Source organism: Echiichthys vipera (assembly GCF_963691815.1).
Source record: "Echiichthys vipera genome assembly, chromosome: 6".
Classification (NCBI taxonomy): Eukaryota; Metazoa; Chordata; class Actinopteri; order Perciformes; family Trachinidae; genus Echiichthys; species Echiichthys vipera.
Genome location: NC_139831.1, coordinates 21,000,535 through 21,061,482, shown reverse-complemented (window position 1 = coordinate 21,061,482; position 60,948 = coordinate 21,000,535). Strand labels below are relative to the sequence as shown.

The window sequence follows — 60,948 nt, the reverse complement described above, 5'->3', positions numbered from 1 at the left end:
GTTATTATTATTGTAATTATTATTATTATTATTATTATTAATATGATTTTTGTATGTTCTCCCCGTGTCTGCGTGGGTTTTCTCCGGGTACTCCGGTTTCCTCCCACAGTCCAAAGACATGCACGTGTTAAGCGGTTGAAGATGAATGAATGAATGAATGAATGATTTTTGTAGCTCAAAACACCACTGTGCCTAAGAACAACCTCACAGAACCACTATCATGGTAGTAGACTCTTGTAGTCCTGCTTGATAATTGCTGATTAATTGTCTATCAAACAAGTTGCAAAGAACTCATTTTCTGTTGAATGACTTACAGTACTGTATCAATTAATTGACTAACTCAGCTTGCTCTTAGATTGCTCTTTCGTTATTTTCAGACATGGAGGGGATCACTGGAAGTATGTTACTGTTGTGCCTAATAGGCTTAACTAATGGTGAGTATACAGTTCATTTTATTGTTATTTTGTCATTATGTCTTTACATCACTCTAACATTATAATTATACTGTGTGTGTTATCCAGCAAACACCAGCCCTACAATCAACACTCTTGTTTACAATGTGTGTGAAGACATCCCCAAAGGTATAAATATGTACTTTTTTTTAAATTATACAGTACCTCAACAAATACTGCCCACATTTACAAGCACATATATATAATGTTTCTCTGGTGTTGTTTTGATAGATGCCCTCGCGTTCACAATTCTTGCAACAGATGCAGAAAATGACCCATTGACTTATACGCTCACGGGGCCCAATGCCATGTACTTCACAGTGGACAGAAACAATGGGGATGTATATGTCAAAAGGCCGCTAGATAGAGAGGTACGGTGTGGTGAAAGTTTTTAACAGTTTCACTTTGATTCTGTGTGTTTATCACTTTTTTTTTTTTAATTCTAGACTGCTAATATAATCAAGCTTAACGTTGATGTCTCTGATGGTCCCAATAATGTAAGTGACATTACACACATTTCAGTTAGTGTTAATCGTCCATTTCATATCAGTTTGTTTAATCATATCACCATGCATGTCTTTCAGACACCAGGCCTCCTAACTATAATATTAGGAGAGGCCAACGACAACAAACCCATTTTCCAGGAGGCTTCATATGATTTTCAATTCCCAGAAGTAAGTCAATATATAAATTAATAATTATTTAAACTTACTGTTTATCAGTTTTGCTACACCAGCATCAATCTTCAAGTTTTTTCTCTTTGTTTTTAACAGAATACCACCGTAGGTTCAACGCTGTTTAGGGTGCAGGCAACTGATGCAGACACTTCAAATGCTGGGGTTATTCAGTACAGCATTGATGAAGTAAGCTTCCTGTGTTATTGATGTACAGTAATCGATTGGCATCATACACTATTGTACCATACATGTTACTGAAGTGTAATTTACACTGTATTTTTTAGGTTTCTCCAAGTGATGGATTCAGTCTTTTTAGCATTGCAGCCCTAACTGGGGTAGTCACCTTAAATGGAAATCTGAATTTTACTGGACTGAGCAGTTTCTATCGGCTGATGATTAATGCAACTGTGAGTATAATGCAATATTAAAGCAACAGTTTGACAGTTTGGAAAATGTGCTCATTTGCTTTCTTACGAAGAATATTGGTACCACTGTCATGTCTGTATGCTAAATATGAGACTACATTGGGAACGTTACTATGTTCCCCGGGTCCTATGTTCCCCGCTTTGTATGTGACCCGGGAACATCTGACCCCTTTTTAAGAAAAGGGTCCGATGTTCTGTTATTTTTTCCACAATCGGCGCCAAATTCCTCTGCTAATAGCCAAATGTAGACCCTAACACTACCCCCTAACTCTGACCCTAACCATAACCCCTAATCCTCACAAATTGCTGAATTAAATCAGACAAGGCATAGGTTTATGTGACCGGGGGACATAGGGATGACCTCGCTACATCCATCAACCTGTTAGCTTAGCCTAGCAAACTGCAAACAGCCTTTCTCTTAAGTGTAGTCATCGCCATGAGGTTGCTAGGCAACTAGACCAGACTCCAATAAGTCGCTGCTCCTGGTAGTAGTTTGGCACAAAACCCCCACAAAACAGTAGATGCTAGCTTGTGCCTAGCAAATGAGTCACTAAACATTACATCTCATTACTTATAAGATCATGGTGTAGCATTTTCTCTCATATTTATTTACTATAACATCAAGTTGTAGCAGGGCTCAAACAACTGCCTGTGCGTTGACGCCTGCGCAGTAGGCTATCTCCGTGTTGATCTAACATCTACCTGATAAAAACCCAATGTGTTTTTCTTACTTGATTTTTGAATTCATTAAACACATTTAATATACTGCATTTATCAGTGAACTTTAGAGGTTTCTGGTTGGTGGATGTTGTTACCTTTAGACAGTGCCAGGCTAGCTGCTCCCCTCTGCTTCCAGTCTCTATGCTAAGCTTAGCTAAGTGTCTCCTGGCTCTAGCTTCATACTAAATTGAATAAGCCTATTTACCAAAATGTGGTAACAGTCCTTTATATGGGACAGAATATTTAAATAAACGTATATGTAATAGAAGGGTCGACTGACGATCATACCACTAACCGCTGGGGTAGGGGTATTGTTCCTGAATGTGACAGATTTGGTGTTGGTTAATTTCATATTCATAATGGAATTGATACAAGTGATGATTAATGATTAAAACATGTGATTTAAAAACAGGGGGAAAAAACATATATATTCAGTGGTTATAACACAACATTTTTAGATTTCCCTGATGCTTTATAAATGTTGTTTGAATTATAAATGTCACTGTACTAGTCTATATTATTTAAAAAAAACTCTAAACAATCAACAGAACTTTCATGAATTTCAACATCCTTGTGTGTCCCATAACAGGATGGTGGAGGCCGGTGTTATTATAATGAAACCAACTACTTCTCAAGCATTGCTTTTTCCTTTATTACGGTTGTGGATGTTCCAGATCTTGACCCACTGTTTGTTGGCATTCCCTACGTAGGGAGAGTTGAAGAGAATTCTCCTCTGGTGAGTGATACATCGAAAAATGTGCTTATCTAACTATTTCTTCAATGTTTATTTCCAAAGAGAGAATGATAAAGAAGGTTTTACCATCAATGAATGTCATCCTTTGCATTCCCCAATTCAGTAATGAGACATTTTCACATTTTTTGTGTGACATCTGCTTTTAATTCTGATGTAGGTATGTGTCCCTGTGTAAACCCAGGTTTCAATGTATATTTATTGCCATTTTGTGTGATAAAGATGCTGCAAATCGTGGCGTAAATGACACAGATCTATCCTGCTTTGAATTGTGCGTAAATGAGGAAACTTTCAACTCATGTTTTTTTCTTTAACAGGGCAAATCTGTGTTAAAAGTGACCGCCATAGACCAGGACACAGGAGTCAATGATGAGATCATCTTTAGCATTGAAAGTGAGGTTCATGGATTAGGTAGAACAGTCTGATGTGTGCACTGAGTGAGTGAGTAAGAAATATTTTTTCAACACTGTTGACAGATTCCACAGCAAATGGCCTGTTTGCAATCTCACCCAATGGCGAAATAACCGTACTGTCCAATATTGACAGAGAAGTTATTGGTGATGACGTAACAATGACTGTAAAGGTAGGCTACAGTACATTTTTTTTTTTTGAGTAATACATCAATTTCCTGATTGTTACATGGGAGTGGAAGAGTCAAATGACTGAAGATACATTGCAACACTGGCATCAAGCAGTTTCAACAACACAACATGAGCCTTGAATCTTTGCATGTAAACTATTAATTAAAATAAAATACAGTGTTTTGAGAATTGATACTGTATCACAAAACATAATATTGCGTTATTCATGTCTATCAATATTTTCTAACACCCCTCAAAATGATTATATTTTAGGCTACTGAGTCTACACAAAACATCCATGGGGTATTCGCCAGCACCACAGCCAATGTACAAATCAACATCATTGACATTAATGACAACAGGCCAGAGTTTTACAAGTGTGAAGGAGACGCCTGTGTGAAGGAGAGTCACTTTACAGGAGAGGTCATTGAGCACTCATTGCGCTCTGTTTCCTTCAACATGACAGTCAAAGATCTGGATAAGGTAAAGCATCACATACATAGAGGACATTCTTCAACTAAAAGATACAGTTTTCCTGTTTAATAAGCGATCAAGCATGAATCATCTGTCTTGGCTTTTCACAGATTTCTAAAACTAAACTAACCCTGGAGGGAGCTGACAAGGACGTGTTTTCAGTGGAACCTCAATTTACCATGTCCGACAGCATCGTTCAGCTTATGGTCAAACAGCCTCAAAATCTGGATTTTGAAAAAAAAACGGAAATGGTTCTACAAGTAAGAAAAATATAAAACAGCCCATAAGTCTGTGGTAATAATATTAGTGACAGTTTCCATCTTCTGTTTATCACATATGTGATTCTGGTGGCACGTTATCAGGTGTCTCTCATACTTGTATTGTGGTGCAGATCATTGCTATAGATGAAGAAAACACCGCTTTCCACTCTACTGCTACAGTTACTATTAACATCAAGGATGACAACGACAACAGCCCCAAGTTCCTGGAGGACACATATAGGTTGAATGTGTCTGAACACTCTCCAGTTGGGACAATATTGGACACCATAACTGTAAGTACTTTACTATCTGCATTCTTACTCAGAAAGTTGGAGTTCTCATATAAGAAATACTTTTTCCCCCCCAGGCAGATGATCCTGACACGATGGATCAGGGCAAAGTCACCTACAGACTTCTTCCAGAAAGCATGTATGACAAACCACTGTGCAACCACTGTGTACCTTTAGCTGTAATGCTGACTGAGACAACACCACTAAACAGTCTGCATCTGTGTTTCAGACTACTGTTTTTTGATGTGGAGCCAAAGACGGGCACGGTTTACGTGAAAAACTCAACTCTGTTGGATCGCGAGGTCAGATCTCTGTATTCAGCCACTCTACAGGCCAGAGACACAGACGGCAAGCCCGGCACCACGGTACTGGAGATCACTGTGACTGACATCAACGACCACGCCCCAGTCATTAACAGAGACTCTTACAGGGAGTTTGTTAAAGAGGGTGGAGAGCTGAAACTTAAGATAGAGGTAACTATGGAAGAACAGAAAAACAATAAAATTTCCATCTTATAGGTGTTGATGCTATATTTAATAGGATCAATCAAATCAATAAAAAAAACCTGAATCCTAGAGATTTTGTGTTAATGGAAAGTGGAAATATTTTATTGTGTGACTTAACTTTGGGAGATGGAAATAGCAAAAGTTGCTCAGAGTAGTTTGAAAACACATTTTCGTAATTTTAGGGATGCAGCATGTGGACACATTCTGTGTTCTTTTAGTCTGTGGGTGTTTTTCACAGTTTGGGCTACAGGCACCTATGTTGCATCAGAACCAGAGCTTTTTAATTCCAAGCCTTCTTCCTTGTGAATACCTGGGGCCTCGATTACCCACAATGCAACTCGGCCATAAACAGTTGTGTTGTGTTAATATTGGCTAATGTGGCCTCAAGCTTTAGCCTCAAGCAGAGATGAGGCTACATAGGTCTGGAAACCCCGGCCATTTTCTTTACTTTCAAACTGAAGCTGGGTCACATGACATCACTTGAGGCAATTTACCTGATTTCACACTACAAAACTATAAAACCTTTTTTTTCACATATGCAGTAGTACTCCTCAACACTTGTAAACAGGCTTACTGAATGTGTAAAACCAGCCGAGTTCCTCTGTAAAGCTGTAGCATAAAACATTTATGACAACAAATAGCATTTTGTAAACATAGTGACAACAAATTGGGGAGGGCCCTCGCCTGCTTCATCAAGACAACATACAAATCCAGGTCTATGAAGAAATGGATCTCCCAGTTTGGTGTGGAAGAACTTGATCAGCCAGCACAGAGCCTTAACCCTGTCTAACACCACTGGGCCAGGCCTCATCACCCAACATCATCCAACCTCACTAATGCTAAAGTAGAGAGGATGCTGTTACAGCAACATAATAATGACTATAGTTTAGACTGTCTTTTCGGGTGTTCACATACTTTTAACCATACACTGTACTTGCAGTTTCTCAACCATTTCTGCCAATGTTTCTCATTTGCACAGGCAACAGATGCAGATGAGTCTGACACGGTAAACAGCCAAATAGTTTTTGGAATTGTACCAAGCAAATACAGTGAGAACTTCACCATCAACCCTGAGGACGGTATACTAAGAAGCAGTGGTGAGCTCGATCGTGAGGCCCTGGACCCAGACCTGAACGGGAGGATTGAGCTCAATGTAACCGCTACTGACAAGGGTACTCCTCCATTGTCCACCATGGTCCCAGTTATCATTAATATAGAGGTAAGTCTTCACAAGTTTGTAGCAAAGTCTTGGTGCTGCGTTGCTACTGAAGCTGCCACTCCTGGTGAGGATGATGACTGTCAGTTTTCTTTTGATGCATCCCAGGATGTCAATGACAACGCACCACAATTTGAAGCACCTTCTTACAAATTCTCTGTCAAAGAAGGAGAAAAAGGTCAGTATTTGCAAAGCACTTCCAAGTGTTCATAACTGTGTGGCTAGATTTGAATTATATCCTTCCATCCAATCAGGTGCCTTTGTGGGTTCTGTTCAGGCTGAGGATTTGGACCAAACGGCAGAATTTAACCGCATTTCTTTCAGCATCATTGAAGGAAGCTTCGGCAGCTTCATAATTCGCACCTTTGCAGAAGAGCTGGGTTACAGAGGAAACATCACTGTGGATCCCGACATTGAGCTGGACTACGAGAGTGCTCGCAATAAATTTGAACTGCGGGTAGAGGCGACAGATCTAGAAGATAAGATGGCTGTAGTGAAGGTGGAGGTGGAAGTGCTGGACGTGAACGATGAAAGGCCTGAGTTCAAGCCGGTAGCACCTGTGACAGTGAAGGAGAACAGCACCATCAGCGGGGCTGTGGGGAGCTTTACAGCGCAGGACAAAGATGGAAACCATTCACTGGTCTACGAGCTGGAATCTGTAAAATGCAGATGCAACGGTTCTCTGACACCCTGCAGCTGGTTTATCCTTGATCCTACGGGGGAAGTCAGAGTCAACCCGGAGCTCTCGGTGGATTACGAAAAATGTGACCAGGTGCTGATAGAGGCTCAGGTGGTGGATGAGTACACAGAGAAAGGAGAGAACAACAGTGTCACAACAGGTCAGCACTGGGTTGTTGTACAGATAACAAAAGCATCAAAGCATCGAGTGAAAGTGTGAAAACATAGGTCAAATACCGACATAAATCTCATGTTAGTTGACTTCATTTTTCTTTGATTTATTTCAGGACAAATGGTGATCAACATTGAAGACATCAACGACAACGCCCCAGAGTTCATCTTCTCAGATTCTGTGTTTGGTCTGTAATTGACATTGTAAATCTTAGCAAATTTGATCTAAAGGAGCCTTCCACTTTTTGACTCCTTAAACTGAAATACATACTGTCATACTCAAAGACATAAAAATACACACAAGTCATTTAAATCAAGTAACTATTTTTCTTTAAAACAAATGTGAGAAATGCAAAAAAAGGGCAACTTCTATGCTGATTTTTTTAATATATAATTTTTGTCTGTTTTATATTGTATTGATTGTACCTTCTTTGGATTTTAGTTGTGGTGTCAGAAAGTGCAAGTATGGGGACATCAGTTGCAAGAGTCACTGTGAGTATGAATGAAAAACAGATGACTGACATGATTTCAGCTTATAAATGAAATATGTGACATAATGTCTAAGCATTGTTGCTTGTATCTCTTACTGCTCTCAGGCTACGGACCTTGACTCAGGAATAAATAGGCAAATTTCGTTTAAAGTAACAAAAGTCCAATTCAATGATACCAACAATAACATACTGGACATGAAGATGCTGTTTGAGGCCATCACCACACAGCAACAGGACATTTATGTTGGAATTATTCAGTGAGTAGAAGAAGTCCTTCTTCAGCATTAAACATTCAGCCCTAAATATGGGGTTTCTCACAAGCTTTGGTGATTTTTTATTTTTTGAATGGGACCTGGACCAGAGCCTCTCTTTGAAGTAACTGTTAATATTTCTTACTGGAAAGTAAATGAAACAACTACAGAGAAACAAAATGACCACAAAGACAGGGAAAATGACCAAATAGAGACACAGAACAGCTACAAAGAGACATAAAACAACCGCAAAGAGACACAAAACAACTACAAAGAAACACACAAGGACCACAAAGAGAGGGGAAATTACCACATTGAGACACAGAACAACCACAAAGAAACACAGAATGACCACACAGAGAAGCACAACCTCAAGGACAATTGTAACGACAAACAAAAACAACTGCAAAGACATGCGACAAAAAGAAACACAAATTACTACAAAGAGACGGAAAATGACCAACAATGAGAAAAAATAACCACAAAGTGTCTCTTTCAGTCCAGGTGTTCTTGAGGGGTGGGGTGGGCATACACAAGTCTGTGCCAAGGGGCGTGTTGCCTCATACTGTATCCATCTCATGATTTCCACAGAACTACAGAGGGGCTTGACACATCACTGAAAGGGAAGTATTTGGTAACAGTAATTGCAACCGACACGGGCAACCTTGTCACCAGCACCGTTCTGGAGGTGAGGTGAATCATGCTGCAGCCGGATTTTCATTAATAAAAACACCAGGCAGACAGTGAGACATCAGTCTTTGTTCTTTTCATTTTGCAGATTTTCGCAGTTGATGAATCATATAAAGTGGAACTTGAATTTACAAAACCTCAAACCGTTGTTGAAGAAAACCTCAATGAAATCAAAAGGTACATTTTTGGATCTGATGACAGTGAATTGAAGACTTTTTCCCCATGTATTAATTATTTAACATTCATACCTATTGTGTTTTTAATCTGGGACTGCATATCTTCTCTGATCTCTACATTTCCAGAGCACTAGTTACTGCCACCAGGTCTGCTGTTTATGTTGCTTCAATCAGGTCTGACGGTGCTGAAGCATCCAGGCAAGTTCCCCTTTTTCGTATCACCTCTAAATTTAAATCGCTTTACCTAAAAACACAGATAAAGATCATAAATGATTGTTTGGTGTCGCCAGGAACTCCAAAATAATATTCAGATGTTCCCTTGCATGCTCAGACTGTTGTCCACTAGGTGGTGCCAGTGTCCCTGTAAACAACCATAACTTAGAGGAAAAATGATTAGCCTTTCACTGTACAATAGATGATGATAGCATAAAAAAAGCTTTTGATTTTAGACTGAAATGTAGTTCATCTAAGTCTATTTTTTTAAATGTACAAGTGAGTTGTGTTCTTCTCTTAGGGCTTCAGGTAACACGATCATAGTGACATATTTTGTCTACACCAATGGGACGGCTCTTACCTTTGATGAAGTGGAAGAGATGATTTCTGATCCTCAACACTCTCTTATACTTATAGAGCTTGGCCTCGCGGACATTGTGAGTATGAGCAGTTTAATTTTCTGCAAGGGTCTCTTTTCTGTCGTATCATACTTTCTTCAGCTTCATTCAAGCAGCGTACTGTACATGATCCTTGTGAATTTTCGGTGTAGGTTTTCATAATGTCTTCTCGCTCCGCTGCTGATGCACAACTTTCCACTGTACTGGAATACTGGAAGAGACTTTCTTTTATATAGGACAGTGAGATCCAGAATAAGAAATCATGGCACTTTAAATCACTGAGGAGACAAACTTCCACATGTGGAAATCTCTGTTCCAAGTGAATTGAAAATATGATTCTCATAAAAATAAAAACACATTTCTGTAGGACACTATTAAGCAAAACTATAACATATTTAGCCTAATTGGAAAGTAAATATTATGAAAATGTATTAACATTTTGTTGTCATACATTAACTCTGTCTGAGAGAACAAACAAATATTTTATTATCACAGTACATTATTATTATAGTCAAAATGAAACCTCATTGGTCCACAGACGCGTTCATATATTAAGATAAATATCTTACGTGTGTTTCAGGGGACGGCTCCTGTGATTGAAGCAGTCACTGACCCTTGGATATACGGCCTGCTGGGGATGGTGGCCGGCCTCGTCATTGTGTTGACCGTCCTCACCACATCACTGATGTGCACCCGCAGAAAGTAAGAAAAGGGATTTGGAATAGAGTTAGCAACAGGATTGGACAGGACAAAGATTATATCAGAAAGGGCTTCTCAAGTACCACTGATCTAAAAACATCCCTGAGAGGTATTGTGTCTGTTTACCAATCAACTCACCTCACACTACAGCTACAGGAGGAAGCTGAAGGCAGCTAAAGCCATGAACTCTGCATCCATGGTGACTTCCGACAACCACAAAAGTGGTCCTGTGGTACCTGGAACCAACAAGTACACCATGGAGGGGTGAGGAGACAACAGCGATAACAAGATAAATGAACGAATAAATGACATGTAATATAACACGTGTTTGTCTTCCTGTGTGTGTCATTATCCGTTAACAGGGCTAATCCTGTTCTCAACCTCAACATCGACACAACCATGGTCCTGGACATGGACGAGGGGAGCTCAGATGTGGACAAAGTGAGGTAAAGAAAATCTCTATGTGACTTTCTCCACCATCTGTTGATTTGACAGTTACTTGCTCAGTCACGAGGTGGTAGCTCACAGTGACACATGACCTTACTCTTCGCTCTATGGCAGTGCATGTTCATAAACTGGGAATGTATCCAAGTGAACATTTTGTCACAGTGTGTGTGTAAGCTCATGACAGCATGTTGTGATTCAACCAACGATGAAATGTGACCTTTGTTTAGATCAAAAACCTAAGCACTGATTTGAGAAAAACAAACAAACAACACTTTCTTTGTGAAAGGACAAATTGTGCATATGTACATTGCATTGATCCTTGTGTTTTTCTTTTCCCACTACAGCCTCAACTCCCTGGACGGCAGTTATGATACGGCAGATCATGAATCGGATAAACCTATGGTGAGTTTACATTTTAAACTCCGTCTTCATTTTTGCTTTTTAAAAATATGTTCTACTTTCAAAATGTGTCTGTTTCTCATTAGAAAATGATCCAGGAGGAGGAGGAGGAGGAGGAGGATGACAGCGGGCCACCGGAGTACATTGAGCCTCTCGGTGCAGCGCTGGCCCAGAGGGGCCAGAAGAAGGGCTCTCACAATCCTCGTGTGGGTTTAAATAACCCTGCATTTAGCACTACAGACCTGTGATGGAAATAATGGAAGGAGAGACAGTGACCAGAAGCTTAAGATGGACATTATGTTGCTTCTCTGTAATCAGGCTGACCAAATTTCCAGTCAAACTCTTTGTCAAAGTTGTAGCCTTCTTTTGCGACCAATAGCAATGTATTATTGGCATCATGCACAAGATTCATGGTACCTAAAGTGATGATTTTGCTTTTGTCAAACATTCAATTCAAGGAAAAACAAAAAGGAAAACCAAAATGGGAGCTGTTACTCCATGAAATCAACACAATGGTACCACCTAGAGCAGAGGTTTTCAAAGCAGAGGCGGGCCCCAACATATTCAGGGGAGGCTCAGTGAATGGAAGTAAAATGTACTTATTACATTAAAAATCACATAGAGTAGCTTAAATGTGTGTGTGTGATCTGGTTAAAGGGATAGTTCAGAGATAGGCAACCGGGGGGCGGGGGCTTGCAGTTGATCTTGTGGAATCAGGTTTGGTTCTTGAATCGACTGTTTTGTTTGTCCATAGTTTTACATTATAGGGAAGTATGCTTATTTGTCAGATGAGAAGATCGATGCCTCTCTCATATGAAGCTACAGCCGGGAGACATTACCTTTTCTTAATGTTTATATTAGAAACAGGCAAAAGTTCAAAGTTACCGACAGCGTAACAGCACCTCAGCTGTTTCCCCCCTTGTTTCCAGTCTTTATGCTGAGTTAAACTAATTGCCTGCTGACTGTGGCTTCATATTTCGTGCAAAGACATGAGAAGACAATAAACCTTCTCTCGCAAAATAAGTGTTTTTGTGGTTTCTCTTTATTTTAGAAACCGTCTTTACATAACCCTTATCTAGACAATGAAAAACTGGAAAAGAAGCAAAGGGAAACCTATTTTTGTTGCACATGTGAATCACTTTATTTTTGTTAAAATATTAAATGATGGTTTGCTTGGAAATAAACTGTATCATACGTTTTGTCAACACACAATGTAAATTTTTGTTGCAGCTGATGCTACAAGAAAGAAGATTCAAACAGAGGAAAATATTGCATAACGTCAATGTATGAATTAATTACTTATTTATGACTTCATGTCAGCCACAAGGTTTAACTTTATGCCTGTTTGATTTTTCAGTGTTTGCTTTGGGTTTGAGATACTTGTTGCTGATATAAATCCTCATGCAGTGTGACTTCCCACAAGCAGCAGATTGAAAAGAATATTTCACTGTTTACTGACATCTAAATGAATGTATCACAAGTGCAATCTGAATAAAAATCAATCTCTCCAAATGTGGATTTGATGCCACTTTCATGAATTTAACGTATGAACACCAACATCACTTGACACTGTGACAACCTCTGAATTAAAACACATTTAAAATTGATTTCATCACATAATTTACAACTGAATCACTAATAATGGCATTAAAATGCAGTAAGTAATAATGACTAAAAATACCCTCGTGTCAGGTGTCGATTGTGCTTGTCAGTTTCACATTTTTATACTTTTCACAACACAAGTCAAAACACTGTGCCAAATCTAAAAGCAGAATATAAGACATATGAAAGCCTGCACTAATCGGGGCTCTGCTCTTTCTCTCTCTCTCTCTCTCTCTCTCTCTCTCTCTCTCTCTCTCTCTCTCACACACACACACACACACACACACACACACACACACACACACACACACACACACACGCACACACACACACACACACACTTTTGATTGAATTTTAACTTCTGTACATTCGCAACAAGTTTACCTCGAGTTCATAAATCACAATCAGATCCTGTCGCTGTCACTTACTATCATCTCTCTCAGTCAAAGCTGTGTTCAGCTTGTAAGCAACAGGAAAAAGATTGCCATGGCTTCATATTGTCTGAGGTGCACTAAAAAAAAGCATCAACAGCTAAAATGACTCAGAGGACAGTTGAGTGGTCTGAGTGAAATACACTTATCACATATCACATTCATTTATCCAAACATAGAACTCTTGTATGGCTGATTCTCAATGCTCCGTTATACAAGTTGTATATTAAATGCTTTTGTGCTTTTTTGTCTCATATGAGGCGTTGATTCGCTTCTTCTACTTCCAAGACAATGTCACGTTGAAGTAAATCATGTGATTTTTCTTTTCAGCACAGGTTTCTCCAACCACCTGTTTTCTCAAGAGGATTCTCTTGTCACTCTGTGGCGTGAGCTTTGGAGCAACAATGTGGCTGCTGCATGTTCTCCATCAGCTGACGGAAGGGGTTTCTTCTGCGTCGGCCCACCCCCCCGTCACCTTCTCCCTTTTTTCCCGCCCGACCTTTCCCCGAACCTGATCCCCCGTGGATAGACTCTGAAGAGAGGGGTATGGCAGAGGGATTGAGCGGAGGAGGGGGAGGCATGGAGGGCTTCTGCTTCTTCACCTGTTTCTCCAGGTGTTTCTGGATGGCTGAGCCCAACACAGCCACCTCCACCACCGCCCCGTACACCTCCCACGTCATCCCCTTTTCATCCCAGCACACCTCCTGCACCGGCTCCTCACTTTTCTCCATACAGTTTATTGCCTTATTCATGTCCTCTGCAGCTGCTTCCATCTTTTTCTCTTCGGTTACCTTCTCCTCCCCTTTGTCCTCCACCACCTGCTCCTTTTTACCTTCTTCCTCCTCCACTATCTTCTCCTCTATGCTTGCACCCTTCCTGATCTCAGGAAAAGTTGTGACGGTTGGTGTTCTCGGGGTCATGGGTGCTGTGGCGACAGAGCGAAACTCCACCTGCTGACCCACCTGCAGCTCAGCGTCTTTAGTGTCCGCGCTTGCACCTCCATATCCCGCCAAAGAGCTGGGGAAGTAGAAGGCCTGGTCTCCCTCAGGAGGGGTCATTGGGCTGGTAGCCACAGACTGACACTGCACCACCTCTAGGCTCACCTGCGTGCGAATGTTGTGGCAGCCAAAGGGAGCTGGAGATTCAGGGACGGGAGGCTTTGTCACTTCTCTCAACTCTCCACATGCGCCTTTGTTTTCTTTTTCCTCTGAGTTTACAGCCTCCACATCGTCACAAGCAGAAGCAGATGATTTCTCTGTTGTGTTTGAGTTGTCCTGTGAATCGGAGGCGACAGTTCCTGTGGAGATATCTCCCTCACCACCCTCCTTCTTCATGTCACCGTTCTCTTCTAGATCCTCATATTCATCTATTTTGACCATCTCAGCCTTCTCTTCCTCTTCCCCCTCACTGTTGCCATAGTGGGTCACCAGGATTGTAATGTCTTGATCCATACTTCCCATCCTCTGCTGCTTACACTGCTGATTACTTCCATCCTGAGTTACTTGTGAAACTATTAACCCGGCAGCAGTGCAGCTGGCCGAGCACTCCGGAGATGCATTTGAGCTTAAGCCCTCACGTGGCTCCTTTGATGCTGTAGATTTCAAAGCTCCAGTTATCTGTGACTCAGCCTCTTCTAGACTCTTTGTCGCGGGGGAACCCTCTTGCACGTCACTCTTTTTCACTTTCTCCTCCTTCTTCACCGTCTCTGTCCCGATAAGCTCTGGGAAAGCTGTGGTCAGGGGGGTCTTCGGGGTCATGGGGGATGTGGCCACAGAGCAGAACTCTACCTGCTGACCCACCTGCAGCTCAGCATCTTTTGTGTCAGTACCCACGGCTCCGGGCTTCGCGAAAGAGATTGGGAAGAAGAAAGAATGGCCGCCCACAGGAGGTGTCATGGGGCTGGTGGCTGCAGAGCAACACTGGACCACCTCCAGGCTGACCTGTGTGCGCATGTGATGCTGGCCAGAAGGAGCAGGGGAACGTGGGTCGGAGGGCCCTGGTGTTGTTGGCATAGCCACCAATATATTTTCAATGTCTGCCTCTTTTTTTCTGTCGCTACCCACGCTTTTATCCTCAAATGGTTCGTCATGGGTTTCAACATCTCCATCTCCTTCTCCATCTCCATCTCCATCTCCATCTCCATCTCCATCATTCAGGGACTTATTAGAGATTGTTGTGTCATAATGTGTAGCTGTTGATGTGTTATCATCTTCAGGCTGAGGGAAGGTGTCAGTCTGCGTAGAGTCTTTTAAACAGCTCCCTGCTGAAAGCGCTTGATCTTTGGATTCTCCATTCTTGTCTCTCTCTTCAGTGTAGCTGGCATTCATGTGAAGTATTGGCTGGTGTGTTGTTGACTCTTGACTTGTGTTTATCTGAGGTCCCTCCGGCTCAGCGCAGCCATCTGAGCCGCCTGGACGCTCTCCATCATCTGTCTTCTCACCAGGCTTGTGGTCCTCTCTGAGACCTCTCATCTCGTCCTTCAGACTTCCCATTTTGTCTCTGCATTAAAGTGGTGGCAGCACCTGCAGGGCACAACACAGCGCTGACACACGGTTGGTTCAAACTGTTACTATAACAACAAGAGTGGAGGATAAAATAAAGGGGTTGTTTTTGTGATAAAAAATATTCTGACATGCAACGTCGATGTCAAGTGTGCAAACGCTGACGTCTGGCCAAGTTACATCATTGCTACTATTTGATGGAAATTATTCACATGCTAATTTTACATTATAGAACACTGTAATATGGGATATTTACTGTTATTAAACACATGATAAAACTGCATTTGAAAATGTGAAAACATATTTTGATAATTTCACTGTTGAATATTTATCAGATTGCACCTTTCTTCCCTGAGATTGTATCCACATAGTTCATATTTAACCTATGTTTTAATCCATCATCACATACATGCAAAGTCATGCAGGATTTCAGACCACTTGTCATATTTTAACTATGAAAACAAATAAGATGAAACAAATGTCAGGAAATCACCAGTAACAGACATACCTCAGACTGAAGTCTCTCCATAACTCTCTCTCTCACATTTGGGACAAACAAGCAAAATCTCGGCGTTGATCGAGACCCACATCTGTCCGTCTACTTCCCCCGTTGAATGATAACGATTGCAGTGGCTACAGGTTTGTCTCCAGAAGAATCTATCTTAGGCAATCCTCTCTCTTTATGCTGAGGCTGTGTCTATTGAAAAGCTTCACATTTTCCAGTTTCCCTGGAAACCACGGTCGGGTTCTGGCAGTGAGTGGTAATGTAATGTCAAAATCTCTGTTCAGCTCTCTAATCATTAGTAAAACATAGTAATTAACTCCAGGTTCTCATAGCAACAACATGGCAAACTATATTCAGATAGATAAACCTGTGAATTAGTGAACTGGCTTTGGGGAGCTTTTTTTTTCTTTTTTAAGAGGAAGCAAGAATTGCAGATAAAAGCTTTCATGTTACTTCAGATGAGCCGTGTGAGGGCTTCTGGAGGGAGGGTGAAGTATGCAGAAGAGTGATTTCTCTTGATCACTACTTTTAGACAGCAAGCTGGTGTCTGTGAAGACAATTGTTTTTTGACCACTAAGTGTAATAATGTAGTAAAAAAAAGAACAGAAAGTAACAACCTCCAAATCAAATTGTGTTTTGTGGAGGCAGATCATCACACGCTTATTAGAGGACCAGCAAAGACATGTAATCTCTGGTCTTGTGCAGGGAATCTGTGAAATATTAGTAAAAGTGAGTGCTCTACTGAACACTGAAAGCACATGAAAGACAGCGGGGGATATCGGCCCAAGGAGCCTGGAGGGAGAAGAGCTGTGCCTCCCACACATAACACAAACCCACACTTGTAAACCACCATGTCTTTCATACTCGTTCGTCCCTCCAACATCTTCGTTTTGCGACACATATTTCTCCGGAGCCTTGAGTGATTGTGTGGGGCCGAGGATGTTTTTTCGTGTTTTTTATTGTAATTTACTGTAACAGAGGGCTGCAGCTCGACCAGAACACTATGTACTGACAGACGTAGTCTCACCATTAATTCAAAGGCATCCACCAATCATTGGCCGCCAGAGTGCTGTTGCCTAGCAACCGCGTAGTGAGATGCAAAAGGAAGTGTGCTGCTGAGGGCCGTGGTAGACAGCCCCGATCATATTCTCATCATGAGCCATCAACCTGCCAAAGGCCATCTTCTCAGCAATGTGTTGATAATAATGACTGCGGCGACTCGTTGGAGAGCAGAAACAGGATGCAGCACGAACAGAGCGCCTCTGCAGCTACTAACAGTGTTATCTCTACTGTATGTGGCAGGATAGCACATTCTTAAAAACCTGACAAACAAGTTGGTATCTGTTTTTTATTTCCCAAAATAGCCACATAAATGAAACCTATAATAAAGCAAGAAAGACAAATGGAAAAAGGTGAGAGGAGAATAAGAAATAAAAAGGCAATTAAAGATTTCCTTTGGAATGTGAGCTGTGTGGAGATATATCATTTATACATCCATTTATGTACTTTATATATCTTTTTTCAGGTTTTCTGATGCCAACATACTTCCATCCCAACATAATTACTTGTCTCCAATGGATGATAAGACAAGTTGGAGCGTTTCAGTTAGAATTGTTCTTTAAGGATCATTTGGTCTCCAGTTTCTGTCCAAACTCCTTGATGGTGTCCGTGGCCTTGTCCACAGCTTTCCCTATGGCTGCCTGAGTCTGTCTGCCAGCTTCCTGAGCAGCTTCAGAGAGTCAGAGTGAAGCAGAGGAGAAATATTCAGATAGTTAAACAACAAATCATCACTCTTAGGCTGAAGAAAGTCGTGCAGAGTTTGATCAAGACGATCAAACGTTTGCTAACTTATATGTGTGAGCATACATTTAATAATTTAGTTTATCATTCTATTCCTGGAACATTCTGAGAATTCAGTTTCTAAAAACCCATTTCAACAGATTTTCTATTTTTTTTTAATATATATTACAGTGCCAAATAAGAGGTCATTTTAGGAGCTTATTTTACATCAACCATTAAACATTTAATCTGAGAGCAAAGCTTTTCACTGCACTGTAACAGCTGCAATATATTCAAATGAAGCTTTGAAGATAGAGTGTGCACTTTACCTGTGTTGGCTGTTTCTTTGGAGGAGTCTGCCACCTGCTGCACGGCTTCTTGAGCTGCCTGCACTGGAAGACATGACAGGGACTTACAGTGACTGACCTCACGAGGAAGAAACTACTGCAGTTACCGCTTTTGCTTTGACTTCAACTCATAGACAACAATTTAAAATAACAATTATTATATTTTACCTATCAAGTTGCTCTTTTTCAACCAAACTATGTTAAAGGAAAGTATTTTCTCTGTCTACCAGACCTTACATTTGCTCTGTGTCATCTTACAGCTGTAGCGTTGTACCTGCAGTGTCTGTGACTCCCTTCGCTGCCGAGTGGCTCGTGCCTTTCAGGCTCTCAAAAGACTTCTTGAACGAGGCCATGTCTCCTGTCTTTGTCCCTGCAGCGTCCCTACATCCGTCTGAGCTAACTGTGGCAGGGGAGGCTGTTTAATACCCTCTGTTTGAGCCAGACAGCACCGAGCCGGCACGTTCCAGCCGGATTAACCCAAACAAAACCCACCCAAAGAAGCCTGATCAGACTGGCATCCCAACTATGGCAGCGTTCTGCCAGGGGACAGAGCCCGCTCAGCAGATTTTACACATCCTGTAATCAAACCCCCAGACAAGAGTGAGCAAAAAAGGGAAACATGAGGACAATGCATAATATATCCTCGTTTAGACCACCAGGCAGAGGTTTAAAATGTAATGAGTGTTCAATGCCCAAAGTAAATTTAAACATTATCGAAAAACATGAACAAATGGTTTCTTTTTTACTTTTTATTTACAGAGGAATGTATGTCTGGCTTAACACATAAACCTTGATATTGACAAGTCCTGCAATTTAAAGCACATATTGATATGACAACCATTATGATTTCAAGACATAATATATTGACTTTGACTTGTTAAAATCTTCAGTACACACAAACACACGCACACACACAAACATGTATACTCTGTCAATTTCTAACAGATTTACTGGAATGATTTCACAAGCAACTATAAAGATACAATGTAAAAAACTCTTCACTTCAAAAAAGTTCAAAGAAATTCCCAAAGAAATGCAAAAAGAAAAAAGAAAGAACCCACAAACAGGCATTGTCGACACTTAGGAGGATATTATTGTTTTCATATCTGCTTGCAACCGGACATATTTATTTTTTCCACTCCCAATGTGTCATTGGAAGATGATGAACATCTATTGCACATTTCTAAATACACATACACACAAGTACAAAGTCACAAGCCCCGGCTCTGGTCTCATTTCATTGGGAGGGAGTCAAGGAAATGAGACAAAGAGAGGACAAATCCTACACCTCAATAAATACCTACACTCAACACATTACATTAATAACATGACATTTACAATATATAATAATAAAAGATTTGTCTTGAAGGAAGAACATTTTTCAGTGGGAATGCTTGTCTTTTTTGTTGTTTTTTGCAACGGGGGTATAATTGTAATAGTTTCAGCATTTGTCCTTTTTATTATTAGAAATATTATTGTGCTGCTGGTTGGTTGGTGGCTCGGACTGGTGCTTTTACGCTTCTGGCTCGTAGTCCTGGCTCTCCTGGGAAAACAAGAATCGGTTTTAAGAGGCAGGTCAAATGTACAGCACAGAGAAGCTCCTGGTTAAATTCAGCATGAGATTTTAAGGAAGACTTAATCACATGAAATTCAACTTCAATCGGTTTAAACGTACATGACAGAGGATAACAATAACAGAGGGCTTATGGTAACACATGATCGCGCTCTGCTGGAGCTAATGATGTCACTCCATCACAGCTTTAAGTGCCTCTGCTGTTTCGGCCTGCAGAGGGCAGCACAAGCCTACACCAGCTTCAAGGACGTGTCGTGAGCACACTTCCAGCATCCCTGTAACCCTTCATTGCCTCCTCCATGCACATAATCATAAAAAAACCAACACAGCCTCCAGGAATGTGCAAAAGGCTTAGGTCATCTGATGTGTTCACAAAACCAGTATGGATGGATTTATATCTCCAAATCCTCCCAAAGAGGGCTTGGTTCCCTCTGCAGCACTAAGACTCCATATTCACAGCAATGCAGGGAGACCCTGACATTACCCACAATGCACGCAGGCATAGAGCATCATCACCACACCCATTCAGACAGAGCTCACACATTGCTGGTGTAGTAAAGGATGGGGGAAGGGAAAGCGATGCGGAGGAGAGAAGGAGGAGATGGAGGAGGACATGGATGACACAAGCTACCGTCTCTGAGAAATTCACTTTTAATTTGCATCTCAGGAAATTCCTCAGTTTTATTCGTTTAACTGATGAAGGCAAAAATCATATCAATATCAATCAATAACAGAGGCTGCGAGCGGAGATGAAAAGAAAATCCAACTAAATGAATAAAATGATCATCTCCTATTAAATCTTCCTCTAACTGAAGCTGGTTATGAATAATTGAATATTTTCTGAGAACATAATACTTTTAAAACCCAACTGCTGCAGTATGTTTTAAATCGTTATATATATATATATATATATACATATATATTATTGAAGTTACCTTTTCAACAGTATGTGCATCGTGTATTATTTTCATTTTCTATTTAAAATCGGTAAAATAGGTTCTGCACAGCCAAATTCCAAAAATAACCATCTGTGTCAGATCCTTCCCAAACACACACACACACACGCACACACACACACGCACACGCACACGCGCACACGCACACGCACACACACACATTGTAGGTAGGTGGTGCTATATTCACTGTACTCCCTATGTCGCAATTGGCTTATTTAGCCCTCTGTTTTCATTTACAGAGGAAAGAAGAATTACCTCATGAGCATGAGCTGTAGTGTTTATGTGGGAGAGAAGTGGAGGGCAAGTGGGGAGTGCAATTGAAATGCAATACAGCTAAAATGTGTGTCCATGCAGGGCTGGTGAATACGGATGAGCATACATCTACTGTAACTGCGACTGCTGCCCACGGCCTTAAAGTGATTTTTTATAAAAGATTTTCACAAAACATACAATAAGGTGTGTTTACAGCACAAACATTTAGTTCAATCTGAACAATGAGACATCAGATACTGTATTGTAGGGCAACGACATGCATGCGCTCTGCGTCGTGCAGGCTGATTACCTGCTGGGTCTCATCATATGTCTCCCCTTCTGGCTCCAGCATTCCCTCTCCCTGGCCCTCCATGGCCTCCTGCCCGTACTCCTCAGGCTGCACACACAGAGAGAGGAACACAGAGACGAAGAAGACAGAACAGCAACAGAATCAAAGATACATATTTATAGTACATAATCATTACATCCGAGTCACAGAGCTCACCATCCCGTTTTCTGAAGAAAAACAAACATGAACTATTAATATTTTGTCTGTTGCACAATTAAAACTTTAGTTGGTGTGGTAGTTTCTAATCCAGGTAGTGTAACCATGTTGTCCTTGATCAGTTTGCACAACACAATCAAAATATGAAAGCTTTATTTTGTATGACAATATCAAATAATTGGTTCACATTGTACAAATTAGGTTTGTCTGAATTTCCAGCTACCATCTTTGTTTATTTTAGGAAACAGGGAAATAGAGACTGGGGAAACAGATTAAAAATCTTTTTTATTGTGCAGGGATCAGATTAGTCTTGATGGTTAGAGAAGGTTTCTGGAAATACCTTCTGAATAATGTTTATAAATATACATAATAAAGAATATATATATATAATAAAGTGTTGGCAAAACTGGGGCTACAGATCAAAGCGATCAATGCCTCTGTCTCAGTATTTCTCTTAACGCTCAGAGTGTGGTGGTTTTAACTGAATACATAAATCTTTAATAATAAATTAAATTCATTTTCTTTTTTATAAAAAAATTAGAAATAACTTCCTAAATGGCTGGACACTGTATTTTGAGCGGACATTACTCAAGCAGGAGGAAATTGGGGACTAATTTCCAAAGCGGACGAATGCACATTTGGTGATTCAGAGAGTATTCGCAGCAGCAGGACAATGTGGGTTGATTTAAAATAAATTGACCTGTGTTCATATAAACGGAACATAACGTTGTGGCTCAATGACTGATTTTTAATCATTTTGAACAGGGGAGGCACAGAGCAGTAAGATGACCTACTTAAAAGTAGTAGGAACAATTAATCGTTGTTTTTATGGGTTTCATTGACGATTAGAAAAAACTAGAACTCCGCCATTCTTATCTTTTAATATTTAAAGTGACACTGATATTGACTGATATCCCGACACTGTGAGCCTCTCCTTTCTGAAGCAGACAGCCCTCCACCATTGCTGCACCTGCTACTATGAGCCCTTAAAACAAAGCTAGTGGGTCACCACATTTATTTTTAAACCCAGCACCAATCAAGTCAATTAGGTCAGCGAAGAACAGACTCAAGACTATAATCCTATTAGTATGGCCTTAAATGCTGAACAATGGGAAACCACCATAAATACACACCTAATCAGACGGATCAGTGCCGGAGAAAAAGTGAACATGAAAAAGGCTGTTAATGTGATTAAAACATAGATAAGTTTGGTCACATTTAAATTCAGTTGAGACTCACGCACAAGAGAAGTCTTACGTTAAGACCATTTAGCACAAGTAACTCGTAAAAAGATTATTCTAAGTGACGCATTTTATTGTATGAATGGAAGTGTGATTTTAAAGTGTACAGTACTGGTGAGTTTTGTCTTCAAAATATCTGGAGGACAAAGATAAACAGTGTTTGTACAGACCAGCACAAGTTAGAATTGAACAAAAAGGTAGCGCACATGTGATGGGAATGTCAACAGTTTAACAATCTGTTGTCAGGGTGTTGAAATGAGTAGTTTTCTCACTCAGATAGTGGCTTCGAGAAGCCTATTAGAGCAGGCTTTCAGATTTACTAGATTAGCGAGTCAGTGGAGAGGGTCCAACTCTGAGGAATGAGGGCTTCGGACAGCAAGAGGACCTCCCTGTTTCTCGTCTGACAGTGAGAGACAAAATGTCAACATACTGACAGCGCGCGACCAGGCCATTTAACAAGTTAAAACCAATGAATATAATGTGCATCACTCAAGTTTCCAAGCTTGACAATGTGGATACACTTCCATGTTCTGTTCCCCTTCTGCCCTCAGATTACAGTGTGTATAAACTGATCTGAGAGGAGACAGGAAGCAGTGACCTTAGCAGAGGCCTTCAGGGGCAAAGGGTACAATATTGGAAAAAGGAAGCTGATAGTCCCACAGAGAGATTATTTAGGGGTTATTTAAAGCACCTGAACTGAAGCTATATTATGGTCTGAAGGCAGCTCTGTGTGCACATAAGACTGTGGGGAACAATAATTCATCCTCAGGCTTCCTCCGATGAAACACATGTAAAACAAAGCCTCAGCGCAACAGCATGTTTTCCTATTGCGACTACTTAGAGTGTGAATGTTGAGGAAAGCAGAATCATGCTATGGAGAGTTTTAACTTGAAAACATACAAGCACAAGAAAAAACAAAAACCATGATCATGTTTCTTTTGGTAGGAGTAATTCACAGACAGTCTGTGTGACTGTCTGTGCTGACAGCAGAGGAATAAAAAAAATGCAGACCAGTAACTCGTGTAGTGAATTTGTGTAACTGACGCAACAAATTCATCAGCTCATGTTTATCCCTGCTGTATAATCTGGCTCTGTTACAACCACAATCCTGTCCACACTTTAATGAACACAACTTACAGCAAGTTGCCAACTGTGAGTGAGGCTTGTATCTGGAACAGAGGCTTCTTTAAGCAATATTGTGCAGCGCATCAGCCAATCCTTTCCTCTGAGAGGGTTGAAAATATTAAAACTATTAATGAAACAATTGCTCAACTGACTGAACAGCTGATCAACACAAAATGTAAAAACAATGAAAGCGGTAAGCAAGTTTTATCAAGAAAAAACTTCTAAAAGCAGTTTTTGCTTATTCAATATTTATATGTAGTTAAGATAATAATAAAAGGAAACTGCATCAAATGGATCCATCGTCTTCAGGGGGATCAGAGCCGGACCGATGTACTGGTCGGCCCAATAGTAACGGTATCTGTCAGCATCAGCATTGGTGATAGACAGTTTAATTGATTACTAGGCTGAATAACAAAAAATGTCTGCAGCCAGCCTTGTGAGTGAGGCTGCTGTAGAACAAAGTTAGCACTCCTCCTTGTGTCAATTTTGGCATTTTACATGCAGACATCAGCGTTATGGTAGCCTTCAACCAGCTAAACTAGCCTGAAGGGCATGAAAAACAACCGTATGGGCGTCTGCAGCCCACCACTTCTACTCCAGACGAGTAAAACAATGATCAGATTTGTCATTTAGGACGAATGTGGGACGGTCAACAAGCGAAACTGCAAAGATTTTAGGGGCCGTCCACATGACAATGGAACGACGTTTGATCTTTGCCAGGTTTTCAAAATGATGCTGCAAATTATAGCCTACAACTAAACAGAGACAATAACAGTGTTAAATAGAGTTCATTTAAGTTCAGCAATTTTGTGTCTTATTTTTCATTATTATATTAAATTGCAGTATTTGAAAAACAACAGCATAGTGATATGATAGTGGCATTATACATCAGCCATCGGCCGCGATGCTCTCTAAATATCAGCATCAGCCGTTAAAAAAAAACATATTGGTCAACCACTTATCGATGGAAATGTGAAAACGATGCTTATTTTTTATGTATTCTGTATTTAAATGCTCAGCAATTCACTGATACTGAACATGATGTTCATTTAGTTCATTTATTTTACTCTTTATTTTCTAAGTGGTCATTTCTAGAATTGGTTGTCAATGTACATTGTATTTATAATGTATAATTAATGTTAACAAACAAATACAAATGTATTGGAAGGCAGACGGACAGATATGACAGAGTCAAACCAGTGCACAATCCACATAGAAAAGGTATATTTCCATACCAGCTCAAAAAATTCACTATACTGGTTGCCATATTGATAATATGTGGGTATCCTATACTGGTCGCCGACTGGAGGAAATGGGTGTCGTTTATAAACGTGTATAATAATAATAATATTTCACCATTTTTGAAAAACAATTTCTAGACTAAACAAACTAAATAAACATTTATATATTAACTGAAAACTAACATCAATCAAATGCAATACTGACCACAGACATACATCATATACATCTTTTAAATATATCAGTGTCTGTGAGCACTAAACTAGAACAGTATGTTACACTGCACTGTGTGTGTGTGAGCAGGGAGCTGAGGGCGACTGTAATGGCGTACATACATTCATGTCAGCAGGGAACTCGTCCTTTTTAACCAGGCCAGTGGCAGCGACGATGTTCCCCATGGCTCCAGTGGTCTTCTCGGCCACTGCAGGCAGATGCACACACACGTATAACATTATCTCAACAGATTCAGCAGACAGATTGAAAGCATGCACATGATGCCTGCGCTCTTTTGTTTCCCAACTGATTAATGCACAAACACTTCCCCATAACCTTAATGCATGTTACATTTCCTAGTTAGGAGTTTGTTACAGCTACAGTGGTGATGTTTAGGTTTGACGAAGAAACAGAAAACTCACCTGAGCCCACGCTGTCTTTGGCCTTGCTACCTGAATTATCAAAGAGAAAAATTGGTTTTAATGGTATTATGACACATTTTTTGCCTTTAAAAAATATTTTGCTCCCCTTTGATTTGGATATTTCACTAGTCCATATTGTGATTTTGATAAAAGCGACGGTTGCCTCTTGGTTAAAATGCAACGTTCCTGAACAACTTGCTTTTGTTGCCCAACATGACAAAAATCAGTCTTAATTCAAAGATACAGCACTGTAGCATCTTGTTCATTGCTGCTCACATGAACTGTGAAATGTAACTAACATAATTCATGAACGTTGAACAGTCACTACCATGTAATCAGTATTCATATAAGATGCAGGATCAATTTAGTTTTTTAATCATAGTTTTTTGCCAGTTCCAGAGGTAATAGAGAACAATAATGGCTGCAGCACCTGGGTTTCTGGGTACTTGTATTTTAAGGGTAGGGATGAATTGGTTACCTGTTTAATGATAAACCACGGTAAAATTCCTGATGGTTTTTATTACCATTTCAAATTTAAAGTATCATTAAAGCCGTGTGTGATTACTGCATTTCTTCACAAAACTCACAGTATACAGTAACCCGGTCTGATTATGCATAAAGAAAAAGGCTATGATACTATTTTAATGCTTCTTCGAACATAAAGTGCTTTTAATTTAATTTGTGGATTTCAATCTAAAAATCTGTGTATATCAGTACTTTTTGTACAATTTCAGCACACTTTACACACACAATAGCGCGGTAATAGCACAACCGCGATCATCTGGGCCCCTATAACCATGACGAGGAGCAATTTAAGTTTGAGGCTGACCTAAACCAAAATCACCCATCAATTCTCTTGGCAGATCTATTCCATTTACACTGCACTACATCAAGCTATCTGGGCAATCTATTGTGTGCCCACTGGTCCTGATCACTCAAGACCTTGTCATCCTTTCTACTGCGCACCAATCACATGCCTTATTGGTCCCTGAGGGCCTTTAGAAGCCAACTGAAGGGAGACAACCGTCACTACAAAAGGCGAGTCTTAAAGCAAAACATACATTCAGTTACATCTAGACAAGCATCTGCTCTGGTGAAGTGCAGCTACCGCACTACATCTACAGTAACATGAATGGATGCTAGCTATATGTACATTTTCCCTTATATAGATGAAATTATTGCCAGCTAAACATTGATAGTATACATTAACATCACAGTAATGCTATAATAAAACAGAGTGTTGTTATTTTCTAATTCAGCTTTAGGCTGTAACTATGCTTAAGCAAATGTTAGTATTTAGTTAACATAGAGATGATTATGAAAATTAAACTGTAGAAGGGAGTTTCCGTGTACTGATTGCCATATAGGGATCTATGAATGAGGCTGTCGTGACATTAATCGGCATCTAGTACAGCAGAGTACAGCAGGGTTTCCTCCACCCCTTCTTGCCTTACTCATGCTGACTGTTCAGCTCAGCTGGGTGGGCGGTCTGCAGCAGCTGTCAAAAGGTGGGCCACAGGCCTATCGGATCACTCTCACCCCTCCTCCAAGAGGGGCCTTCGAGCAAATCATACGCAGCTTTCTAGGGCACCGTTCTGCTCATCAAGCAGCACGCAGAAGCACAGACATGTCACAGAAATGCTTCAATTCCTTTTCTGTGTAGTACAGACAAAAGGCAGGAAAAGACATGGGGAAGATGAAAATCAGCCTGCACGTGTTTTGACTGCAGATTGACATGTTTGGTTCTGGTGATTAGTGACAGGGACACCGTGCTAAATATGTCGGGTAATTGGATACCATCTAAACACAGACACATCTGACAACTTATCCTAGAATACCGAACGTTCCTTGAATGCACCCAAAACACACTTTTACCAAATCAATGGTACGAGCTTGGTGACTGTACCAGCAGGGTGTCACTGGGAAAGTGGAGTCTCTGACAAGAGCTCAAAAACTGACTGAAATTCATATCTGTAATGGCTGGCAGGTTCAACGCCCTGAGTCATCTGGCCTCCATTCACTCCTGACAGACCAACTGTAACCAACAAGCAGAGCTGGCAAATATGCAAGAAATTATTCATCACAAATAACATGGGTTGTGTCAGGATACAGTTATTGAAATATATATATGAAATCACATTAAATATAATAAAACAAATGATGCTCATTACATCATTCATGTAGTGAATTTCAAGTCAAACAACTGCCAAACATTATCTACTTCCAGCCTCATAATCATGAATATTTTCTGTTTTTCTTTATCTTAAACAGGACGTTTTTGGTGTTGACTGTTGGTTGGACAAAGCATCAGTCTAATGACTTACCAAAGGATTAAACAAATAATCAAGAAAATAATATTCTGATTAATTGCCATTGAAAATAATCATTAGTTGAAGGCCTAGGCATATTGAAAACAAAATACGCCACTCAAATGAGGTACCATTTTAATTTATTGAGCTTGCGGTTAATTATTTAGACAATAGAGCTGGTTAGCATTGGCTACCATGACATTAAAATTTCATTATATCAGAATGATTTGACACCATTAAAGAATAACCCTGAATTATTGCCCAGCAACACAGATAATTAAATTATGCATAGCACTGCTTTTACAAGTGAAGCATGAAGCTGGAACATTTTTTTATGTTTTATTTTCAGCACAAGATGATCAAAGAGATCGGGACAATGGTTTTGTCAGTTTATGTCCATTCACCTGCAGTTCATGTGTTTATTTGAATAATTATTTAAAGCAAGTTAAACAGATTGGCGTGAGAATCCAAGGCCACAACTACACTTTAAAATCAAGCAAAGCTAATCTGTGTAGATATCTGCGATGGTATCCATTACATCAATGGACAGAAGCAGAGGCCTTTAGTCTGTTTGTCTCCAGAAGGTGCGAGCTGAGACTGTTTTACAATCTGATGCCGTCCGATGCAACGAGACATGACAAGAGCTGCATTGTTGCTGTTCAAGTCATACATGCAGCCTGCTGGTAGCTTACATGTTTGAGGGATGTAGGATTCTGCTGTTTATTGTACCGATTAAGGAAGATATTGAATGATGTAACCATTTGTTTCAGGACAGGATAGGGCTGGGCAATATGAACAAAGTAATCAATCCTGATATAAGTCATTTCATACTTTAACCACATATATAACAATACAGCATGTTTTTTGGCAATCCAACAAGACAATAGAAGTCTATATGAAATTACCACATGGTGAGGCCTATTTTTGTATAATCCTGTGTGAATGAAATACTTGACAAATGATAATTAGTCTCAGTTTTGAATAACTTCAGTGCAAAAATAAACATAAAGTGTAAGGATCAGAATGTAAAGGCTCATCCAATTGATTTAATGTTGCTGTAAGCAGTTCAGTTGCTAGACATATGGGGATTGCTGGAGCAAAATGATAAAACATTCTCTGTGTTCTCTGCTCAGCATATAGGAGGGTCATTAGTGTCACTGGGCCTGTGTATGATTTATATATATGTATAAAAAATAAAATAACCTGCAAACACATTTGTGATCACCTTACCTACAAACATAACTCCTTCTTTAGTCTTCTCAGCCGCAACTGCAACTCCTTCCTTGGTCTTCTCTGCAGCCACAGCCATCCCCTCTTTCGCTTTAGACAACCCCTTCATAAACACATCCATCTTGGCCGAGTTAACTGTGGAGAGATGGACCATACACCTGTCAGTCACCCTCACTGTCACTGTGAACACAATGTGATTTTCACCTCATCCATGTGCAGGAGTGGCATTTAATAGCTCATATTAAAAATCAGCTCTAATATGATATTCCTATATATTTCCACAAACCTCTACGGATATCTTTCTATAATATGAGCATACGTTATAGTAGAAGAAGGCAGCACCGCCTCGCGTGGCGGATGCTGACAGCTGCAGGCTGTAGTAAAGAAAAAAAAAAAAAAAAACCTCTGTTCACTCATGCATTCAACCCCCTTTTCACATCTTCGTCAAAGCATTAAATATTCAAAGGCAAAAATATTTCAATGGAATGGTTAATTGTGGAGGCGCTCATTAATTATTGCTCGTCTGTAATGCTACTCTCGGCGGCAGCGGGATGGCAGGGCTGCGCCTGGGAAAAAAAGAGCAGGCCCTTTTCTAAAGGAACTGCACATTTTATTAGACCAGCTGTAGGCATGGATTGCAAGGAGCCACACATTGCTGGGGGAAGGGAAGCACGATCTACACTATCACATCACGCATCACGGTTTTAACGTAGAATGATGTGGCTGTGATCTGTGTTTGTCCGACCACATTTCCACAGGGAAACATTTCATTAAAACAGACCGAGGCTGCAGACAGACAGCTCGAAGGATGTCCTCCACACCAAACCTTTAGAGTGACATCCTGGGGTGCTGCAGGTCAAGCCTTTAGTTATCACATGCATATATAATTTCACGATGTCGACCGTTTCTCACTTTTGCATCCGTGTCTGACTGAATGTCTTTGCCATTTCATTATCGTCCAGGCACAAATCCATAGCAATCTGATACTGCAACAGGATCATTAATATATTAAATGCAGGTTTAGAGCTTTAATGTTTTTTTATGCACGGTGCAAACCAGTGCCTTCCAATGACGAGTATCACATGCATGGAGCTCAAGTGGTGGTGACCTCTATATGCTTATAAAATAACACGAATAAAGGAATGCAAGAAACAAAAATGAGTCCTTACCTATTTACAAATAGCCGTCGACTTTTCCCCTTGCGATTCTGTCACACAGTCGAGTCACACTATCGTCTAAATGGCAGATATTTTCAAATGATGTCTAGGTGGGCCTTCCTCGGGATGATCTCCTCCAACAGGGACGGCCCCCTTCACAGCGCGGCTGAGCCTATCACGCCCCCGCCCCTCCTCTTCCACTACCCCCTCTCTCTTCACCATCACTGGTTCCCTCCACTATTGATCACCCCCAGATAGATGTCAACTGTCTGGCACAGCGAGGGAAATAACTGTTAACAGCCACGCTACCGCATCTTATCCCCTTTCCACTGCACAGTTAGACCCGGTGTCCATTAGTAATACTGAATATTGGTAGTTGCAATTATTATCTCACACTTGTCAACATCCAGTAAATGAAATCATTCCTGAACAAACTTTTATTTAGACTATATGACTAATGGTTTCTCATGGACACCGTTTGGGATGTAACTTTTCTGCCACACCACAGTGCACTACTTTTTTACTTTGTTTTTCAGAAAGAAACATGACAACTCTCTCACACACAAACTCTCTCTTTCTCTTTATATATATATACAGTATATATAAATACATAAATATATATAAGTGTAAGTGTGTAATGTCAAAAAGTTTATTGCATCTTTATATTTAACTGCCCCAATTAGTCAGTTAACAGATGCCTTATAGAGTAGACTAGACCGTAGAGGTGGAAGACGTTTAAAACCAATCATCCTACTGCTGTGTAGTGAGCAAACACTGACATGCGTACAATAGGAGTTTGATCTGAGGGTGATACCATTGTGTGTAAGAGATGGGGGTGGATTAATTCAGCATTAAGGCTCTGCTATAATGTTTATTGATTTTTTTTGACCAGCCTGGGATGTTAATTGAGGTTTTGAAACCCGTAGAGAGTCGGTCAATATATTGATTTATTAAACTAAAATATTGCAACAATTCCAGGCGAGTTATTTAATCTTAGTATCGCCTATATATTAGTCTTCAAACAGCATCAAGGTGATATCTGTTTTGTATGAACTGAAATCCAACGCGGTCACGTGAGTGTGTCGTATTTTATTTCGACCGCAGCGAACGTGCCTCAGCCAATCAGAGCAGAGCATGAGCTCAGATGGGATCGTGGTCAAATTCTCTCTGGAGGACCGGAGGAGCCTAATAAACACCCGGCTGCCTTAATACTGCTTCCGCTGAAAACTACACCTTTCCCCGCGTCTCACTGAGCTGATTTCGACAGCATCGGCAGACCAACCCCTCCTTTATTTTACCCCCTTACTGACGTACATACCGTGACGTCATCGTGATCATAGTAGTGGGCAAGTGATTACGAAATCCCCCCCCCCTCCAATTTTGAGGAAATCCCAGATACCTACCTCTCGTTGAAATCTTCTTGAGCATGAGTACTCAGACTGCGGATCTGTGCCATCATGTGTCCTAAGAGGCCTTTGCCTGGTAAGTATGGCCACCATACTGTCCAACAAAGGAGCCCACACTACAACATTCACCTCCCATGTTGTCGTTTTCCAAATACACTGTGTGTGTGTGTTTTCTCAAGAATGTGTGGGGATTTGTAGGGCGATAGAAGAATCATCATTTAATTAGTTTCCATCCACCCATAAATTACATATCAGTGTAATTAGTGAGCTACCACAAATTCATCTTATTTCTGCTTTGAAAAGTAACTTGAAAAAAATTCTTCAGTAGGGCACTGTCCAGGGTCCTGAACTGACTGTGTCTCTGTCCTAGGTGCTGAACTGCTTTAGCTAAATGTTACGGCCACCAAGTCAAAATGCCACAAAGGCAAATAACATAACAACAAAAACAGCAAAAATGATTTATTGTTTCCTAACAAAAAGCACTAAACCTGAACCAAAACAACAAAAAAGGTCAGATGGGCTGGTAAAAATAACAATAACGGGTGCTCTGGTTAACCACACAATGGGTCGTCGGACCAGAGACGCTGAACTACCTAAATAATGAACTAAACTTGAAACCAAACCACGGAAACAGTAATGCCAGCCAATCCTTCCCAAGCTAAGTAAAATTAAATGACAAATGAAAACTACATTAGGAAAAGTATTGATTGAATCAAACCAAAACACCAGGTTGCTGCCACCAGTCTGAGTGGAGAGAGAGAGAGAGAGAGAGAGAGAGAGAGAGAGAGAGAGAGAGAGAGAGAGAGAGAGAGAGAGAGAGAGAGAGAGAGAGAGAGAGAGAGAGAGAGAGAGAGAGAGAGAGAGAGAGAGAGAGAGAGAGAGAGAGAGAGCGAGAGAGAGAGAGAGAGAGAGAGAGAGAGAGAGAGAGAGAGAGAGCGAGCTCTCTTTATGGCTGAGGCCTCATTAGGCCAACATGGAGCAGCTTGGGCCAAGAGTCTTCAATCAGCAAATCAGGGTTCAGGAACAGCAAGGCAGCCTGAGGTACTAATGGAGCAGAGAGACAGGTTAGTACAATACTAACACAAGCAGAGGGAGCGCGTAACAGAGCCCTGCAGCAAACAATGCAGGATAAAAGCTGCTGCAATTGTCTTCCATCAACACACTGAAAGAAAACTTAACCTACAGTTTACTCAGTTGTCTCAAAGGATGCTTTCAGCCCAGAGGTGCAGTAGATATGTTCAGTGTCTTTGCTTCCTCGCTGACTGTTTGTACTTGTGAGCTGCATCTGCCCTCTTGTGGTCTTTTGCGTGAATAGCATGCTTATCACAGAGTGTGGTCTTTACCTACTTTGTAAAGTGTCCTTAGATAGCTTTTGTTATGATTTGGTACTATAAATAAAATTGAATTGAATTGAATTTAATCATTTTGTACGTACGGCATCCTTTACTGAAGTTGAATTATGAAACATTAAATGCAAGAGCTGTTTATGGAACCACATCCTTATGTTCTTATGAAAACAGAGATACCCTGCATTTGGTGGCTTGCAAACATGTTGTTGCTCAATTTTCCTCTGCATTGTTTATAAAAATATTCAAAGCAGCATAATCACGTTCATCTTATATATTATTACGACAACATCATGTCAATTAAACCCAATTCAGGTTGCGTTCATGGATTGTTTTGGGCTGTTTTCTATGTTCATGTACTTGTCTTCACTTGTTCTGTTATCACTTGATCACACAATAAAAAATAGAAAAAAACAATTCTGTGCCTAGACCCGAGGAAATGTTTCAATAATCAATACCACTGTGCCAAGCTTGACCATTAGGCTCATGACTAACCAGTGTTTTTAAACATCCCAAAGGTATGTCTCATTAGCCCCAGTAGGCCAAGGACATTTATTTGTATAGCACAATTCAACAACAAGGCAATTCAAAGTGCTTAACATAAAACATTAAAGGAATTGGAAGAAATAACACATACAACGTATACATTTAAAAGAAATAAAAGGTCATTTAAAACTAAAGTAACTCTCCCATGCAGCTACTTTTCTTTTAATCACGTAAGCTAACATGTTCGTAAAGCTCAGACGGTGGACAAAATGTATAGCGATGAATCACAGATGAAATTTAAATGTATTGTCATTAATATAATACAATGTAGGCCAGTGAATTATAACTAAAGTAATTTCACTTTCCTATTTAGACTTAAATTTTTCAAAGAGCACCGACTTAAAATACTGTGAATATGAAATTGACAGTAAAGTGACAATTTAGGAAACATGCTAAGGTTAAGTACATTTCACAGGGGAAAAAAACCCACCATAACAGCCTTTCAGCTAAAATTAATATAGACATGTCGACGTTATGTGGTGATCTTTCACAATTACAGGATGCAGCTGTAAAAGCAGGGAGGGTCTCAATTACTCACCATTGGGTTGTTCCTTTTATCACTGCGTGTCAGTCAGTCAGTTAGTAAAAAACATTCTCCTACACTTTAAAACACAAGTCTCTGAGTCTATTAACCAGGCTCTAGTACATATACAGTGGAGATAAAAATTAGAGAACAAATTATTAAAACTTGATTTATTATGAAATACTGTTATTACCAAAGGCACTTCAACAAAAACCTTTATTTTGTGAAAAAACAGTGATCAAAATTAGAGAACAGTAACCTTTGTGTCAGAAGAGAAGATTTAAACAATGTTTTCTTAGGGCTATAGGATTAAAAAATGAATAGGAAGTGTAGAGGCCCTTGCTTTGAATGACTTCAGCACATCTGCTCCCACAGGACATCACTAGTTTCTCACACTGCTCTGGTTTCATCTTGGTCCATTCTTCTTCGGTCTCTTCCACAGTTTGGTAACTGTAGTGGGTTTCTTAGACATTACTTTGTTGTCAAGGATTTCACAGAGATTTCCTATGGGGTTTAGATCTGGACTCTGGGCTGTTCATTGTTTCAATATTCTTAGCTTGAAGGAACTGCGTAACCTGTTTTGCAGAGTGACAGGGGGGCATTGTCTTGTCTTGTCAAAAATTTTAGGCTGATTTGGAGACAATTGCAGTGAATGTATTTCATGTTGCGGAGGTTGACATAAATATTTGCATTCACCCTGCCATGTAGCTGTACAAGAGACCCAACTCCTGCTGCAGAAAACATCCTCCAAACCACGGCACGTCCTTTCCAAATTTAACTGACTTCTTTACACACTCTGGTTCAGTCTTTCCCCGATCCTACACCGAACATAATGTTTTCCATCAGACACAAATAAAATGAACTTCTCACTGAACTGGAGCTGCAGTGTTGAACTAATTCCTCATTGAGATTCTTGCATAATCCTGTCCCTCTCGTGCACTTGTTTTATGTGGACTGGCCTGTTTGAGGACTTAAATTAATCTTTGTCCGTGTAAAGTTTCAATATTCTTGAAATCACAGACTTGGAGGCCCAACCTCTCTCTGATGGCCAAGAGGGTCATCCCTTTGGCCTTCATCTGGTAAACCTGCTGTCTCAGGGTTCAGTCTCCTTAAAGCAGCTTGCCATCTTGTAAAGTAACCAGGAGAGCTGCCAGGTAAGCAGGGTGTGTCCAACAATGAAGTAAATTGTCACCAGGTGCCTGAGGAGGTCTGATATTATATAAAATTGTGCACAATAAAAAAAATAATAGAATTTGATCTCTAATTTTGATCTCCACTGTAATAATAATAGAATAATAAGGTATCCACTTCAACAACTGTTATATCATAGTCATTTTACTGTTTGTTTTTGTAATTACAGTATTCAGCATTTCTGAATTTGAAAAGGAAGGAAAAGAAGACTCTAGGTCAAAAGCTGTTACATGGCTGTTGTGACCAGCCAAAAAGAATGCCGTGGAAAAACCTGTTGAGTACAGGAAAAAAACAACGTTTTTTGATCCTGTTGGTGAAGAAATTATGCACTGAATGTCTGAAGTTGTGTTGTAGTTTAGATGTCTTCTGCAGGTCTTACTGTTAACAACAGTTCATGGACACAGCAAGACCTGTACACAAGAATAAAATGAATGTAGAAAATGACTTACCAATTTTATTCATTTTACAGTATTTCAATCAGGGCATTTATTTAAAGATAAGTTTAAAAAGTGCAGGTGCAGAGTGCAGCAGGGTTTTCTTATCTCTAGTAAAATCACTAGTGAAAATACATGCTGTAATGCTAGCCTTTTTTAGTACATACTATTAACTACAGAAACAGACAAAATAAATAATAATAAAGGCATATAGCACACACCAAGTATGGGTAGAAATAACCCCCAAAATAAAAATAAGACCTAAAATACTTTGACATTTAGTTAATTCATTCCTGAATTCACACAGGTGCATTAGAGATTCATAATTATTTATATCAGCTGTGAATAGATGTGTTCCTTTACACAGTTAGAGATTTGTGTCTTTCTATGAGATCTGTGTTAAGTGTTTTGGAAAAAGGGTGTGAAAAAGGGGTAAAGAGAAGAAAGTGATAATGAAGATCAAGTTGATCCGAGTTTCATTAAGTGTGTCTTAACAATCGAGAACAACTGTAAACTAGGTGCAAGTTACAAGTAAATACAATATATGCTGGGAACACTGGACAAAGGGGTTTTTAAATGAAAGTTATGTCATGTAAAGTGTGCTAAAAAGCTTCAATTTAATCTTGAGTTACGGTCTTGTGATGCTAATGAATAATCCATTATTGACATCATCAATCATTCATCATTCGATAAATCACAATCCTTTTAGTTCAACTGTTTTTTTTTTAATATCATGAACCTGAGGTACTCTAAGTTTGTAATTTATATTCATTCTTATCACAATTATAACCATTTCTTAACTTGTTATCATTGGTTCAAATGTTGTAAATGAAATACTGAGTAGACTAAAGGCCTATGTTCTGAATTTACAGTGTTCTTCCACTCTTTGACTACTTCAGAGATTACCCAGCTTGTCCTAAACACATGAACTTGGCTGTGCTCAGTGATCCCTTCCTTTAACAGCATTTTAATGAACAGCACCTTGTAAAGCCCTGTCTCATCAGGTTCACCTTGTGTGAATTAGAGGAGTCCTGTGTTAAGCCTTTGAGGACTTGGTTTTCCAATCCATTTAACAAATACCCCTTTACTACACTACATTAACTTGCACAAGAAAATACATTTTTCTAAGCTGTAGTACATTTGAAATCACAATCAACTGAATGATATCTGCTTCTTAACTTACAATTCCTTGCAGAAGATGTGCTCAGTGGTCCCCAGCAGAAGACTGTGGTTGCACAGGTTGGTGTTAAAAGTGTGAATGAGGGCCATATCTGAATTAGACAGTGCAAGCTCTACGGACCCAGCAGCAGGCCAAAAATAAAGGTGATTCACCATGCGTTATATTCTGGGAAATAAATTGTGAAGTAAAATGTTCCCTGTGTGTGCAATTCCAAAATTGCTAGCACAGTCAAATTTTCTCAGCCTCAGTCGTCAGTGGTCCTTTCAGCCCCCAGTGCACCCGCCTTTATCTATCATGGCATCTTTACGACCAGAGCTCTTGCACGATGCTTTTCCTTTTTACAGATCCATTGAGTGGAGTCGGTCAGTCACAGCAGGCATTATATAATTCCAATCAATCTGAGTTATAAAATCTTGACATAGGTCAGGCCGCACTACAGCTGAAATTTACAGCTGTTTAGATTGCAAGTCATTTCCCCGTGGCATGTGCATACACACTGCATCTGCCTTATAGAGCTGAGTGAAAATAAATGGCAGCCTATGAGGGACTTCAAATCTGAGTTTTACTCCCTCTTTATAGCAATCATGAGTGATTGGGTACATTTACCGTATCAGAGTGCATAAATATTCTTTAGTCTGCCGTAAGAAAGAAGGAGGGGAGTGCTTGCTGCAGGTCTCTGAGTAGAAAACAATCAAGGTTTTTTTTAAGAATGATGAATAAACCAGCAAAGAAAAGTAGCCCCTCAACACCTCTAGGTGGCAGCAGAGGCTGTTTATCGTCTTAAGGGCTGTGATTACTATTCACAGCACTAACCAGGGTACATATCAACCCAAGACATACATGAATCGATTCAGTTTAATGTATACGGTTTGCACAGTGAAATATTTACTTGTAAATGACACTTGTCCAGTGGCTGTTAGACGCAGCAGGATGCTGCTGTCGTCACCTTGAGCAGTCAGAGCTCTCTGTCTCCATGCCTGTGTGCCACCAGAAAGTTAAGCATCGACATCCAAACATTCACATTGGAGATGATAGAAAAATGTTTAATCGCACATTGCCTAATGTCACTGTGGGTGTTAACAGCTACAGAGGATTTGCGCTCAATTTGTTTATGACACGCCTGTATTTGTCATAAAGAATGACCTTTCCATATCTCTTAAGAATACACCCACGCTTCTCATAATGTGTGTTAATTTATGTAACACTTGTTAACATATTTGTTCAAGTGTTCCTTTATCCGCTGTATACATTATACACACTGTGGGCATAGTTATACTCTGCTGATCGAACTATCCTTGGGGTATAATAACGGATGCACTAAAATTAAAGGCATTATGCAAATTGTACATACAAAGTGCTCAAAGCTATTCTCCATCTTCTTTATGCATGCAGGCTTAATTCAATGAATCTGTGCGGGAGCACTTTCACCAATGGCTGAACTCGATATACAGCAACAGCACCTGAATGTTAGCCAAGCTATACAGATTAACAATGTGACATACTGGAAGCAATATTACAATTATGTCATAGCAATTTGTTAAACTGACTCAAGCCTGAGCGCATTAACAGAAGGATAACTTATGAGTTTTTTGTGGCTGCATGCGTGTGTCTGCAAATGTGTTCCTTACAGGAAAGGGTTGCCCATTTTTCTTTTTATTTGCCAATTTTTGGCAGTTATATAAACCCTTCCCAGCTGGCTGGTTGCCTGCACAATTGCCTGCTATTAATGTTGATGCATAATTGCATTACATAATGTGTTGTGCTGTATTTTAGAGGAGTCAAACAGCTGGGACTATTGGCTGTGCACATAGTCAAGCACTTTCCTTTAGTACGCTGTCAGATGACTGTCTGATCATAAATGGGAGCTGTCCAGGGTCATTGTCAATTTTAAGCCATATCAATGGGGCTTTTGTAACTGCTTCAGCATTTCAATGTATTTTGTCAATGAATTGTAAGATTTTAAGTCCAGGGAGATTTGATTCATTTATATTCTTTTATCAGACCACAGCTAATTTAAACACAGCAGTCGTACAATGTCATCAGTGACAGACAGAGAAATCAATCTCTGTTATAGAGATAGAGATAGAGAGCGAGGGAGAGAGAGAGAGAGAGAGAGAGAGAGAGAGAGAGAGAGAGAGAGAGAGAGAGAGAGAGAGAGAGAGAGAGAGAGAGAGAGAGAGAGAGAGAGAGAGAGAGAGACAGGACGAAGGAGAGTCCAGCATTTGCTGCGACTGGCTCTGCCTGTCGGTTACCCAGCAGATGGTAGTGCAGCACCGCAGAGGAGCTTTTCTCAGAACAGGATGAAAATGGTGCAGGAGACGAGCTGTCTGAAAATGAACGCTGCAGATTCCGAGGTATGAAACTTAATGGGATAATAGGGTAATATCTTACCTACACCATCATTGTGCAAGGCAGCACATTTAAAAAGAAAAAGAGACAGAATCACAAATGACAGCAGTATATCTTTCAACATCTCCCATATGGTGTACCCAGGGGGACGATTAAAAGTGGAGCACATTGATAGCCGGGGTGCAATGAATGTATGTGCGTATGGCTGCAGTTTTGAATCCAGTCACTTACGTAAATGAATCCAGGATTGAGTGCAATCATAATATTCAAACTGCAGATTAAATACATTATACAGCTGGAGCAAAGACATCCAGCTGGGCTTACAGAAAGCAAACAAGGAGCAGAGAAAATATCAAATGTGCTTACATGGGATATGTCAAAAGTGATTGCAAGAGCTTCCTTTGCAGCAGCATATTTTACAGGAGGATTTGTGATTTTTGTGTCATCAAACATCGCTCTGTTGTGTGACACATCATAGGTGTTTTCATGTCAAATAAAAAAAAGGCAGTGTCTACCTGTTACAAAGCAGAAGCCCTTTGCTATTTCAGATTTGGCCTTTGTGAATTTTCCACGCTGTAAATGGATGTTGACGCGAGATCAAACTGGCTGATTCATCTGAGTTTGCCTATGCCCCTCAACACAAAGTCAAGTATTGTTTCTGTGCTGTATTGCATGCCATTTGGGAAATATCTTGGCTGTCCTTTAGCTCTATATTGGACAGGCACAGATATATTCACACTCTCAAAAGTGCTTGAAGAAAGTGTGGTGAAGGAAGTTTGTCACACTGTAGCAAAAGCATCAAGCAGGCTCAGAACGACAAGTGGCCATATATAACAATGCAGCATTTTCTGTGCTCATCAAAATGGAAGAAGCAGTCAGGATGTCTGGTGATGCATGTGTATTAACACAAGAACATAAGAGTTTTTAAGGTGAGACAAATCTCGCCATATATGTTCTGACAAAACATATCAATGCTGGAAACATTAGCCACAACTTCTAAGGCAGAGCTGTATCCTTTGAAGTCGTGCAAAGTGGCTCTCATCTGATGAGAGCTCTGCAGACTGAGACATCCAGCGTATAAAAAAAATGCTGTGATTGGAAACCTGGTAAGCTAATGAGTTTGCACTTCTATCTTCTCAATTTGTACAGGCTTTTGTGCCAAGGCCTTTGAGGCTTTTCTGTGCCAAGTCTTGTAATAGTGTTCTCATTGTTCGCCTGAGAATCTGACACTTTTTCAAGAAACTTAGGGGGAATCCATCTCCGAACTTTTTCACATGGGAGAGACAAGGGGGCCGGGAAAATCACTGTGAATTATGGATATTGCTGCAGTGAAATTAAGATGACAAAGAAATGGCATGAAAAAAAAAGAATCCGGTCTTAAATGGCTCCAAAGGGTGGATATTTCTCAACTGCATCTGAGCTGCAATGCGGCGTAACAAGTCATAAGTAGTTCTTGTTAAAGACTTATGAAACCATATTGCTTATTCCTCCTTCCCCCTCTCATTGTGTTAGCCTGGGAGACTGAACTCCTGCACTCTTACAGGCAATAACCATCTGTAACTATTAACAATTTGCTCCTTAAATAATGTGTATATTAGAATCTAATTTTCCTTGTCAGAGTTGTTGCTGTAGAAGTGAAATAATTTAACGCTTGTTGCGTGGTGGTCTCTATCTTCCTCTTTCTCTTTTGGTTAGCCTCTGCCTAAGCAGACTGCATAACCATCTGATAAATGAGCTACAAATGAGAGAGGGGTTTTTTACACTTGGGAGTTGTTGAAATTATTGGGAGGGCATTGACCACAGTGCTTATTTGAGCTTAAGATGCAGGCTGTTGAGATTAGCTAGGAGCGAATCTAGAGGCTGGTTGAGTCTTCAGGCATGTCCGGTCCTATCCATTCAACCATTAATGCCTGAGAGTAGACCAGAGGAGACATTACAGCTCTCAGATCAACCCTGAAGCAAAGAGGCCAGGGTCCCTTTTCTCCTCGAACTCATTGCCTCTTTTGCCCAGCCTTGGTGAAAATGCAGTAATTCTTACACATGACAAGACAGCGCAGAACACTCTACATATCCTCCTCTTCACTATTTTAAACTACTGTACACCCAGCAGTTCAGCTTTTCATCATAGTTACTTCCCATGCAATAATCCTACTATCTGGGGAGTCTGGGATACAGCAATGAACAGACTTTGTTACGTATGTAAACAGCTGTTTACTCACAGGTCAAACTACTGAAGAAGAAACATTTAATGAGATATTGAAGAGAAAATTAAAACAAATGGCTCCTGTATGAAATATTCCCCTGTACAGTTCCCACAGTACAGTACACACACTCACTGAATTTCGCAGACACACAAACACGCACACAGTAATTCTATGAGGCTCAAGGTTGTCGTGCTTATTGAATATATCAACTTAACCACTGATGTCATTGATCAAAAAGCCAATTCCAGTTCTATTATTGCGTTAGAGGGTAAAACAATTGCCAAATGACTTTGTAAGGTGCACTCACTTGGTAAACAGATCTGAGATCCATTAAAACCTTGGAGATTATCAAGCCTCAGTCCAACAATTTGTGGAGATTGCTCTAAACACCTTGCTGGTGACCTTCCTCGTCCAGTTGAAAGTCAATGGGAAACGTGGCAAGGAGCCCGCCAGCTTCACAAGCGCCCCCCCCCCCCCCCCCCCCCCTGCACTTTAATTACACCGCACCTCAATGGCTGCCTATTTCCTCGTCCCTTGGCCTTCCTTTTATAACCAAGTGTCCCTATCAATACCCTCGACCCACCTTTATAGTCCACATGCGACACAGGCTTAATAACACCCATGATACTACCGGACACACTTAATCAGAGTATCTATGCTCCATGATAGCTACGGCATAGCTTGAACTCCATCTCATCAATATTAATGTTAGGACTGTACTCCATGCTGTGCCTTGTGGTTTACTGTAGCTGCCTCTCTCTGACCTCTGAGTGAGGAACGTGGGTGTTTTCCATGTGCTTAATCATAATGCACAGTGCCTACCGCATTGATAGGTTAATGCACCTGAGAGGATCAATGCAGTCTTGAAGACATCTAGTACCGCAGACATTTAAAGGTTCGGGAAAGGTTTTAACAATGAGCACAGTCTGTCTACGTTAAGATCTCGGTGCAGCTTAATTAAATGGGGTTGTGTAAGGTCTGATGACTGGTGTGATGAGTTACTGTAGATAATCGGCATCAGCAACTGTTCTAAAGAATGCAAATTCAACCAGGAGCTCATTAAAAGCACACAAACAATATTTTCTGAAGATTTTTTTTAAAACATGCTCTTAAAGATCAGTGTCAGTTCAATACTTTCTGAAAAACAGTCGCAATAATGAATGTTGGCAACCTATGGGGTCCTAAGTCGGATTAAACTCAAAGCAGTCTTGATGTGTTTTCCTTCAGTTATATAATGTTGTGCTGATATTCAAGATATTTGAAGATATCAGAGCCCGATCCCCGAATAACACTGACTGGCAAGGGATCAACAGTCAAAGCATTTTTGTACTCGTAATCTCCATAAAACTTTATGCAAATCATCCTGGAAAAAAAGGGAAAGGCTTTTTGCCTCACACGGAAAATTCAGCGATAATTGAAAAACAAGTCAGAAACTATTTTTATTCCTCCGTGTCAAGATGATGTGTTCAATATGGTATTTGCAGGGAGGGTATATGGTGTGCAAACACGAAGAAGTGTTTCTAAAGATCTCAAAAATAATACCTGAGTTACTGTATCTTTCTTCTCGAAAGGAGTAAAAGCCTCAGCATGGATACAGAGAAAAACAGTTGCTCCCAATGAATAAATAATGAAAGGAAATGAGGTGCTTGCATTCATTTGCAAAGCATAAAATGCAGACATTTTCAGTCAGAGTTCTAAGCTCAGGTTTTTATGGGATAATTTAACTCACGGCAGGGTGTTACAATATGCAGCCAAATATAGCAACACTTTGGTGAGGAAACTTTAAAAATGCATTGTACTTGACAGTTAATGATATGGAAAAAAATCGACAACCTTCTTATTTTATGACAGGTGGTAGACAATCCAAATGCAAACTGACCGGAACAGTTTCTGAATCTGCAAGCATGCAAATGTTAAAATGTATACCTTGTAAGCAACAGATACAGATTTCTAACTGTAAAAACATCACACAGCTTTACTGAAAGTATTGGCATTGTAGCTCCTCCACAGCTGCAGAGATGATGAAGATGGTACTCACTCAATTTACTGAAGACCACTGAGCATCTGCAGGCCAATTGTCTCTTTTATTTCCCGGCGTCTGGGCAAGCCAAAGCAGAGCCTTACAGTCCAAGAACTGGAAAGCTGTTGTCTTTTCTTGGTGGAGACCTGAAAGCAAACACAGTCGCGTGCCAATGACTGGGCATTTATCTTTAGAGGACAAGCCATATTGTAAATCCCACTATAAAGATGCATTGCATGATTTAGATCTCTTGCTAAACAGCTCTGCAGAGTAATAATTAATATGTAGCCTTGGGCTTGTGTCTAGACGGGGTCCCCACCTATGGGGCCTGTGCAGAAATGCCCCAAGCAGACCTGAGTTCATTTACCACCAACACTGCTTTATCTCACTCTGAACAACGGGCTTCGTTTCTGTACTTCAGTCTCTTTCTGAGCACTATCTGAGGAAGAAATTCTGATAATGTAGGTAAACATTTTAACATCATTTTCTTGGCAAGGTTTTTGAGTGAGCAGAATAAATAACAAGAGCAATGATCTGTCCCATAAGGAAAATTATTTGTGACAATGAGATATTACATTACTTAACGGTGAGACTTAGAAAAAAAAATACTTGATTAGTACCTCCAGAGAGCAGAAATAGATCCAAGATATTAAGGGTAACACTCAGCCAAAATCTCAGCCAATATATTATCTCTCACATTAGTACTCTTTCCATTTAGAGAAATACAATATGGCAGACGCTGTTGAATAAATGTGAGTCTTGGTCACAAGCCCAAATATTTTCCATGTTTAATGAAACAAGCTGCCATCAAGCTGCTCATACTCTACTTTTACCTGAGCAAGGCTTGTATCGTATCACTATTACGAATGTATGGCTGCATTTCATATCAGTAACTACAGGAAGACATCATCTCTCTATTCCTTTTATGTACCAGGAGATGAAATGCTGTGGTGCGCGTTGACCTTTTCAAAGGGGGACTTCTGTGGCTTCAGTGTGTTTCAAACTTGTGAAATACCACTGAGCCATACAGCTCTTGGTTGGAGCCGAAAGGTCTTTAATTGGCATGTGATTGCCTGTCATGAGTCATCACAGGGATGCTGGATGTTTTTCAATGTCAGTCACTGTGTGCAAACACATGGATCCAACAGATGGCAACATTGTTCCTTCATCACCAGAACAGGTTACTTGGCGTTCTGCCAGTGAGGTGCGGGTGCATCGACAAACCCTCCAAAATAAAAACCGGCATCAAATACTAGCGTGGGCGATGACGATGTGACTAATTGTTGCCATGGTGATCTGGTCTTTGAGATAACGTCTGATGGCAAGGAGGAGAAAATGAGAGAGGGAAGGGGAGGAGAGAAGAAGATGAAGACGGTGGAAGAAAAAAACCCAACTAATGTTCCATGTAGGAAAGGAGAAAGGAGATACGTGACCCTATAATGTGAGGTCAGATCAATGTCCCCCAGTCAATTCAGTGATGTAAATACCTTCCAACTTATTTATTCAAGAACTGCTGTAGTCTTCATCCTCCAGAGCCTCACTTCTCATTCTACAATTGCTAATGTTCAAAATGGATTTTAACCGAACCCGGTCACCATCACCAAGGTTATTGCTAGTCAGGGTTTGTGTCTCTGTTACACTTGGGAGCATGTGTCACAGCTTCAAAAAGTTAAATTATGTTCCAATCCCTCTCGCACCAGTCTTCTAAAAGTCAAAATTTACATGCTCATTCATTACTATCTAAGAAGAACAGACCATCTTCACAAAAAAAACCCCCGGCCGTATAGGTCCTCTGTGCAGGCAGTTTAGGATTAAGACCCATTAGTCAGGTTTGTTGTTAGGCGGTGGCCTCTAGTGAGAGAAGTAATTGTGGCGGGAGCAAAGTAGGAAGTCAGGTGTCATAGTATAAAGAGCACCAAAGTCCATGTTAAAAAGGAGGTATGGGTGATTGTTGGGTTAAACAAACGCAGGACTTCAAGTCTGTGAGGTAGTCACGTCCCGGAAGCATATTAAGCCAATCCATGATCCATGAGTAGTTTCATTTCACAACGTTAACCACTTGTTGAAAACAGCGCCTGTTTCACAATGTTAAATAGAAAATTTAAATAATTCATGCCGTTTTGAGAGTCACTGACGAACGAACTATGTTGTTTCGGTATGAGGACGTGTTGGAGGAAAAATGTAGTTTGCAGGATGTACTTCAATCACCTCCAGAATCCTTTAGTCATCAGGCTTTTGTGTGTGACTGAGGTAGCATGGCTGGCACGTGAGTGTTGTTTGCTCAAGCTGTGTTACCCTACAGCAAGTGCCGAGTCAGTGTCTGCTGTGTTAATGTTGTGCCAGAGAGAGACACCTGGGCAGAGACAGTTGCATCAGCTGATCCTTTTGTTTAACAGCACAATGAACACTAGGTGCTAGTAAACGCAAGACAGGGAAAGTGAGGGAGAAAATAGAGAGCATGAAAAGGAAGAGGCCCTTCATTTCAACAGCATAACATCATCCAGTGTCTGTGTTAAAAAAAATCCGACTAATCCAGTTTTCCCCATGCATGGTCAAGGTCAGCTCTTTAATAAGGCAGATATAAATCACCACTGGGTTCATATTTCCCCCTCGGCGCTATCTGAGACCCTGCAGTACTGTTGTGTTATGTTTTATCACATGGGGGTTGCCAGTGGTGTGGCAAACTATGCTTAGCTGTCACCGCGCTGTGTGTCATATGACAACCCGCTACCTGGCAATAGTTTCCACTGGGGCTGGGTGATAAGAGAGGCGCTGCAGATAAGATGTCTCCTATTCTGGATGTGCCAGGAGCCCTTGCCATATACAAGGCAGGAACTGATCATTTTTAAAGAAGTGTTAGGACTGCCAGGACTCTGTTTCGCCGTGTCCCACAGCACAAGCTGGATTTGTTTTTCACAGCATGACACTGCCTTTGTGTTGCGTTTGATGCCACTCACTGACAATTTCATTAACAGCAGAATTCTTTTGGTGATGATTGGTGAATAGCAGCCGCCACTGTACATGACTAATCATAACTCACTCCTCCGACTGCAGTGTGCCTGATAACGACGCAGGAATGTGGATTTGTCTTCACTCCCACGCAGACTGTTGCTAAATGACGGTGAAGTGACGAGTCCCGGCGATTCTGACATGATACACGTTGCCTTTCGCGGAGCAAAATTTGTCAGTAACACTCGTCACGGTGCTCCTGCTACTCATCACTGTGCCTGTCACTGTGATGTTACAACAAAATGCCCCCATTCTCTATCCCCTACATTTTTCTAACTGGATCACCTCATGTCCTATGTAATATAAAAAGCATCTATTTTGTACATTTTCTAATGCAGGAAAATTGTTGCAATTTTTTTTCTCTCTCTCCGGCCACAGCATGCTGGGAGAGAATTTGTTTTTTTCATGTAATGCACCCCTGGGTGTCCTTTCTGCTCTCTCCCTATGTTTACAGGACAATTTGTTTCTGTAACAACCTCTCAGCAGGAGTGTGTTAAATTAGTGTGTTCTGTGTGGGCACATGTGAATCAGGCTGAATTTCAGTATGTGTGTGTGTGTATGTGTGTATGTGTGTGTGTGTGTATAGGCTTTCTTTTGTGCTTCACATAATCTTATACTAGGCAGTTGCAATGAACTCCACGTAATAGCAATCAGCTAATGCTTCATTAAAATGTAAATTCTACCCGTCCGAGCCTCTTGTGAGTCTTTACAGTGCTTCCAAAATAACCGAGTGAAGGCCTTCTGGGGACTTAACGTATGATCTAATCTGTGTGTCTTATTTGAAACCTCCCTCTCTCTGTGTGCATGCAGAATTGGAGCGCCCCGTCTGATTTGGGGGGGAACAGAGCACTTAGAATCGATGCCTGGCCGGCGTTCAGACCGTCACTGCTTTCCCTGTGTGTTTGCTTTTCAAGAGCAGCACAAAGCTAATTAGACAGCTGGTGTTGAGCCAATTTGTGTCCCTCAGTCTGTTGTTTACCCACTTTTTGCATAATGCAGCCGTGATTGTTGACATTGTATGATGCTGCTACATGGTCACAAGTGGCCATTTGGTTTATTCTACTTGGTGCAGCTTGAGTGGCAGGAAGTGGGGCTTTCTTGGTTAGGGGAGGCACATGTGTGTTGACTGCGTGACTTCATGTCCTCAGCACTTCATTCATCCATTTGCAATTAACTTCCATCCAAAGAGATTACATAGCTCAAGATCGAGTAGCCACAGGAAACTCATCGACTGTGGTTGCATACCGCTCCAATTCAAATTAGCCAGTTTTCTGCACTCAAACTAGAGCTCAATCAAAACTTGGAACCCATCAACCCAAAAACTCCTTCAACTGCAGCTACATTTCTCTGTAAGTTACTTTGGTATCAATATTACATTTATTTTTCTGATTTCTAGACCCAACTTTACAGAAGCCAACCAACATTAAATTAAGCTAAACATGGTATGCTTTGGTAAAATAAGCAAGGCAAATATTACATTAGCTAATACATCACTTGCAACTGCAGTTGTACACTTCAAGTCCCCTAATGTCTACCAGAAATATACAGTACTTCTTTAAAATTTCTTTAAAATGGGAAAAACTCTTATGATAAAACTAAAATATTTATGTACCAATGGAATAATTTAAATACTGCTTACATGTCAGTGCCTCTATCACCTAAAAGGAGCCAGTCGGCCTAAGTACTTTAAAGGTCCCATATTATAAAAAGTGATATTTGTTTTTATCTTTTTATACAGCAGGGGTGTATATTAATACACGAGGTGCTATATTAATACTGGTGCTATATTAATACTGTGAAAGTGTCAAAAAGCTGAACTGTCTGTATTCAGAGACTGTCTTTAAACGAGCCGTCAGGACTTCTGTACGTTGTGATGTCACAACTATAGTATATATAGCACCTGCTGCTACAGTCATTCCCCGGCTGCAATGATGGTGCAGATGCAGAAGACCCAGAAACACTGATCAATCAGAGCAGACTGGGCTCTTTCAGGAGGAGGGCTTAAAGGAACAGGAGCTAAAATTGAGCGTTTCAGTCAGGGGTGAATACAGGTATATTCAGACAGACAGTATGAAAAAAAATATTATAGCATGTAAACATGTTCTAATAGAAACTTAAAAAAATATTTCGTATGAACCTTAAAAGACCCTTAAGATTGGATACTTAATTGACTTAATACTGTACTTTTACCTCAGTAGCATTTGAATGCACAATATGTACCTGTAATGGATTATTTTTCCATGGTGATATTGCAACTTTTACTTGGGTAAGCGTTTAAAGACTACCGTTTACATACAGTACACATACTGTGTGCATGTGTTTTTCAGATGCCCTGTGATAGACTGGCATCCTGTCCAGGGTGCCTTACGCTCGATGTCAGCTGGGATCGGCTCCAGACCACCACCCCCCCGCCCTCGATAGGGACAAGGGGTTGAAGATGGATGGATGGACTTTCATCCTATACTTAAACTGACAAAGCTTTCTCTTTCTTTCATAGAGAACATAATGCCTTTCTTTTTTTTTTAATGTCTGAGTGATATGATCCTTGAGCTCCTACAGCTCCAGCCTCTCATTAATATTGATCAAATCAAATTCACATTGACATGTGACATCCAATAATCCATCTTGTCTATTCGAGTCCCTGGGAGCTGCAGCCTATAGGTGTTAGATATAGATTCTGCACATGTCACCAGTCTATCACAGGGCTAGCACATAAAGACAGTCACATTCGTACTGATTTTCACACCCATAATAGGAAATTAAGAGTCTCCAATTCACAAAACCCACGTTATTGGACTGTAAGAGGAAAAAGGAGCAACAGGAAGAAACCCACGCAGATACGAGCAAACCCCACACAGAAAGGCCCCAGCTGGTTGGGTTCTTGCTGTGAAGCGACAGAACAAACTGCTGAGCCATCTTCACACAACAACCAGCAAAATAAGTTGTTCACTATATTTCTTCTTTGTGAAAAGCTGCAGACTTAGTTGGAGGTTAAATGATAAATATAGCCTAGGTTATGAAGCCAGGAATGGAACAAAATACTGCAATCCCATCTATTAAAATAGCATTATTGCTCTTGGTTGTCTTTGTTCCAGGTGCTTCTTGTATCATAAATTAGAACTGGGACTGTAATAGCACAGTGTACCTTGCCGTTTATGACAAAAGAGTCATAAGGGAGTTTACCATTCATGTCATATCATTTAAACTGTTTGCAATATACAGTAATATTTCATTTTAAAAGGGTAAAACTATCACATTTACACTTTATCCACCTCCTCAGTGACAAACTGGGCAGAAGCCTCAGAGAGTTCGATTAGAGGAGGACACCACTTGGGAGAGATTAAAGTTTGATGAAGCATGTGTCTGCCCATAGATAGAAATGTTGTTTTGAGGTTGTTATTGGCAATGTTTACTCTACCAAAGTGACAAAAAAATATTTTTAGGGGTTTGAATAAAAAATAAATATAGAACAATTTTTTAAAATTACTCTGAGCATATTCCACATGTTCATTATGAGGCAAAAATGATAACGTTTTGTATATTGCACAGATGAATACATGTAGCATATATTTAGTTAATCCCTTTATTCGTTTTCAAGGGATTTCACATCGCACCATGATCTTCAGGGAAAAGAAGCCGAAGCTATTTGAATAAGAAGCAGGTTTATTTCCATAAAGGTGAGAATTAGCTTAACTGCTTTCAATCATGTTACTTTAGGTGAAGATCTCTGAAAAATGCTTCAAAAAGGAGAGGTGTGACAGAGAGCGAATGAATGAGACATTAAAGGACTCAACAAGTTGAATCTCATAAATATGATAATGTATGTTGATCTCTATGTATCATTATTAAGAGGACATCTATTCATATGGTGTTAATAGAGTATATACTGTATATGACTGAAAATTTAGCAAATAGCACAATTTGTGTGTGAACATATGTCTTTATTCTATCTCAGGCTAGGGAATTTCAGACTGTATAATAGTGATGGACGTAGCTACCGTGACATCACCCACTGGTTTGTGGACTACAGTTTTGAAGCCAGGAGATACCCTCTTTGGCCCTCGCCATCTTGTTTTTTTTTTAATCGAACAGGATCATGTTTGGACACGAGTACAGAGCTGGTGCAAAGTCATCTGGCAGACTATTGCTGGCGGAGGAGCAAGGACCTCAGATCGCGTGTACAGTCAACAGCTAAGACATTTTAATGTGACCACAATATTAAATTAACTTTCACAAACCTCAGAACCCTTCCAAATCCTCAGAATTTAACACCGATAACGCTAAAAACAAGTTCACAGCTGTGTATCCCTAAACCTCTACCCATAGCAGCAAGGCAACTTGGTAGGTAGGCATGCCCTAAAGCATCCCCTGCTTTATCGTCTATTTTACTCTAAATGGGACAATAATTTACAAAATGAATATTGGGCTGTATTGAAGAAGACTTGAAACTAGCGATTGAGACAATAAACTCTTTAGGAAAACTTTAACGGAGGTAATAAATCAAGTGAGAAGTAATTTTCCCATTGGGTTCTATACAAACAGACTTCTTTTTGTAACGAGTGGAGTCGCCCCCCTGCTGGAAATTAGAAAGAATGCAGGTTTAAGAAACTTCCACATTGGCTTCACTTTTCAGAACTGGAAGCTACGTCCATCATTGAAGGCAGCTTGTCCATCTCTATTATATAGTTTTATATATTTAAGAGATGGACAAGCTGCCTTCAAAAGGGCCATTACAAGAGTAATTTTACACTCTTTGAAACACCTGTTTAAAAAATAGAAATATGTAAGTTATACAAATAAGGTATTATTAAGTATCATAATCATTCACACACCCACTGAGATTTCCTGTCAGACACCACGCTGCTAGCTTGTTCAAAATTGTGTAAGTTGTGACAACTGGAGCTAACTATATGTACAGTTTTCCCCCTGTGAACAGCTCAGTTGTATCAAGGCAGAACAAGAAGACTCTTTCTCTCAAAGGGATTCATGCTGCAGACCAAAGGAAGCTTTTGAAGGCAACAAAAGTTATTTTATATGTAGTATTCTTTTTGTGATATGCAACTCTTCATTTGGTACTTCATTATTGTTTTCTCCATTCCAACCTACAGGACAAAGTATTTTTCTTTGTATCAAGCCTGAATGTGGTTTAACTATGATAACCTTCTGCATGAATGCACATAGCGTGAGAGTGCATAATGTATAGATACTGGTAGTCTCTTGTTCATGATGCATGATGGCTGTCCTGGAGTCCGTTTCACAAAGCAGGTTCAACAAACTCTGAGTCTAACCCTGAACTCTGAGTTAATCTACTCTGAGATAGGAAACTCTGAGTTTTCGGTTCCAGAACAGCAGATTTGCGTGAGGTTGATCAACTCGGAGTAGTTGACCTGGAGGTAAGCGTGTGCACAACAAGTATAAAAAGACAGCATCAATGGAGCCCTGATTCGACGAGTCACCATGGCAACGGGGAAGAGGAGGGCTACGCTACAACTGGAACTGTAAATATGAATGCGCTCATACGGTGCGTAGTGTAACACCGCTACAGCAGCAAAAGAGAGGGAGACAGCGTGGGACAACATTGCTGCTCGGGTCAATGTCTAAGTTTAAATGTAGTCCTGTTGTAATCACAATAATATCACAGGGGAAACTGCTTGGGTGGGAGCCTATTAATTTATTTCATTTAAGTGCATTCCCGCGGGGAAGAAGCGCACTTGGCAGCAGCTTAAGATGAAACATAAAACCATTGTTCAAACAGGTAAAACCTCAGCACAATCCCATGGTGATACCTCATTTTGAGCAGGTTTGACATTATAAAGTAAATATTACCGTAAGTGGCTGTTTTAAACGTTGTATAAAAAACTCCCTTTTGCAAAAAAAACGCAGCGCAACACACAATATCTACTGGAATGTGAGAGCAGGTCTTCGGTTCGTTATGTTGGAAATGTAAGGACGGATGAGCTTGTGTATGTAAATGATGGACTGTGACGTGAAACAGTTCCCGCTCAAAAAGATCATCTCCCAACAAATATTTACCGTATTTTTTGGCTTATAAGTCGCCGTTTTTTTTCATAGTTTGGCCGGGGTTGCGATTTATACTCTGGAGCGACTTATGTGTGAAATTATTAACAGTTCGTTGTTTATGCGTCATATAACGTACACTTATTCAGCCTGTTGTTCTTTATTCTATTTTTATTTTAAATTGCCTTTCAAGATGAAATGTCTATTCTTGGTGTTGGATTTTATCAAATATATTTCCCCCAAAAATGCGACTTATACTCTAGTGCGACTTATATATGTTTTTTTCCTTCTTTATTATGCATTTTCGGCTGGTGAGACTTATAGTCCGGAGCGACTTTTAATGCGAAAAATACGGTAATTCTCTGCGCAGTATTGCTTCACCTTCATCCACGGGATCATTATCAAAAGGACATGCCAAGGTAGTGGAAATAGTCTCCGACTAATATAACTTCTAATGTAGGCCTACTGACTGATTTTTGCAATGATTTTCTAAGAAAACAGACGGAATTATAGCAGAACTACACTGCATCAAAACTCGCCCGCTGACTGAATGAATGAAGAAATCAAACACCGTGTGTGGCTGAAAGAGGGCGGAGACAGAGAGAAACTCTAGGTTTGCTGAGAAAAACCTGGTCCCTACCAGGTTAGGTTCAGAGAGCATGTTACCATGGTAACTGACTGAGAGGTTAAGTTACCTCTCTTTGTGAAACAGGCTAGAGTTACCCCTCTGTCTCTGGTTTGAGTTACCTCCCTTTGTGAAACGGAAAACTCAGAGTTTCCCTCATTTCAGGGTTAACAGACTCAGAGTTTTCACTAAACCTACTTTGTGAAACGGACCCCAGATGGACTAAGTTAACCATTTATGTTACTATGTTAGTTGCTTCACTGCCTCAAACACAAATCCACATTACGTTCACATTACTGCACTTGACAAACCATCTCAGGGTTTTCTAATTGCCTATTATTTTCAATTCAATTGTGCTTGAAAAGATTTTGTCAGCACAAAACTCAGAAACAAAAATTTTTTTTTTGTATTATGGATGAGATTTAAGATTAAAGAAAGAAATAACAGGAATAAATAGTTAAAGAGTGAATAACTACTGCTCTGGACCAAAGCGTGCCTAGATAAAAGTTGGCATATCAAGCTGCAGAAAAGCATCAGACACGGGAGTAATTGGTTTCTTAGGGACACGTGGCAGGGTGTCAACTGAAAGGTTACAAGAGGCTATCAGACGCACAGCTTCCCACACCAATGACCACTTTTAAGCCCTCATCATCTCACATTCACTTCACGTTTATCATTATGCCAATATACGTACAAATAGCTTGGCAGAAATTAATGCTTGCAGATACTATTTCATGTGGAAACTTCTCTTTGAGTGCTTTTGGCTTTTACATTTTATATAATTGCATGTAGCATATAAGAAAGATCAAAAGGAAACAGAATAAAAGTTCAATGAGAAGGGGGGTCAGAGGCCATCAGGGAAAAGAAAGTAATAACCAAAAAGTAATAAAGGATGCACTGCTCTGGAAGTGGGCGTTTGCTGATTTGTTTGCCTGTGCTTTTGGTGCATATCTTCCTTTCATGCATCTCATAGTCAGACCGAATGAGATGAAAGCTATGTTTCGATGGTGAGCTCTTTGTTTAAATGTGACTCCTATTTCCTTTGTCGGGGGAAGTCAGATCGCGACCCTGTGCTTCTGTCAGTCATCCCTTCAGCCTTGAGGGGAACAGTCTGTCTTTATCACGCAGGCCTTCCATCCACTGCTGTCTTTTTGTTTCAGACTCTATTCATAGATCATGAAAAGAGAGACGTCTTTTCTCTCTCTCTCTTTAATCCTATTTTTGTCCTTGCACTGCTTGATTAAGATGTCATGTGCAAGGCTGTATCCTCTCTCAGCCTATTCATCCCTGCAGGGTAATAATTATCAGAATGGATGCATCTCATACACACACACACACACACACACAAACACACACACACACACACACACACACACACACACACACACACACACACACACACAGACACACACACACACACACACACACACACACACACACACAGACACAGACACAGACACAGACACACACACACACACACACACATACACACCCACACATACACGCCCACATACACCACCCTGTGGGAGGCTACAGGTGGAGGGCTCATGTCTCTTATCATCAACAAACCACATCAATCAGTGACCACATTCCCAGGGGGGCCCCTTTTATCAAAGTGAAGCAAAACTAGGCATTATGTGATACATGTAAACCATGCTAAAAACATTTGCACAAGTGCTCATGTATCTGTGTGTGTGCCTGGTTGCTCTTTATGCCCACATGAGCCATGTACAGTATCTGCTCTCAGTACTTAGCCACAGGAGCTGTCTACTGTTTGAATAAGGGCAGTCAGTCACCGGCACTAAAGAGAACATTCATCAAGCACTTTCACAGCTTACACCTGTTTCTGCTGGCTAAGACAGACAAGCTAGGACAGCTGCGGTGCCACATCACTCTTCAAGCTCTTTCAAGTGTTCCTAAGGGGGCTACACATACATATTGTTCCCGATGCTTTTTACATTAGCTCCCCGCAATGACCATCACCATTTATAGGTAAATAAAATGTGTCTTGGCACGACAAGGAGCGAGCAAAGAAGGACACAGTTGTTTCTTAATCACACGTTCATCAGTAGTGGTGCATTTCAAACATCACAGTGTCGTCATACCTCACGGTTGACTCATGCTTAACTTCACCGGTGGGGCATCTGACCTCACACACTGCAGGCGGTTTGATATAGTTTTTGCCAGTAACAGCAGGGATGGATGCCCCGTGCTCAGCCTTGTTAAAGTGTAGCACTGTAGCACTGAATAATTCTCGACTAATATGACAGCAGTGTTCTAATAATGATAAAGGGCTGACTGGGATGCACGAGGACCCATTGGCCTCACCTTAGTGCTCAAAGCATCGCTCCCTTTCAGTACTCTGCTGCATCAAACATAATTGCCTAACTCTATTCTGACAAGGCCACTCAGTGGAATTGGGCCTTTCTAGCTCCACGTATCACACGCCTCTCTTTGGTGAGGTGTGTGTGTCTGTCATAGTTTTTTTGGCACTCACTTCAGTGTGCATTTCCTTATATGGACAGGATATGAGCATTATTAGTGTGATCCATCAGAGGATATGCGTCACTCCTTCATATTTTCTTTTCTCCCACCTCAGGTTTTGATATTACACTCTTATCTTTGTTGCGCTCCTGTTGTCTGCCATAGCGCAGAGAGGAAGAAAAAAAGCTCCTCCACTCCGCATGCAGTACACATTCAGGGCTTTATCGATTTCCTTTAAAATTGTATTTGCAGAAAACCGGAAGAATGTGGGCTTTAATATTTCCTACTCCTTGCAACACCTGGTCCAGGGTTGCTAGGTAACACGTTGCACGGCAGTGTTTGATGTGTGTGCTCTTTGCAAATGGCTTTGATCCCTGACAGACTCTCCACAGAGTTGCCTTCCCCTGGTAGTTTTGGCACCTCATCACACCATGGAGACTAAAACGTATCTGAAAGCTCCCAAGTGAAATGGAATACCTACCTTGTTAGGCAAAGCAGAGAAGGGAAGCTGTCCAGAAAAGTTTAAGCTTCAAACTCTTTTTTATTAAGAACGCTACAGGATAAGGCAGGTGGTGCCTCCGTTAGTTATAAAGGCATGTGAGAAAGGAGACTGCGGTTCTCTGAAAGCAACAGACTGCATTTTGTTATGCACTCATCGAGGATGAAAGGGATACTATTTAAAGGGATAGTTCAGATTATTTCAAGTGGGGTTGCATGAGGTACTTATCCATCGTCAGTGTATTATCTACAGTAGATGGTGGTCGGCATGCCCCAAGCTTGGAGAAGCAGGTAGAAGTAAAGACAAAAGCTAAACAATGCAGCTGACTGTAGACACCAAAAAAAGAGATCAGTATTAGATAAACAGTAACAATAATTTTACCTTGCAGAACAGAAGAGTTGCTGATCTACGGCTACCCCTGTGAGTTAGCTTGTTTGTGTTGTTTTAAAGGGTTAGGAACTTACAAAACTATCAAACAAACTAATCTAACAACTTCTGTGTTCTGTGAGGTAAGTCTGGTGGCTTTGACAAGAAAGAGGCTGTTTGATAGCAAGGTAAAGCGGAGAACATATATAGTGCACACTGTAACTATTTTTTTAGATGGGCTTTTTTATGTGGCTAAAATACCCTACTTCAAAAAAATCCAAATAATCCTTTTAATATAAAACGAATACCACTGTCACTTTAGTGCAACTGCAGTCGGTTGCATTGAAGTGACAGGTCAGGTACGTTAATAAGAGTATCCTTTAAATCTAATGAGATCTTCAAAGTGAGATTCCCCTCTGTTGCACATAATTAAACACTTTCCAAAACCTCCCTGCACGATATTTTACTTCTACACACTGACATTTTATTCTTTCAACGTAGTAAACTCTCATTCTCATCCAGGCACAGGAAAATGCTTTGCTAGGAAAAATATATTTTATAATTCACTTCACTGACGGCGGAACCAGTCAAATTTATTGCTTGAAAGAACACACGTTAGAGCATCTGTTTAGAAGCTGATGGGTAAAGATTTACCGGAAAAAAACATTCTGAAGATAATCAAATGTTTTTAATGCATGATTTACAAACATTATTTTCAGTACAGGGATACCAATCAGAATATAAAAGAGTCCCCATCTCTTACAGCTGTTGTAATTAAAGCCATCCTTGAAGAGCCAAGTTAATGTTACGTTTTATGCAAAATCCTTTATTTATTGTTCACTAAAGCAAGTGAGCTCAAGAGTAACTTTTGGCCTGTGACTAGACAAAAAATCAAGATATAGAAAGCATTGACTTTAAAATGACAAACAAATAACAATAATCACTATGTCAGATTTCCCTCTAATGTGTGTGCTTCATTTTAAGAAATGGAAAGACACACTTTGCTACAAAGCCAAGCCATGTGAGCTTACTTGAAAATGTAGTTACAGGAGGGCATATTTTGAAGCAAAATAGTCTGAAAGTAATCACACTCAGTTTGCTATTTTCACACAGACCTACACAACCTTTCGGCCAAAGGAAGAGACAGAAAGAGAGAGTGAGAGAAATGAGCTGTGCGGCGGCTGGCCATGCACACGGGTGCATTCGAGGTTGTGTGAGGTTATTACAGGTTTGATTATTGAGTTCCACAGGGCAATTGGCTCAAATGAGGGCCGACAGCTTTGGAGGGCAGCAAACAGCTGGAGAGCTCGTCTCTGCCAGCAGCCATATTAAGACCATTTCACTCCCAGGTGCATCAGCTGCTATGATCTGTGATTAAGGCATAACTAATGAAGAGTGGATGAAAGTAATCAGGTGCCACTGCATCTGCAGACACTTTCAAGATGCTGGAACTGTATCGTCATAGCTTTACAGAAAACAAAACAAAACAGGGGGCATGTTGATAATGACACTGCTATTAGGTGGAAATCCAGCCTTAAATCAAATAAATAAAGTATTTACAAGCTACTCGTACTGTCACTGTCCCTTAAAAGAAAGTACAGCACAATGAGCTACATGCCAATAGTGTCACACCACCTTATTTACCAGTTCATATCTGTAACCAAGCAACCAATTAGCTGGCAGCTAGGCAACAAACTAACCTGCCTTACTGCTTTGTACTTTTGTGTGAAAACATTATGTATGGCACATTCTCTCATATAATACTGCTTAATTGAAATTAAATCCTAAACTACAGAGTCATAATGGAATTATCTTTTAAATAATTATTTTGTTTTTGGATTTGGCCGAAATCCAGGCGCATCAATTTTTGAGTGTTACATTTTCCGCGAAAGATGTCAGAGCCTGGTGGAAATTAATTGACATAGTCTCTCCTTACTGCAATATGTATGAGCAACCACCCACCGTGGCAAAAGAAAATCTGGCCCAATGTAATGCACAATGTGGGTGTTTGGACCCCTGAGCAACTTGTAATTGCATTTTATAATGGTTGTTTCTTCCTCCTTACCCCTTTCTCTTGCAATATGGAAGATAATGGAGCGCTGCGTAGAAAGGGTATGATAAGGTGTTTACCAGGTTCAATGGATTTGATAGATTTTGCCTGAAACTATAGAATTTTGACTTTGATAACCGAATACACAGACAACCTGTCATTTGGTCGGTAGGAAGCCCGCAACACACGCTGATAGCAGCAGTAGGTTACATTCATCATTTAATTCTTCAGAGATGTCTCATCAGCCTGTCACCTGTTGTGCTGGCAGTAAACAAGATTGAATGATGAATTACAGAATTCAATTAGGTGACAGCAGCTGTCACAGAGGCTAGTTAAACTATTTGCGGTACTAATCCTGTGAAAGTCTGCGGAGAGTCTCTGGATTTTTTCTCCTCTCAGTCATGGTCCAGGCTCTTGTTGACAAACGCTACATCATTGTGGAGGACAAGAAGTCGAATTGCATCTCAAGGCTGTTTCCATGTAATATTCATTGTCATCTGAGAACACAGCGGCCTCAAGTTTTAGATCAAAAGCATTTCTATTCAGCAACATGGGAAAGCACTTGAGTGTGTAGGAGGAATTCACAAAACGCTGTGGTCTGTCTTTGATATTTTGTTTTCTATCCGACTTTTGGCAGTAAAGTCCAACAAAGAACTGCATCTAGTGGCATGACGTTGAATCATCAATCAGGCTTGGTGTTACTTAAAGCAGGGATATTTTGTTCATGTTCTGCACTGAGTGAAACGTACATTACATGAGTAAGAGGCATTAATCTTCTTTCCTGGCATAGTGTTGCTTGGTTGATGCCATTCCTTAACATAGACTTGCTTTCAACATTCCTAATGCCGCCATCCATTCAGCTACAGTAATACAGCTCAACACATAACTGTGCTGAAGCAAAAATGTGTTATCATTGTAATCAAGGCAAGAAATCAATGTTTACAAACATGATGCAAAACCCCAATGCACTAATCTGCAAAACAACAGAGATAAAGCTGGAGCACTAACAAGTGAAAGGGAGATTTACTGTAATGAATGAGATCTTTATTTCATTTTAAATCAACCTCATAGGGGTAGGCGTATAGGCCCCCCCAATAAAAATGGAAAAGTGGGTGAAGACTTTTATTTTGAAGGACCGCTAAAAGGTGACTCCTAAAGAAGCGGATGACTTTTATGCATGAACGTGACTTTTAAAGGCAATGCCTCTGTTAAAGTAGGTGGCAGTATTCAACTTCAATAGCGATGGTTGTAATCTGTCAAAGAAGCAGTAGCTATACAAGAATGATCAAGCTAGCTAACCATGGAGGAACCTTGAAGCTTACAAATAATGACACAAGCATGTAAAAGTAACCCCTGTGAGCAAAAATCTCAGATTTCAGACTGTCCTGAACGCTTCGCTTCCACCTTTTTTTTCTACTCTGGGCTCTAAGTGACATCACTGCCGGATGTCTTTATATGGTCATATGCTCCAGACAAGTTACTGCAGTGTTTACGTTTTATACACGGCTATACCAAGCTACACACCAGACAAAGCTGTTATTTTAGCTACAGATGTTGTTAATCTCTCCCTAATTTCAGATCAAATTCCTGCTGGAAAATGTGCAGATGTGTAGTGTTCGGTTAAAAAGTCTTTATTGGTGACTTTTCATGGTAGAAAGTGCCACTACAACTTGTCACAGTCAGTCCGCGGCTGACTGTGACAAGGTACAGAGATGGTGAGAGCAGAGCGGAGATGCAGAGATCCAGAAACAGTGACCAGAGCAGCATACTGTATCTTTACATAGCCTTTATTTGTTTGCTGTTATATTAATGCTATGAATGTCAAGTACAGTGGCTTTGAAGCATGTAAACATGTTCTAGTAGAAACACAAAATACAAGAACCTGAAAATTAACACAACAGATGTTTTTTAATATGGACATGAGGCATTTTGGTGCAATCTGGGATTAGAAAATGTTTGTAGGCTACCAATCTTGTGTGAACTTAATGCAAGGAGTACCAGACAGTTGGAGAGAAAAAGGCAGACAAACATATGCATACCACTTACATTTATCACCCTGTAACACTAAGCTAAACCTAACCAACATCACGGCCCTTCCTCATTTTTATATCTCATGGGAAACAAGCCCTCTGTACATCCTCTTGAACTGAATAATTGTAATTATTTGTTGGGCAATTCATAATTTATTCCACCAGTGCACCACAGGAGGCAGGCAGAGTGCAGTTGAAGTGAGTGAAGCAATTATGAGGATCCTCTCTCATTCGATTTGTGCATGGGTTACATCAACTTCTCAGGGATTAAAAAGACCAGTAGTGGGAGAAGCATTCAGGTCCTTTACTTCGGTAA

At 40.4% G+C, this 60,948-nt stretch overlaps 4 protein-coding genes across 4 annotated transcripts; 1 reads left to right on the top strand and 3 right to left on the bottom strand.

Moving 5' to 3' along the window:
* Positions 1 to 379: 379 nt before the first annotated feature.
* Positions 380 to 11,213, top strand: cdhr2 (cadherin related family member 2; the record flags this gene model as incomplete). The annotated part of the gene is made up of 29 exons (XM_083915435.1): positions 380 to 434; positions 522 to 581; positions 684 to 823; positions 1,037 to 1,126; positions 1,226 to 1,315; positions 1,414 to 1,536; positions 2,864 to 3,010; positions 3,343 to 3,418; positions 3,502 to 3,608; positions 3,880 to 4,089; positions 4,191 to 4,340; positions 4,472 to 4,633; positions 4,708 to 4,769; positions 4,860 to 5,103; positions 6,116 to 6,355; positions 6,461 to 6,530; positions 6,607 to 7,191; positions 7,318 to 7,389; positions 7,644 to 7,693; positions 7,798 to 7,949; positions 8,535 to 8,631; positions 8,722 to 8,810; positions 8,936 to 9,007; positions 9,324 to 9,459; positions 10,001 to 10,122; positions 10,270 to 10,383; positions 10,482 to 10,565; positions 10,911 to 10,968; positions 11,052 to 11,213. The coding sequence occupies 29 exons, from the start codon at positions 380 to 382 to the stop codon at positions 11,211 to 11,213; spliced, it is 3,819 nt and encodes a 1,272-aa protein (XP_083771561.1).
* Positions 11,214 to 13,372: 2,159 nt separating this feature from the next.
* On the bottom strand, positions 13,373 to 15,490 carry gprin1 (G protein regulated inducer of neurite outgrowth 1; the record flags this gene model as incomplete). Its single annotated transcript, XM_083915434.1, has 1 exon — positions 13,373 to 15,490. One exon carries the CDS (start codon positions 15,488 to 15,490, stop codon positions 13,373 to 13,375), a length of 2,118 nt encoding a protein of 705 aa, XP_083771560.1.
* Positions 15,491 to 17,629: 2,139 nt separating this feature from the next.
* On the bottom strand, positions 17,630 to 18,483 carry adirf (adipogenesis regulatory factor; the record flags this gene model as incomplete). The annotated part of the gene is made up of 3 exons (XM_083915433.1): positions 17,630 to 17,733; positions 18,113 to 18,175; positions 18,405 to 18,483. The coding sequence occupies 3 exons, from the start codon at positions 18,481 to 18,483 to the stop codon at positions 17,630 to 17,632; spliced, it is 246 nt and encodes an 81-aa protein (XP_083771559.1).
* Positions 18,484 to 18,980: 497 nt separating this feature from the next.
* Positions 18,981 to 30,496, bottom strand: sncb (synuclein, beta). The gene is made up of 6 exons (XM_083915346.1): positions 30,365 to 30,496; positions 29,196 to 29,330; positions 25,657 to 25,686; positions 25,357 to 25,442; positions 21,222 to 21,308; positions 18,981 to 19,673 (listed from the first exon to the last, which is right to left on the bottom strand). Exons 2-6 carry the CDS (start codon positions 29,314 to 29,316, stop codon positions 19,644 to 19,646), a joined length of 354 nt encoding a protein of 117 aa, XP_083771472.1. The 5' UTR covers positions 29,317 to 29,330; positions 30,365 to 30,496; the 3' UTR covers positions 18,981 to 19,643.
* Between the last annotated feature and the right edge of the window lie 30,452 nt (positions 30,497 to 60,948).

What these genes read in the sequence shown, in the direction of transcription:
- sncb (XM_083915346.1), bottom strand. Translation starts at nt 29,316, where the DNA reads ATGGATGTGTTTATGAAGGGGTTGTCTAAAGCGAAAGAGGGGATGGCT. An exon ending in AGAAGGAGTTATGTTTGTAG is followed by an intron (nt 25,687 to 29,195) that starts GTAAGGTGATCA and finishes TTGATAATTCAG; the next exon opens with GTAGCAAGGCCAAAGACAGC. An exon ending in CAAAGACAGCGTGGGCTCAG is followed by an intron (nt 25,443 to 25,656) that starts GTGAGTTTTCTG and finishes ATCTGCCTGCAG; the next exon opens with TGGCCGAGAAGACCACTGGA.